Here is a 70,818-nt window from a genome sequence, read left to right on the forward strand (position 1 = left end):
AAATACTTTTAAAACAAATAATTTTTTTCAATGGTAAGTACTCATTACCAATTCAATTCCTTGCTACTATATATTTCATATAGGGAATTGATATGTTAGGTAATATGGGAGAAGGTGAAAGTATAATCTGATTCCAGGATACCGTAATATGCCATAAATGAAAGCAGAGAACTTACACTACATATTAACTCCAATAAATGAGAAATAAATTTGAGGTAATGCTAAAATCTAAACAAAAGAATTCTTTAAATGCTTGTTTATCTATTGATCAATGCTGAATACTATTAACATAGGACACGCAAAGAAAATATTACGAAATATTATTAAAAATAATCTAGCCTAGAATAATTATTTTTTCTCTTTTTATCAATAGGTCCTTTCAGAGGTCAAATGAAGAAATGTTACCATTCAAAATGTGATGATCTTACCGTTATATCTCCTGAAAAATTGCAATTTGCTAAAAAGACCGCAGATGCATTAACAGCTACACTTGTTGAGTTAACAAGTGCCACTGGAACAGGTACGTTTGTTTGTTAAAGTAATAGATAGCAAATCACCTCAGTTGAACTAAGCACTGAAAAGCCATTGAATTAGGTATAGACAATAATATACAAATGCATATTGTGCAGCGCGGTGCTTCTTTGTGCGCTCATTGAGAGTACTTTGATAACTGCAAAAATAGTTAGTACTGTGGTTGTTGTTAATCAGTGGGTAGTCAATTGAGTTAATATATGACTTTTCTAATACGGCCGAGCCTTCTCACGACAAGCTTTTTTCAAGCTAATTTTACACTGCAAAAAATTTGGTGCATAATTGCCACCATTTTTGGTGGTGAGGAAAACTGAAATTTTTACAGTGCATGTAGTCACATTTTTTATTTGCTTTTTCAATGTTATAGTTTTATTTATTTATTTATTCAATCTATGTTTGTTTGTTCACTGACAACATGTATTTTCATGCACATTCGAATCAAATTATGATTTCATTGTAAAAACATATCGTTTAAAAAACGAGCACTTTTTTAGTAATATATTTGCACAATTTCTTTCAAAACGCTTTTATTTTGTCAATTCCATATAGTTTTTTTGCGAGATATAGCTACAGTTCTGCACTTAAAAATTTATTTGGTTTCCCTCAACACCAAAAATGGTGACATCTGTAAATCATAACTTTTTACGGTGTACTTTGTAGTTTGTCCACTCGTTAGTTGTTATATTCTTTTCCCACCATCCATTTATTCTCTATATACTCTTGAAACTACCATCCTCGAAAATTGTAGCTCCCTAACGCTTTCGGAAGTTTTATACCCATTAAAGGAGTGCCTATATTTGTCTGCGATAACAGGCATCTTAATCAGAAGTTTTACCCATACTAATAACAAGGCTGAAAGTAGGAGGCAAGAAAGTAAAAATTGGTAGTAAAACTATTTCGCTTATAGCTAGCTGATTTCATTGAGAAGTAATAAATTTGAGTTAAGCTTTTACTGTTCTAAATTATAAACTATTCATCACTAAACTATTCATAATTTAATTTCGCAGAATGAAAACATAGTCCTCTTCATAAGTTATAATCGTTGAAAAAAAATCTTGGCAATCATTGATATTTGGATCTTTCTGAAAACATGCTATGATGAGAGATTTTCGTATCAGTTCTTGCTCTTTTCAGTCTTGCTATATTTAAACATTTAGAGCTGATCGGTACATGAAAAGTCTAATTAACAATAAATTCAATACTACATATGCAGCTACAAATACTACAAAACTTAGTCACCTTAGTATACACAGTCACCTCAGCGCACTCATCAGTTCTTAATATTTGTAACATTGTAGTGGATAATAACCAATCGTATTTTATACAATAAATAATATTTAGTTTGTTTTAATAATAATAATATATATGTAGAATTGTTCCTGTTTTAGTAAATGTTTTTTTTTCTTTTTCAGGAAATTATATTAACTTATCATGGTTCTTATATTCTGCTCATGCCATATCTCTGTATTACACTTCAAAGATGTTCCTTAAATTTTAAAGTCGTGGAGATGCATCCGTAGCAACCAATTTGAAAAATAAAAAGAAGCTGTATTTTATTTTAATTGCAATTATCGATATATGTGTATATATATATACATACATATGTTACGAAAAGATGTTCCTTATATATATTATAGTTTTTAAATATGTATCACATTCACAATAAAAAAAAAGATAAAAACATAAACACTCAAAATTGCAAACAAAAAAAAAATGCTTAAAATTAACTTTTTTTAAATTTAATAATTCTGATGTTAATTATTTTTTTTAAACTACATTTTAGAAACCAAAGAAATCAAATGCTGTATTTTTCTGGTGAAATGAATAAATGAAATTAAAATAAATCATTTCACTTATTTTGATCCGAGATACGTACATCTCGTATTTTGGTACTAGTAAGATATAACTAATACACTTTTATAGTTATTTGAAATATGATAAAATGATTTCCAATATTTTTAGCATGGAAAATTATTTCTTATCTTAACGGTCAGAAATCAGCTTTTAATTTACAAGTAAAAAATAATAACCAGCAATGAAAACTTCATTAGATACATTTTTTGAAGATGTTCTTAGAAACTTTTTTAATTCTAGGGATTTTACACCTTTAACAAAATCCAACCACGCTGTTATATTTATATTTCAAAATTAGGTAGTTAAAGTAATTTGAAAAACGACTAAAAATTTTTCATTTTTAAAATCAATTATCCAGTAATCTAAAATATCAAAGCTACAATTTAGTAATTTAGAATTCAATGTTGCTCATTAAATACACATGAAATTTGTTTCCTTCAGAAAAATAATTTAATAAGTTAAGAAACTATTTCAAAGATCTTAAGAAATACTACAAAAATAAAATGGCAACTCAAAGATACTATTACTTTCATCAGATTCTACAGAACTACAATTAAAAAAATTTTTTACAATTAAAAGTGAAGCAAATATGTGTGATAAATGCTTTAAGTGTATTATAAATATCAATTGCTCAAAATGTTAATTGAATATGTTTGTTTATTTTGTTTCTATCCAAGTGACATGTTTGACTTTTATTTCAAATGGCTTAAATAAATTTTATATGTGCTTTTTCGCTATTTCTTTCTTCAGCTGATTTACGATAGTCATGAAGCAACGCATGCCAACATAACATACCAATACTAAATAAAAAGAGAAGTTAAGATTATTAATTTGTTCTTCAATTCAAAATAAATTTGCGAAAATAAAAAGAATTTTAAAGAGAAACAACCCCATTTCAATGTTTTAGCCCCTATCCCTATACAGTTTTGGTAATTTATTCCAAATAATATTTTTTTAGATTCCGAAAAAACATCTCAACAAGCTATGGAAAGGAAAATATTGGGAGAATCGCCCATTAGGATATTCGCCTTCAAACCCACATTAATCTTTAGTCAGTGGGAGTGAGTTAATCAATTATTACATTCCGCCTAACTGACGAATCGTCTCCGGTAGTAACAGGGGAAGAACTTGACAGACTTCTATGAGAGTTTGCCCTTTTAAAATTAACAGTAGATATAATTTTCCATTTTGTTAAACATCACGTTTGAGGAAACAATCATACAATAACTTTTTAAATATAGAGATATTGTTATTTTCTTGGGTATTTCATTTATTTTATTTTATAACCGTTGTTGAACAGCCGACNATTTTGTTAAACATCACGTTTGAGGAAACAATCATACAATAACTTTTTAAATATAGAGATATTGTTATTTTCTTGGGTATTTCATTTAAATAAAAATATAGATACTGTAGGGACAAGTAGGGTTAGACCTCCTACATCAAAAAGCCTCCGCAGTCTTTCATAAGTAGTCAGTGCAGACTGTTAAAAAAGTGAACCAGTTGTGCGCATGAACCCAAAACCTTTTATAAATGTAAGTGAGAGAAATTCATCATATATATTTGAGAATTGAATCTGTAGTGGTTGACAAGTGAATAAGGCAAACCCATACCTGCCAACTTTTACGCATTTGGCGTAAAATTTTATTTCTATATTTAAAGTGGTAGTAAAATATATGCTTTCTATATATTCCTTGCATTTATAAGCTTAATTTACAACATTTTTAATCCACCACTATTTTTAGAAAAATTATGCATATACATTAATATGTAATACTACTGAAGTCATCCGCATAAGCTTGTTTAAATTACAGCGAATGCTACTGCCTAAAATTGCATTTTAAATGTAAATTTACTACCACTGGAGAAAATCATCCTTGAAAGGATTAAAAGTTGGCAGGTATGCAAACCAATAATATTCATAAATAAAACAAATTTTTAGTCATATATTTGCTACCACTTTCTTATTTTAACTAGATTTTGTATTATATGACTCGTTCGGAAAGTTGATATCCTTCACAGTGGTCTGATCGGACAACCTATAAAAAACCGTGTGGAGGCTTTCAGTTATAGAAGGTGTTAGTTAGACCGTGAAGTTAAGATTCGAAGGCCTCTTTGAGATAAAACAACATAGAAACTGTTAGATTTTATTAAAATGTGTAATATATATTATTTCTGAAAAGTCATAGATGTACTACTATTTTATCGGGGATTTTTTTTCTTGAAAAAGTCAAATCACCCGATTACCCGACTAGTGGAGTAAAATAGAAAATTAGCTCATTTTTAAACCATTTGGCTCACAGCGTGATTATTGTGTTTTGTGACTCTCTTGAGTAGTGTTTCTTGTATAAGTGTATTTGTTATCTGGTTTATTATTTGTGTTAAAAAAGAGTCGTTATAAGAATCGTCAGTTGAAGACTTGTCATTTCAAGGCGTAAAAATTGTCATTTGAAAGAAAAAAAGAGTCGCTATTATATAAAATTCTTCCCTTGTCAACAATATAGTAACTTTGAAATTTAAACTTAAATGATAATTTATAAAATGAACTTAATCTCCCTGCTCGAACAATATGCTAACACTAATATGATAGTGCACGGCTTGCAACAAAAACAAACAGTAATAAACAAGTAAAAAGAAACCAAATCAGGACTGTCAAAAAAGCGAGTTCTTTCTAAACCTAGCAGCCATGTCACCTTTTTTTAACAATGGATGGTTGACTGAATGTAAACAATAACAATCTTCTTACAACCAGAAGAAGTTTAGAAAACTTCCGGAGTATCCCTTTTTCATTGTGATTTGTGTTTTAATTTACCCGTCATTTTACCACTCATAAGAGTTTTCTGTAATTTTTGAATTCTAACAGATCTTGAGACTGAAGCAAATTTAAGAAAATTAATGTCACAACATAAATAAAGTGTAAAGTTTGTCGGGTTTTGAGTATTCGCGATCGCAACACTCGAATACGCCATCTGGGGAGAGACCGGTTTCATGCCTTTAGCCCTTCTCCCTTGGCTCTCCTCCTCTTTTCCGTTATATAGGAATGTACTACGATATTTTCCCTTTTTTTAATATTTTTCCTTTTTACTTAATAAAAATATTTTTAAAAATTTCCGTGATACTTTTCTTTAGAACTATGTTTAATGTAGTTTTCAGTTCCATATAGTTTTTCAAGTTAGAAGATTTTAATCTATATGAAAATCAAGAGAGAAACTAACGTACTTCCTTCCTCTATGACTTTCCACACGCTAATGGGGAAAGCATGTGAAGTGTTGCCATAGGAAAAGAGTTCTGCTCTACGCCACCTGCAGCCTATTTCGATCGCCAATTATCCCTTATTGGCTATACTAGTGTAAAATATTGCCGTTTTTTTTAAAATTTTTTTTTCATTTTTATTTTTTTTTTATCGCATCATAGCATGCTTGTGGCGTCTTCCAAATTCATTTGTTGTTTGTTTCAATGAAATTTAAATTGAAATAACGTGTTTATTATAATCACTATTTAGATATTCAAAAAAGCAGGGAAAAGCAATGAAAATAAAGATATGTGTGTTGGCAAGACAGCACTTTATCAGGTGACACACTGCCCTCCAACACATAGGAGCCTTTCTGTTGTCATTGGAAAAACCAAAACTGACAGTGGCCTGAGGCCCCATAATGGACAGACAAATAAGAGAAAATCATTATAAGAATTGAAAAGCTCAGAAAAATAATGTTTCAGCAAACACAACTTAAAATACACATAGTTGGACTTAAAATTGATACGTCCACTTATAGATAAAAAATAGTTATAGTGACAGTTAGAATAACCAAATCAAAATAAAAAATATAAAAAAAATAATCACTATAGATATAATAACCTTGGATGGCCCGCTTTTTCAAGCTTATGCGTAAAAATCAATCGAATGTTGCAAACTAGAAATCTTAGGACGAATTTTAACCCCTGGCGCCATCTGCGTTCCGCTTTACATGGTCAACCATCTGTACATTTATATATAACTAAAACAAATTTTCATTTCAAACTCACTAGAATTACCTAATATTATTGATATTTTATGAAAAAAAGCAGATTTGAGATCAGAAATTATGTAATTTATTTCTTTTATTAAAAACAAAATTTTCTGTTTAAAAAATATCGGTAATATTTACTGTAAAATCACTGAATTACTATAATGAAATAAACATTACTATAAAAAACTACGATCTAAAATTTTACGGTAAAAAATGGATTTTAGGGATGTTGCACTCAGGGTGCCAAGGCCTTTTACCGTAATTTAATCTGGAATTTTGAACAGTGGGTAAAGGAAGTTTTATGTATCACATTTCCACATTTCCAGATAAATACATCATTTTAGATTTAATAAAAACCTTTAAAACCATTTCTTTAGGGGTTTTTTTTTCAGAGTAAGCAAAATCATAAATTTTATTTATGTTAAACAGAAAACCAGAACAAATAGCTGTGTCATAACGGAGGTTGTAAAATAAGGGTCGACAATTTTTATTGCATCTGGGTAAAAACTATTAAATCTACTGGTCCTCTAATTTTATTAGAAAATTAAAAGAACCTGTGGTGAGGCCTTCAATATTTTTCATGCCCTAATTATTAAGTTGAACATCATAATAGAAGGCAATGCAATTCCAAGAGTTTTAAAAAAATAATATTTATGGGTCAACAAAGTTTCCAAAAAAATTTCAAACAGAACTATAGTGTCTGCAAGTATCGAAATGAAAAATCATCATTCCTAAAGAAAAGAGCTTTCTTTAATAATTAATGCAATTACTATTTTTTCTTCAAATCTACATTGAGTTTGAGATTTATTTAATTTAAAGGGTAACGGTTTCATAAACTGCTAAGTGGAGAAAAAAAATGTTTACACATGGCTTTCGTAATCTTAAAATACAAAATGCTTATTTTTAGTATTATTATTTATTCATTATTACAGGACAGCTATCTCTGTCATTTATATCCAAGTTTAAGTGAAAACAATTAGATGCTACTTTAAATCCTGAAATAAAAATATATTATCTTTGTCTTCAGAGAAAAAAATCAAAATGCCAACTCAAGATAACTTCCCTTCTGCGTATTTTGGATACTTTGAAGAGGAAATAATAATTTAGCATTTTAAACTTCGTGAGTCACTCTATATTTACCAAAAGTCTCCTTCTCTATGCTAAAATTTAATTACTTGCGTATGTGAAAAAAATTGCCCTAAAAGATTTTAATGAGAAAAAATTATTCAAAATATCACGGGGAAAAATTATTTCAATCCTCTATGATTCAAAAAATAAATATATAAATTAATAAAAGGAAGGAAAATACATAGGCTATAAATAACTAATTTACTTACAATTTGTCTACTATCTTCAAAATCTAAACTATTATTTTGTCGTGGAACGGCTACGGAAATCGGCATTAGATCATTTTTTTTAATTCTTTATTAACAGTTCAGTTGTTAGTCATAATCATACAAATTATAAAATACATATATATTTTTATTAAATTAAAATATCCAAAGTAATATTAATCTTTCTCATTAAAGAAAAAGGTTCCTAACGTCCGAACCGTCACTACCGTTTCAGAAAAATGCCGCCTCTTAAGATTTTTTACCATAACGTAAAAACTAGAACATTAAAAAATATGAAATTTGACCCATTTTTAGAGAAATGTTTGAGGAAGACTCTGTTATAAAAGAAGTTATGCATGAGGTCAAAAAGTTTTTAGTCATTTAAAGGCAATGATCAAGTTTTTTTAAATGTGTAAGTCAAATTATTAAACTATTAGCAGCAGTATAATGATTCTTTGCAACCAGGTACTCTGTAGCTGAAGGTGAAAAAGTCTAACTTCGTTTAAATTTCGAATTAGTTTTGGAGTTACTAAATAACTTATCTTCAACTTTTTGAACGTAAAAGAAAAATTAGTCACCGAAAAAACTATAAATTTTCGTAGTCTCTTATACTTGTATTTGAAGAATCTTAACCAATTCCTTTTTATGAAAATTTGAAGTAGTTTTAGGTTCAATAAATTTCCAAGCACGTACTTCAGATTTTTTTCTTTTTTCGTTGAAATTTCTTTACATAATTTCGAAAGGTAAACAAAAAAAAAATCGTTCCTTTTTCCTCTTTCAGAAAATAACATGACCATTTGGTCTAACTTAAAAAAGTATTTCTTTATTATTTAATTAGTAGTCTTGATCTGAAAATTCATGCAAATAAAGTGAGATTTCTAAAATTTATCTTCTTATTATCTTCTTTTTTAAGTTTAATTTTGTTGTTGATTTTGAAGTCTACCGTGTTTGGCAAAAGGTTTATTTCTTTTCTTGATAGAATATGCACAATTTAGCGTTTTGAGATATAAAACTCAAATCACATAAACAGATAAATGTTTGAGGATTTTTAACAAGTTTTAAATTCAAGCAAGAAAACCAACATTAATTTTTTTTTACGAAATCTGAAACTATTTGAAACAGGTTGCATATAAAGGAGGGAGCACCAATTGGTTTTTTAAACTCCCATATATAACAAGAAATATTTAAAAATAGTTGGAAAAAAAACCTTGTTTAGTAAATGAAGATGCTTGCTTATTCAGAAAATGCATATCGTTATCATAATGATGACCACTTGGTGATTTTTATAATTTTCTAAAAAAAAATTGAGTCCATTTAAAACAGGTTTCATGTAACAGAGGGGGCATCAATTTTTTTTACACTTCCATACATAACAATCAAAATTTTTTGAAAAATAAGAAAAATAAAACTTGTTTAGACCCCAAAATATTATATTCAGTGCATATACAGTGCGAAAAAAAAATGGATTACCCTGAATAACTTTTGATCTAATGATCGGATCGGATCTAATGATCGAAATGATCGGATGAGTGTTTTAGGAATCAATCTTAATGTCTCAAGGGGGTGACCACAAATATGCTAATTAATAAGTCCAGACGATATTTTAATTACAAAATCAGACACAAAAGCGTACTTTCTCTGAATAAACCTACCTTTTTTTCTGACGGATTCAGATTTCTGACCCCCAAAATATAGGGAGCGGCAGCAATCTGGGAAAAATAGTTCCAATAGTTTGGTCAGGAGAGCACTCCAAAGTTTGGATCCCTTAATATTAATTTCACTTTTTGAGTATTTCACCATATCTCGAAAACGTATTAACGAATTGAAAAATCTTTGCCCATAATTATAAAATTAGCTCATCTAAAAATAAATTCTTGCAAAAAAATAGCTATTAGTCAATATTTTATACTGTTTATTATTTTATTTAATAATAGTCGAAAAAGTGTGAATTGTACAATTCAAATTTTTTCGTACATGATTTTAAGATACATAATTTTTTGCATAATTTTAAAGAATATAATTTTATATGGCAAAATACAAAATTTGAGCAAAATCGGTTGAATAATTCCTGAGAAATTGTTTTTAAAAAAGTCAGATATATTCGACCGATTTTGCTCAAATTTTGTATTTTGCCAAGCAAAACTATATTCTTTAAAAAGATGTAAAAATTGTATACTTTACACTTCAAAATCTTTTAGACCATTATTAAATGAAAAAATAAAGTAAAAACTTTTTTTAATAAAGGTTATTTTTTGCACGGAATTATCTTTCGACAAACGAATTTTATAATTGTGTGCAAAAAATTTTCAATTCGCTTAAAAAGTTTTCGAGATATAGCGAAGTAAGCCAAAAGTAAAATTAACATTAAGGAGGTCAAAACTTTGGACCGTTCTCCTGACCAAACTATTGGTTACATATTTCCCAGATAGACCAAATCCGTTGGGAAAAAAGACACGTTTATTCAGCGAAAGTACGTTTTTGTGTCTGATTTCGTAATTTTAAATATCGTCTGGACTTATTAATTAGCATCTTTGAGGTCATCCCCTTGAACAATAAGATTGAGTCCTGAAACGTAAAGATCCAATCATTGGATCAAAAGTTATTCAGGGTAATCCTTTTTTTCTTCGCTTCCCTCTTTTATTCGCGATGGAAATGGGGTGCAGGTGGCGTAGAGCAGAACTCTCTACCTATGGAAACACTTGACATGCTTTCCCCATTAGCGTGTGAAAAGTCATAGAGACAGGAAGTATGTTAGTTTCTCTCTTGATTTTCATATAGATAAAAATCTTTAAAGTTGAAAAAATATGTGGAACTGAAAACTAAATTAAACATAGTTCTAAAGAAAAGTATCACGGAAATTTTAAAAAAATATTTTTATTAAATAAAAAGGAAAAATATTAAGAAACGGGAAAATATCGTAGTACATTCCTATACAACTAAGAAGAGGAGGAGAGGGAAGGGAGAAGGGCTTAAAACATGAAACCGGTCTCTCCCCAGATGGCGTATTCGAGTGTTTTGATCGCCAATACTTCACCAAACAAGCTCTTCTTTGAGTGAGATTTTTTTTTTACGCATTGTTTGCATACAATAAAAGTGGTTAATGAACGAATCACAGAAAGTTTCACAAAGTGTCCATCCCTGTGTCAGTGCTATTCATGCTCTGAATATTACATTTTGGAAACACAAATACTTGTCAGGTTTGTGACAAAACAAGTGTCATTTTAAAACTTTCAAAAAACATTTCTTGTTTATCATGGGTGTTTAAGAAAATTGACGCTGACTCTCTAAATTGAAACCAGTTTCATTTGAATTTTGTCATTGCAAAAAATAATAAATAACTCACAAAATGNAAAAAAAAAAAAAAAAAAAAAAAAAAAAAAAAAAAAAAAAAAAAAAAAAAAAAAAAAAACGAACCACCCAGAATAATTTGGATCTAATGATCGGATTTTTACGTTCTAAGATGGAATCCTAATGGCTCGAGGAGGTGACCTCAAATAAGCTAATTAATAAATACAGACGATATTTTAAGTCATGAAATCAGAGACAAAAACGTATCGGATCTTTTACCTGTTGATCGCACGATCGGATCTTTCACCTGTTCAGTCATTTAAGATGCTTATTCAGAATACGTATATCACTATCATGATGATGGCCACTTGGCAATTTTTTTAAATCATTTTTTAAAAAATTTGAGTCTCTTTGAAACAGGTTTCATATTGGTGATCGCAACACTCGAATACGCCATCTGGGGAGAAACCGGTTTCATGCCTTCAGCCCTTCTCTCTTCCCTCTCTTCCTCTTTTCAGTTGTATAGGGATGTACTACGATGTTTTCCCTTTTCTTAATATTTTTCCTTTTTATTTAATAAAAATATTTTTTAAAATTTCCGTGACACTTTTCTTTAGAACTATGTTGAATGTAGTTTTCAGTACCGCAGTTTTCCAACTTAAAAGATTTTAATGTATATGAAAATCAAGAGAGAAACTAACGTACTTCCTTTCTCTATGACTTTCCACACGCTAATGGGAAAAGCGTGTGAAGTGTTGCCATAGGTAGAGAGTTCTGCTCTACGCCACCCGCAGCCCATTTCGATCGCCAATATTCCTGCGAACAACTCCCCAATCAGGCTCTCATTTGAATACAATTTTGTCTTATACAGTAAGAACGGTACCTAAGAAATAAGCACTTGCAATAAAGAGTCATTCTTGTTGAATATGGTTCAACCATTTTCGATTACAGGAAAGAGAATATTGAGAACCTGATTGGTAAGATTTTTGCTGCTAAATATTTTCCACCAATCAGGTTCTCATTTTCCCATCAAAGTAATCGGAAGTGCGCGAACCACATTCAGTAAGATTAACCCTTAATTGCATGACTCTTTATGAAGCATTCTCACTATGTAATTCCCATCCTCATTCGCATGTTAATACAATCATGCATGCTCGAGGTAATTTCTAAACCTTAGCGCGCGCATTTTGGGTAATTACAAGTAGTGTGAATGACTCTGAAAACATGCTTTGGCCACCGAGGTATTGCTTATTTTCGGCTACTGCCATTGGCCCATGTTGACTATAACTGTATGCTCGCGATTCGGAACTTGAGCAGACGCAGTTTTAAAACAGTAAACAATTAAAGTATATTATGCATCAATCTGGACATTCAGTTCGATATTTGAAGTACTATAGGTGCTTAAAACTTTTGGTTAGATAAAATTGATCGTGAATAAAAGTTTTAAAAAATCAAGTTACAGAAATGGATTGGTTCGGAAACATTAATATTGCAAGGTTTAATTATTTTTCCAGATGTGAGTATTTATAAACATTCCTTGCATATTTATGGTTTTATGCAATCTTAGCGTTAAATATTTTTGTTTTTTAAATTGTTTACACTTTCAGATCCATAAGTAGCGCATTCATTTTATGTAGTTTTTAACATCTTTTGTGTGATTGATTAAAATAAAAATAACAAAAAAGTTAAATCACAGAAATTGACAACTTTTGCAATTTTGATATTTCTCTTTGCTGTTGATAGTTAAAATTTCATGATCAGTTAATTTAATAAAATCAAAGTAATTAAAGTTGTTACTTTTCATAACATCAATGTGAAACTCTTTATTTCAGTGGAAGTACTGTTGATTTTCAGATAAATGTACTTTTCTTTTATTGCAGTTTTCACAATCTACACCATTCATTTACTCATTTTCTATTACATAATTTATTAATTTATGTCAGTAGTAAGTTAGTTAGCATTCAATTAGCAAAATAATTTATGGTATTGATTATATTTTTGTTGAAACTTTGATCAGCTATGGTTGCTTAAAACTCTAAAATTTTAAAATATTTGTTTAAGAGTTTTCTTTTTGTGTTATTCACTAAAAGATATCAGCAGTAGGTTATTAAATAAAATTTAATAACCTACTAATAACCAAAATAGTGTCTGGCTTTTTTTTACATTGTTCTTGAAAACATATATATGAGCTTATTAAATGAGGAGATTATGTTTTACGTAAGTTTAGCGTGTGATGTACTTCTATAGTATACTGAAGTACTTAGGTTCTAGAAATGAATGTGCTCAATAGTTTTAAGTTGGATTAGACTTAGACTTTAATTCCATAGAAATATACAATAAATAAATTTCATCAAAATCAAATAACCTTTGTTATTATTCATAATATTCCATATAATATCTATATTTTTATGTAAATACTGTTGTATTTGCAGATAAATATGCTTTCTATGCCTACTTGTATCCCAGTTTGTGTCACTCATTTAAGAGCTTTCTGTTTGTGTTCTTAACAAATTGATATTAGCTGTAGGTTGAATAACATTCGGTTAGCTTACATATTTTATTTTATCTTCGTTGAAAACATACATGAGCTTATTAAATCTGATTATGTGTTAGATTAATTTATCAAAGTGATGTAGTTATGCTATGGTGCTGTACTTAATTATCAGAGATAGGGTGTGCTTCAAAGTAGTAGTTTTTTAGGTTTTTTCTTAAACATTTAATTTTTCCTCCTTTTAACGAAGATTTTGTGTTAGGTTAATTTACCAAAGTAACTTACGTGTCTGATGTAGTTATGCTATGGTGCTGTACTTAAATATCAGAGATAGGGTGTGCTTTTAAATATTAGTTTTTTAGGTTATCTCTTAGACATTTAATTTTTCCTCCTTTTAAAGATGATTATGTGTTACGTTAATTTATCAAAGTAACCGTGTGTGTGATGTAGTTATGCTATGCTACTGTACTTAAGTATCAGAGATAGGGTGTACTTTAAAGTTGTAGTTTTTTAGGTTTTCTCTTAGACATTTAATTTTTCCTCCTTTTAAAGGAGATTATGTGTTAGGTTAATTTACTAAAGTAACTGTGTGTGTGATGTAGTTATGCTATGTTACTATACTTAAGTATTAGAGATAGGGCATGCTTTAATATAATAGTTTTTAGGTTTTCTCTTGGACATTTAATATTCCCTTTTATTTTCCGAAGGGGTGGCAACTTTCTTCCATGGAAGAAAAAACTGCCCAGTACGAAATATGTTTCTTCCAACTCAATTAGAAAAAATGAAAGAAACTCCTTATTAAAAGGAAATATTGAATATTAAAAAAAAAATTTGAATCATTTATAACTGCAATCTAGTTTAAATAAAATACTAATTTCCAAGCTATTTAATATATAATTTTGAATATGAGAAAACTAAAATGCAATAAATGGGAACAAAAATAATTTAATGTATTTTTTAAGAAATTATAAAATAAGGGTAGTTTTTTTTGTTGTTGATATTTTATGTAAATGAGTGTAGTTAAACCTAATTCTATAAAGAACTGTTAAAATAGCATAATCAAATTTTATTAATACAACTAAATTAAAAAACAAACAACATCCTTCTAAATATCAAATACTATATTTGTATTTACAAATAAACAATTAGCATACTAATTTTTATAATCAACTTCTGTTAAGTATGAATACTCAAAACGACTCTTAAAAAACATAATACTCAAATTTTAAATTTCTATATAGAATTGAGATGAATAAGAGTAGTTATTTAATAAATAACAGTAGTTATTAAATAAATAAGTGTAGCTACTTTTTAAAAATTAGATGTAAAAACTTTCAGCTTTGTGTTACTATATTAAATTTATTTTGTTGAAATTGAAGCTGTATTTATAATACGAATTGCTAAAGAACTGCATTGGCCATTTTTAGTTTCCTCCATTTTGTCCAGTTTCTTCTGATTTTTCCAGTATCCTGGAAGAAATAATTTTCCAGACATAGCCTTGATTTTTAGGCATTGCTAGTTGATATTTTTTCAATTACTATTCTATTTCTAAAGACTGAGTTGCGACAACAAATTTGAATATTTAATTTTAAAAATTTGGAAAAAGAGAATCCCAACTTATCTCTAACAAGCATCCTCTGGTTAAATAGAAAATGCAAGCAAGTACTAACACCCTTAAAGTTATTGGTATATTTTTAGTGTCTGACATTCTAGAAGAATTTATAAGTGCAAATAAAGCTTAATTTTTAGGAAGAAAGAGGTGGGAACCTTAATACATACAGCTAGTTTTGAAAAACAAAGTGTAAAATGTGCATATATTTTTGATTTGAAATGTAACATATTTTCTTAAATCCAGGCATAATCAACACTTCAAACATTTTTTCCTTAACACAGAAAATGCTATTTATGCTGAATAATAACCTTGATTACTTTATATAATTAAACACAGTAACAGTTACATACTTCCAAATATGCAACAATAAACATCAATGATATACTAGAGATAAGTAACATGTATAATTTGCTATGGAAAACAGAAATTTTCTAGAAATTTTGCAAAAATAGAAAAAAAGAAAAGAGTTTTAACTTCATTCTTTCCAAATAGCAATACTGATCAGCTTCCCTGCACTCCAGTTAACATATCAAACTTCACTGAAGTAAAAAAAAAAGTTAAGGAATTGAGTCCTCATGTAATTTAAGCCCCAATTGCAAAAATCAACAATATTGTTTCTTTTATCTGCCTATAATGAAAAATGTCTTACTTGATGTTACATTTATTGTTTACAGTTATTTATATTAAAAGTTAAGTTGTACAAAACGATAAAAAAGTAAATAAAAAATAATAATTTATGTTTTCTAAATTTAATACAGTTTTATAAATATTCTTTAAATCTTATTCAAAATTGTTATTAGGTCTCAAAAATTACATTTCCCTACATGCATTTATTATTGTAAATAATTAATATATGTGTAAATATTAATTAAATTATATTTATGATATGGCATGTAACTGTTTAGTTAGAAATACCGATTAAGCGTTCTTCAAATTTTACGAAAACCACCAAAATTAGAACGAAAAGGGGACTCGATTATGTTCGATGAAACTTAAATGCTACTGATTTAATTATATAAATAAGAATTTTTAAAAGTTAAAATAGGCTTGTTTTTTTTCCTAGTCATATTTTTATTTCTTTAAAAAAAAAGTTTGAAATGGACTGGCAAGGAATGAGTATATCATGATTTTCTGCCAATTTATCGGTAATTTATCCCAGCGGTTTCAAAAAAGGTATTCCGTTGATCCTTAGGATTCCATGGACAAGTGTTCCGAAAGTTAGGACTCTTATTTAACCTATTATGATTTTTAAAACCTGTATTTTATGTTCCGACAATAATCCAATATTTATTTAATATTTCACTTATTTTAATGAAATTATTTAGGGGAAATATAGAGAAATAGGGAAAAAAGCAATATAATAAGAAAATAATGAAAAGCATATGCATGTGCAAAATTTGCATTAGTATTTCCACTCGAACTTTTCAATCTAAAGTAAAAGAAAACAAAATGCAAGGATAAAGAAATATGTTTCTCTAGTAATCATTCACAACTTTTATAGCAGTTCTTTTTCGTTTTCATTTCAACGTGAAACCAGTTCAACTTGTTTTATTTATTTTCAGCTTACACCAAAAATAAATTCTAAAGAAGATTAAATGCTGTTTTGTATATTTAACTGTCTGACATAAATATTCAGTTTTAGGCTAGCATTGATAAATATGTAAAAATTTCATTCTCCACATTTTCGAAATAATTAGCAGTCTTTCTTTTGTTAGTATGTTCGCAATCACAAATGAACTTTATCTATAGAGTCGGGGCTCCGCTAAACGACAATCGATCATTTAGGGTTCCATAGCCGAAAAAAAATTAAAAATCGCTTATTTATCTCACTGTGCTCCATTGTTTTTGCGAAACTCTTCTCTCTGCTTGATCCGCATATATTTTGTTTAAACAGAGACTGCGAACATTGCAAAATAATCGAAAGTTGATTGTGAATGAAAATACTTCCAGGTATTTCGATATACGTAATTTAATATTATCAAACACAAAATAACCGGCTATCGCGTATATATTACTGAATTATATGTGATACATATATTTTTTTATTTCATTCCTAAAAGCGAATGACTGAACCTTTTTTTAATTTTTTTTCTTCAAACTTTTTATTATCGTTTTATTTTTATATTTCATTCACAACATAAGTGCTCCTGAAAGTTAGGATTTTGAGATGAATGGTAACTCTAAAAACAATTATCTAAAAATAGTTAGATAAATTATTTTCCAATTTTAAATTATGAGAAATTTTTTGAGGTGCCTCCTCTAGAAATGTGGAGAGTTTTACCTGATATTTTGTTACCTCTATATGATATACAACTTATATATGATATTACCTCTAAATGATAATAAAATATAGAGAGCAAGGTTTTTTAATTTTCAATGCTAAAATTAAATGTCTAAAACAAATTTAAATGTTGCTTTTTTTTAATTTTTAATATCACCGATGTGGGGGTCCTCTAGAGCAGGGGTTTCCAACTGGCAGCCCGCGGGCCGCATCCGGCCCTCGGAGCCTTTTTTTGTGGCCCGCGAACTAAAATATTTTAGTTTTCATAGCGGACAATTTTCGTAAAAAATCTATAAGGGCTTAACTCGTTAAAAAAAAAAAAACTTTTTTGTCATCTGTGAAACTTAACATACCAACGGTGCAAAAAAAATTTATTTCTCAGGTTTTGCATCCAAGAAAATATTTATTCCAATACAAAAATAATCGTGTATGTTGCTCTCTTTTTTTTAATTTTTATTTTTATTTTGTGTATATAATTTAGCATGTGCGTATCAGAGATTCTCCAATTTAGCTATTTGAAACCACTCATTTTGGACGAAATTATTTACATTTGTAAATTTTAAAGTGCATAAAAGAGGGAATGAATATCATGTTTTATCTAAATTCCTTGAATTGAATATCGCATGAGCGGAAAAGAAAAAAAAATTAATTTCAGATGCTCGAGAATTTTTTAGTTGTTGCTATAATTCCTAACAAGTCGAAAAAATGTTAATTTATCACAGAATTAAATTTGAAAGTAAAAAAAATTTTGTCACTAAGTTTCAGATTAAGAGAAGATTCAAAATGATATGTAACAAGCATTATTTGTAATGCTTGTTATTTTGTCTTTTTTTTTAATATTAAAAAAAATTTTATGAAAATCTGACAGCAATATTTAATGTTCCTTCAAACATAAAAGAGTCCTATATAAAATTTTGATAAAGTTGTGACCCACCATTTGACTGGTGTTTTTAATTGCGGCCCCCGGCCTCATGTAAGTTGGAAACCCCTGCTCTAGAGCAACAGTTCCCAATTTTTTTTGGCTGTGGGACGACCCTAAATGATTGGCCATCATTTGGCGGAACCTCGATTTTATAAATAAAGTTCAATAGTAATTGTGAGCATACTAACCTAAAAAAGACTTAATTATTTCAAAAATGTGAAGGATCAAATTTTTACGTTTTTTTCAGTGCTAGGCTTAAAATTAAAATTTATGTCAGTTAAATTCACGAAACAGCGTTTAGTCTTTTTTCGGAATTTGTTTTTGGTGTACTCATCAGCTGAAAAATAAATAAAATAAGCTGAATTATATTTAAAGTTGAAATGAAAATGAAGAAGAACTGCTATAAAAATTGAGAATGGTTATCAGAAAAACATTGGAAATACTAATACAAATTTTATGCATGCGTATCATTTTCATAATTTTTTTTTTTTACCATTTTCTTTTTCTCTATATTTTACTGAAATAATTTCATTAAAATAAGTTAACTATTAAATAAACATTGGATTATTGACGGAACATAAATACAGTGCTTTTGATAAATACAAAACCTTTGTGGTCTTTCCACGGAACCCTAAGGTTCCATTGAACACCTTTTGGAAACCGCTGCTTCTGAGTCCTAAAAGAATGTGGGCCCTGGGCAAATGCCCCGTTTCCCGACTCTTACGACGGCTTAGCTACATGTGATAAGAATAAGTATCATCTTAGAATTAAGGAAAGGATTATATTTTTATACGAAATGCTGGCAATGAAATTGGAAAAAAAATCTTTTTTTTTCTTCAGTGTAACTTATAATCTAAAAACTTGAATTTTTACTTGAAAATTTATGTAGGTCATTTTCTGTTGATGCTTTTGCGTGACTTTTTTACCAGGTGCCTGCTGTGATATTTATAGAAGTAGGGGGAAAGTTACAAATGAACGACATATTTTATAGAAGTAACTTGCTCCACCCAAATTAGTTATGACAACGTTTTCTATCATTTAATCTAAAAAAATCGTAACTTGGTACGTTTTTTAATCTTGGATTTATGAGTCTTGACAAGTTAGAATTATATTAGTGCTATTCACTAAAATTGTTATTTTTAAAACTTATATTGGCTTTGTATTATTTATAGGTTGGTGAAAATAAATGTCAAATTTACATTAGAAAAAAGATTTGTTTTATTGATAAATTATTGTATCTATAACTTTTCGCATGCTTAAGAAAAAAGTGCGTTTTAATATATTAACGCAAATGCGACACCGGTGTCTCTTTTATATGTTTTTTTCTGGTGCTCTAATTACAAGCAAAAATATATTTTGATATTTTTGAACTATAAAGAAAACAGGTGAATAGTTACTAAAATATAAAATCCAAAAAAGTGTTTAAATTTTTTTTTACATTTATATTTAAAAATTTATCAATAATTGATCTTTTAAACGAAAGAAGTTTCTATGCTAAATAGATCTTAGATCTTTTCTTAGATTTAAATAACTGTACATGAATGAAAATTTGGAAAATTATTGTTTGGAAGTTCTCCGTGTTTGGAAGATTTTTCCTTTAACGCAGAAAAAGACGCTAGTGTTTCGTGCTGTATTTTACAATTATAAATTATTAAAATGCTAAAGTTGTATGTCTAAGTTTATTATTAAAATGCTAAGTTACTCCAACTTTGCATTATCCGAGGTCTTAACAATTTGTAAAAATTAAGAATTATTCATTGATTTTGATAATTCTCATCTAGGTAAAAAAATTCTCGTCTAATTAGTGGTAATATTTTTTTAATTATTTAAGCTATTTGTTCTTTCTGAATCTCAGGTAATTCTTTACGCAAATGGTATATTTAGTTTAAAATTACATATTTGTAACTAACTGTGGCTTTTTTTAAAATTTTTCTTTGCGAAAAAGCTTTGAAATGCAGTGGTGAGATCTTTATTTTTAAATTAAGATCTATACATAAGTACCAGCACATACGGTTGTTGAGGAAAATAGTTTTTGAAAATAGCAAGATCTTTAAAATTTGAAGAAAAAAAAAGATTCGTTTACTTACCATCTTTTGTATATCAGATTTAATAGTTGAGCAGAGATGCATTTACAGCAATACTAAACACGTTGATTCAGCAAATACTTTATTACAAATGTAGTGTTAACTACAACTACTATACTTTTTTTAAAAAATGTAATGACTACTAACTACTTTCGAAATGTATTCACTACGTTTAGGAGACAAACTTCGCTGGAGAATATTCAGAATTGTTTTGAATATTTTTCAGCATTTTCTAGCAACCTTATGTTCACAATGGTTTTGTGTAAAGAATTATTTAAACCCGAGGTATTATTCGAAAATATTTAGTCATGTTTACATAAACCAGTTTATTATTCTAAACCATTTTTTTACGAACTCGTTCTTTTAACCCTCAACTTTTTAGCGAATATTTAATTTAAGAAATGCTAAGAAATTATCAATTATTTGTGATATTGTTAAGTGTTTAATGCTCTTTTATTTCCTCAAAGAAATAAAGTACATCCAAAATTACAGAGGAATATGTTTCATTGTTTCATGAGTGTACAGTGCGAAAAAAAACGAACCACCATGAATAACTTTTGATCTAATGATCGGATTTTCTCGTGTTAGGACTCAATCATAATGGCTCGTGGGGATGACCTCAAATATGCTAATTAATTAGTGCAGACGATATTTCAAGTTACGAAATCAGGCACAAAAGCGTACTTTTTCTGAATAAACATACGGATTTCTGATTTAATTCTGACCCCCAAAATATAGGGTGTAGTCGCAATCTGAGAATAATTTGGTCACGAGAGCTCTAAGTTTGGATCTCCTAATTTTAAATTTACTTTTTGCGTATTTCGCTATATCTCGAGAACTTTTTAAGCGAATTGAAAAGTTTTGCACCCAGTTATAAAACTTGTTTATCTAAAGATAATTCTATGCAATAAATAACTTTTAGTAAATATTGATTATTTTTTATTATTTTATTTAAGAATTGTAAAAAAAAAATTTTTTTAACTGTAAGGCATACAATTTTTGTATCATTTTAAAGAATGTAATTTTATGCGGTAAAAATACAAAATTTGAGCCAAATCTGTTTCTGTAAAATCGAATTTTAAGTATTTGACTTTTTTGAAATTCCATTTCTCAGGACCTACTGAACCGATTTTGCTCAAATTTTGCATTTTTGCCACATAGAATTACATTCTTTAAAATGATGTAAAAAATTGTATACCTTACAATTCAAAATTTTTTCGAATATTTTTGAATAAAAATAATAATTATTTACTTAAAGTTATTTGTGGAATGGAATTATCCTTGGATAAAGAAGTTTTACAATTGTGTGTAAAACATTTTCAATTCGCTTAAAAAGTTCTCTAGATCTAACGAAATACGCAAAAAGTAAAATTAACATCAAGGGGGTTCAAACTTTTGGAGCTCTCTCTTGTCCAAACTAATTGGACCATATTTTCCAAATTGCGGCTACCCTCTGTATTTTGGGGACGGGGAGCAGAAATCCGAATCCGTCAAAAAACTGTATGTCTGTTCAGAGAAGTACGTTTTTGTGTCTGATTTCGTAACTTAAAATATCGTCTTATTAATTAGCATATTTGAGGCCACCTCCTCTAGCCATTAAGATTAGGTTCTAGAACGTGAAAATCCAATCAATAGATCAAAAGCTATTCTGGGTGGTCCGTTTATTTTTTTGTGCAATGTACATTCGCATTTGAAGGTTTAGCATCCTTTATGAAAGAGACTTGCCGCTTTTGAGCATCAGACATAATTCTACTTAAACATCTGTATTCTCATTTTTTTTCATTGATGAACCCACGAAGAGTTATATTGATCAGATTCGGAAAAATAGTAGCATTTGCAACTTGTTTCGTAACTAGAAGAACGTTATAAGTAGTTGTCAGGAATCGCTACAATTTACTATTATTTTGAATGACATTACACACACTTTTTTTTTTAAAAAAATGTAAGCTACACTTTAAACTACGAAAAAATGTAGCTACTGCAGTTGTTTCGCTATTTTCTGACAAACTTATCAAACACCTCTTAGAGGAGAGAAGGCGTTTCGCTATTTTCTGACAAACTTATCAAACACCTCTTAGATGAGAGAAGGCCTCCACTGGGATCACTTTAGCAGTCCGACGTAACGAACATAAGTAGCTACTGCAGTTGTTTCGCTATTTTCTGACAAACTTATCAAACACCTTTTAAAGGAGAGAAGGCCTCCACTCGGATCACTTTAGTAGTCCGACGCAACGAACATAAACTTCACTGTGAGGGGAATAAGAAAAGTGCTCCAACGTTCGGACTACTGAAAAATCGGATGCCTAGTTTATGATAATTTATAAGAAGGCTTTCTCTTTTCTCGGAGGTATTGAACTTATCCGTATTAATAAGAATATAAACTTAACAGAAGCAGGCAAAGCTATAATTTTAAACTATATAAATCAACTTGCCGTGAAGAATTATCTGTGCTTTAGAATGAACAAATAACTTAAATATTTTAAAAGCTATAGAACTTTTTTTTAAAAAATTACCATTATTGACGAGATTTTTCTACCCACCTGAAAATTATCAAAATCAATGGATAATTCTTAATGTTTGCAAATTTTTATGGATAATGCAGTGCGGAAACAACTTTTTGAACATAAAAAAATAAGATCACGAACGCTTTTCATTTTCACTGTAGTATGCATTATATACATGTTTCATATATGTAGTTATTGTCAAAATCATTTTAAATTTATAAATTCAGGATATGAAAAAAACATTAATTTTGCTGCTACTTTAAATATACGGTTAAAAGTCTTAAGGAAAAATTAATAAAAGTTGGCAGTTCCACTATTATATTCTTTAGACTAATCTCGTTCCTGAAGACAGCTAATTATAGATTAAATTTTGTCGGCATCAAATTTGAGTTAATTATTTTATATCTTTCCCCCTCTTCCGTTTTCATTAAAAATGCTTTTTTTTTCCTTCCTAAATTGGGCTAACAATTTTTCATGAAAACTGTTTTGTCGCTTTATCTCTAGATTTAAACGAAGATATACTAATTTTTCTGGATCTCATGCCAACGTTTTGCCAGTGTTCTCCCTAAGCAATTTTTGAAGAGCGGCCCGCCCTGCTTGCCATTTAATCCCAATAAAAAATAAACGTCAATAAAAAAATAATCCCAATAAAAAAATAACTGTCATCCCTTAAAAACACTTCCTTTTTATTCATATTCTATTTTGAAAAAAAAATAATTCACTGTTTAAATAATAATTACCCACTGGTAACATTATCTGTGTTTATAGGTTTAATTCTGATTACTACCGCAAATATTTACTTTGTTAGGATTATTCGTAACTGGTTAAATTTTATAAGTATCTTTTTTCGGGGGGGGNGGGGGGGGGGGGTAAAACATTTTTTAAATAAATACCTTTTTTTATTTAAAAAAAAAAATACACCTTTCAATGTTCACTTTTTCATAATTTTCAGTTTAAATTATAGAAAAGAGTTTTCAAATTATTTATCAATTAATCGTGTTTTGATAGTTTACAGGTCTGTTTGTACCCCGTAAAAGTGAGAAAACTGGTTGTAAAACCATTTCATTTCTATCTTGTTTTCGGAAAAAATAAATGCCCGTGATTTTCAAGACTTATTAACTGTTATTATTCAACATAGGAAACAGTCTACATATCCTAGAAGAGAGAGGGCCTCTGCACGGATCACTTTAGTAGTCCGATGTAACAAACATAAACTGCGCAATAGAGGAAATAAGAAAGATGTGATACCGCCCAGACTACTAAACTGCGCAGTGGGGGGAAAAATAAGATAAATTCCCCATTAACTATTAAAGGATCGGATTTCTCGTTTATATTAACCTGTGAGAAGGCTTTCTTTCTTCTAGGAGGTGTTAAAACAGTCCCATATATGTACTTACTTATATTATGTACTCGCTTGCAACCAGGATTGTATAAAACACGGCCTTCTGAAAAGGACATGGCAACTGGTTTTAATTAAAAAACTGGTTTTATAACTAGCTGGTTTAATCGCTCCTTGATTTTATAACTCCTTGGTTGTAACTGACTTTATTTACAAAAAAAATATTGGCTTTTTAATATTTTACTATTCAAAATTAACCTTGCACGTATTTAAAATTTTTTTATTAATGTCTATTCAGTAAAATAATAAATTAAAATATGGTATTATTTTAATTTTCTCTTAAAGGCCTTTGGTCCATAAATAAATAAAATTTTATTATTTTTAATGATGTAATTATTGCTCCATATTTGCTTCAAAACCAAAAATTTTTGACTGAAATTGTTATCAATCCTATTCTAATTCATCCCAACTGTGCTATAAATTGATTCAGAATAATTATTTTTAAAAATTGTTCTAAATCTTCTATAAATTCAGTATTTTTCATAAAACTGTACATGATTTGTTCGAAATAATTAATATATTTTGTTTAAGAAGTTCTACAATTAGTAATTATAGTTAATTTTGTTTTATTTATATGCTTATGCTGCATTGAATAAGTTGATTTTCAAATGTAGTTCTAAGTTGTTTAAAATTACTGTTCTTAACGCTTCCAAGGTTAAAGCGGTTTCTTCAAATTCTTCCTAACATACAATCACATCAATGCAGCAATTAACATTTGAAAAATATAAGTTATCATAATAGCCGGCTTTTTTAATTTTAGCCGGTTTTTATGTGGTTAAAAATAAAAAAATAAAGCGGTTTTTATTTTTGGCTTGACATAAGTTCAGCAATTCTGCTTTTAACAAGCTCTGATTTAACAAGAACCTGGATTTAACGAATAAATTGAAAATATATGGTTGGTACAATGTTAAAACTATTAGAACATACCTCGTTTTTTATAAGCAAACACCGGTTTTAGACTGCAATATTTTTGTGATTCATAAAATTTCTACGAGCTCCATCTCTCCAGCTTAGCTAAATACTTCTTGGAGAAATTCTTTTAACTATTCGAAGACAATTGAAAGTTAATATGAGTCATACATTCAGAAAACATGTGAACTTTTTAAGAAAGCAGGGGTGCAAAGGAAAAAGAAATTATTGCGCGATGAGTTTTGTTTAAAGAGCAATAACATTAAAGAGAAAACAAAACAGTTCAAAACAAATTAACTAATTATTTTCGAACTGTTCTGTAGAATTTTATTTATAATTTAATAAGTATGTATATAATCTTTTGAGATTTTTTTTTCTTCACGAATCCGTTTTTTTACAAGCGCTTGGTTATAGCGAGCAAATATTGCGGTCCCTTTGCGCTCGTTCAAAACAAATTTGATTTATTTGTTATACCTGTTAATAAGTCTTGGTAGACCTCCCTAAACTAGACATGAAATATTACTTAATTAAAAAATTCCCTTGGCTTCAAAAATGTGCAGATGGATAATTGGCGTCCATTCCCAAGACTTGCCTTACGTGAATGAGAAGAAACAAAAGTGAATTGAAATGTAAAACGTAAAGTTGCCAATTAAAAATTAAAAATTATGTGTGATAAACAAAACTAGAAAAACCGCAGTAGCGAAGAGTAAAGCAAAAATAAAAATGAAGAAAAAAAATCAGAATAAGAAAGACTACTGTGACTGAGAGGCGTGAATCAGGATAAAATGAATTTCAACACCCTTTGAAGCGGAGAGGAAGAACTAATGTCTTTAACAAGGGCATTAGCATTTATATGAAGGAAAAAAAAAAAAAGATTCCAGGGCATCAAATAAGATCTGAGATGGATCCCAAGATTCCAACAATGTGCAATTTTGACGATGCTGAAATTATTTCCTCCGCAGTCTTATCAGTTTATCTTGATGTCCTGGAATCTTGTTTCATTCATACGAATGCTGTTTCCCTTGCTAATGACATTAGTTTCTCACCTCCTCTCCATAGCGCGTGGAAATGCATTTTCACTGATTCGTCCCTCTCAACTACAATGGTTTTTCTTATTCTGTATTTCTGTCTTTTTCTTTGTTTCACTCTGGGTTACTACTGTTTTTCTAGTTTTGTTTTTCACCTTTATTTTCCATTTTTCGTTGGCAACTAAAAATGGATCATTCTAATCACTTTTGTTTCTTCTCAATCACGTCTGGCAAGTCGTTCCTATTTTTAAGAGCTTGAAACAGGCCTACTTTTATTTTCATCTGTATATTTTTGAAGCCAATTAAGTTCTTTTAATCAAGCAACATCTTATCACTTCAGTATCTTAGAATTATTTATTTAAATATGGAACTGCCGCCTTTTTCTCTTTTCCGAGTTATACAAAATGCCCTGTCAAAAATTATGCACTATTTTCATATTGAATTATGTTTTTTTCTTAGGTGGACAGAGCAGGATACAAAGGCCAAAGGGTATGCTCTTCTTAGTACTTATTTCATTGCAGTGCCATTATTTTAATTCTTGTGCTATGAGTGAATTCAATTTTGGCTATGAGACTGAAGAATATCTTTCTGCCATAATTAATTTGACTTATGTTGATCCTGCTTCTGGTTTACTTGTGCAAGAACATTTAGAAATGGGAAAATTATTACCTGGAAAAACGGAAGAAGTTAGTGGAACTGTTATTCACGTTACAAGTAACAACCATACCAGCCATGAAGCATGTGATAAATTAGACACCGATAACTTGCCAAAGGAGCCATTCATTGCTTTAATCAAGCATGGAAATTGTCGTGATCAAGTCAAGTTGAAACATGTTGCTGATGAAGATGCGTCTGCTGCTGTGCTGTATAGCGATAGTCACAGTACAAGATTCATTAAAGTTGAACGTAAAGGTAATGTTTTATATTCAATTCAGTTCATAGATTTAAATGAAACATTTATTCAGAGATGCCAACTTGCTCCGGACAGCAAATACATGTTTTAAAGTGGTAGTTTATCAATTGTGATTCTTGGTTTAATAAATTCAATTTAGTAGGTTTTTATCCACCACTATTTCTAAATAATTCGTAGACTTATATGATTCACCACTTTAGAGTATATATGTCATGCTATACATTTTAAAAGCAAGCAAAAATAGTCAAATATTTGCATATATTATTAAATTATTTTGGCCTGTCCGGAGCAGTTGGCATCTCTGTTAATTTCATAGTGAAAGAAGAAGAGGTTTACTTTCGAATTTAAGTTGATTGGTTTTGTTGTTAACCACTTGACATACGAAGACGTCTGGGAGACGTCATTTGTTTCTTATGTCAAAACAATAATTGACGTGTCTCAAGCGTCTTCAACACAGAAATGCCAACTTGCTCCGGACAGCAAAAAAATATGTTGAAGTGGTAGTTTATCAGTTGTGATTCTTGGTTTAATAAATTCAATTTAGTAGATTTTTATCCATCACTATTTCTAAATAATTCGTAGGCTTATATAATTCACCACTTTATAGTAGTTATGTCATGCTATACCTTTTAAAAAGCAAGCAAAAATTGTCAAATATTTGCAAAATTTAGTTTGTAGTTATTTACCGTTATTTAATTATTTTGGCGTGTCCGGAGCAGTGGCATCTCTGTCAACATTCCGTTGCGAATTGTTGTTTTCAGTGCAATCAAAGATCATTTTTATATCAAGAAATGATATGTCAAGGGCTTAAGGTCGTACAAAAGCTTCACTAATGGACTATTGGCGATGGTTTGAAATTCATCTTAATGGTAATATGACGACAGTGTTAACGCATGCGCGCATTACACTACCAGAATTTATTTCCTAGGACAGATATTGGAAATAATCTCTCAGTCTTAGTACCACGCTTTAAAATCGTGCGTGAAATTTTTCGGTTTTTAAACCGTCGGGGAGATTTTTTATAGAGTGAATTCCGAACCAATAAGACACGATCACAGATAGTGCAGTCCAATTAGACACCCGGATTTTAATACGGCAAATCGAACCCCAATCCAATCCTTGAACGAAGACTAAACCCATCACTATTCTCATTGTAGTATACTAAAATAGAACATCAAGTTAATAATAGAATTAATATAAAAAGATTGTCTATCGAAGTTTAAATTTTAGTTCAAAAAAAAAAAAAGAAAAAAAAGTCTGTTTATTCAGAGAAAGTACGTTTTTGTGTCTGATTTCGTAACTTAAGATATCGTCCACATTTATCAATTAGCATATTTGAAGTCACCCCTTCGAACCAATAAGTTTGAGTCCTAGAACGTGAAGATCCAATCATTAGATTTGAAGCTATTTAGGGTGGTCCGCTTTTTATTTTGCACTATGTACAGAGAAAAAGCTTTGAATTTTTTCTGTCTGCTGATTTACCAACCTGTCTAAAATTANATAAAGAAATAAACCTAATTTTTTTGTGTATCAGCTATGCGGATGCACAAGAAACTAATTCTTCCAAGTTCGCACTGGAATTGTTGGAGAATTAAGAAGAGATATTCTAAATGAATTATTTAAAAATTACGCTAAAAGTTTTTAAAACTCTTTTTTTTTTTAATTTGGTCATGAATAAGGCTTTGAACAAATATAGCATGAAATGCTATCGAAAACACATGTTTATATGTTGAAAATAGAAATTTCTCTTTAATTTCCGTTAAAATTATTTGGTAATTTCATGTGACATTTTTGTCGTTGTTTTATTAAGAACTAATTTTTTTAGAAATTGAAATTATTTAAGGACAAATTGTTATGCAAAGAACATGTGTGTAATTAAACAAGAGTATTAATATTTCTCTAAATTTAAAATTTTTTTTTAAGTATCTTGCATATGTATATCTGATGTTTTTTAAAAAAATAATATATATATATATATGTATAAAATTTACTATACATTTATGCATAATACAATAAATTAGTGAGTTTATAGTAAATTCCAACTCACAAAACACAACAAATTCTTGAAAAATTTTATTCCAGATTTTAATAAATCAAATAGTAATAAGCGATTTTTTAAGGGTTTAAAGTGATTTTTTTAAGGGTTTAAGGATGTCTTCTTCCTATTTCCAATTCTAGATGCACTAATTACAAGCAAAAATGTATTTTGGTATTTTTTAATTATAAAAAAACAGACTAGTAGTTAGAAAAAAAAGGTGATAAATTATCTGAATTATATTTGTACTAAAATATCTAATTCAATAAAAGTAGTTAGAAAAAAAAATTTACATTCATATTTTAAAATTCATCGGAGTTTGTAAATTAAATATATTCCAATGTTGATTAAATGTTTCTCTAAGATTTTAATGAACTGTTTCTCTAAATTTGAAAAATTATTGTTAGGAAGATTTTACTTTTGAGCCCAAAAGATAAAGGTGTTTAATGCTATATTTTATAACCATCAGTTATTAAAATGCTAAATATAATGTTTTTCACTTGTTTTGACTTAATTTAATATAAAATAATGAAAAATATAAAAATTCCGCTTCAAAGTGTAAATGATTATCAAATATTATCAAATATATAAAATTTTACATTCATATTTTAAGATTCATCAATAATTGAGTTTGTAAATTAAATAAATCCCAATGTTGATTAAATGTTTCTCTTAGATTTTAATGAATAAATGTTGAATGAATGTTTCTTTAAATTTGAAAAATTATTGTTTGGAAGATTTTACTTTTGAGCTCAAAAGATACCGGTGTTTCATGCTGTATTTTATAACCATCAATTACTAAATTCTAAATATAATATTTTTCACTTGTTTTGACCTAATTCAATATAAAATAATAAAAAATATAAAAATTCTGCTTCAAAGTGTTAATGATTATCAAATATTATCAAATATATAAAATTTTACATTCATATTTTAAAATTCATCAATAATTGAGTTTGTAAATCAAATAAATTCCAATGTTGATTAAATGTTTCTCTTAGATTTTAATGAATAAATGTTAAATGAATGTTTCTCTAAATTTGAAAAATTATTTTTTGGAAGATTTTACTTTTATGCAGAAAAGATACCAATGTTTCATGCTGTATTTTATAACCATCAATTATTAAAATGTTTAATATAATATTTTTCACTTGTTTTGACTTAATTTAATATAAAATAATGAAAAATATAAAAATTCTGCTTCAAAGTGTTAATGATTACCAAATATATAAAATTTTACATTCATATTTTAAAATTCATCAATAATTGAGTTTGTAAATTAAATAAATCCCAATGTTGATTAAATATTTCTCTTAGATTTTAATGAATAAATGTTGAATGAATGTTTCTCTAAATTTGAAAAATTATTGTTTGGAAGATTTTACTTTTGAGCCCAAAAGATACCGGTGTTGAATGCTGTATTTTATAACCATCAATTACTAAAATGCTAAGTATAATATTTTTCACTTGTGTTGACCTAATTTAATATAAAATAACGAAAACTATTAAAATTCTGTGTCAAAGATTGTCAAATATTCGGGTTTGGTATTTATTTTGCTTATTTATTTGAAAGACTCTTGATTCCCATCTCTATTTTCACAACCTGTCACTAAAAAACAATTTAACTTGAATTAGGTCAAAGAATCCTTTCATATATAATTTAATTTGTCTTGAAGACTTACAATTTCTTTTCGCATACCATTTGTCTTCGCAATCGATGCTATTAAGTTGTTTGTCTAGGTTCAAATAGGCATTGTCTAGTAAATGAAATTAAGGGAAATAAATTTCTTGTTCAGTGACTGATAATTCTGTTTAATATTTTTCAAATTAATTGCTAGCGTTTATAAGTCGATTATACTCCATAAAAGGCCAGATTTCGAAAACTAATTATAGTGTCAATATCTTTGATGTCATTTTCACTTTGCTCTTAGATTTAATTAAGGACACTTTTCAGAAGTTGGGATTAAAAAATAAGCGAATACTTTTAAAATCCTTGAAAAATTATTTTAAGGGTGGATATTTTATTACAAACATTTTTGTTGAAGCATGATAAAATAGTTTAGAATACTTCAAAAATAATTTTAAGTAGCGATAGTTTATTGCAGATATATTTCTTGGAAACGTAAGGAAGAACATTAAAATATTTGAAAAATTATTTTAAGGATGGATATTGTATTGTAACAATTTTTATTGAAACATTAGAAAATATTTTAAAATAGTGGAAGACTTATTTTTTAAGGAGGAATATTTTATATTAAAATTTTTTATTAAAACACAAGAAAGTACTTTAAAATATCTGAGAAGTTATTTTAAGGATGGATATTTTATGGCAAATTTTTTTATTAAAACATAAGAAAATACTTTCAAATACTTTTTATTTTAAGTATGGATATTTTATTGCAAAAATCTTTATTAAAAGATAAGAAAATGCAGGGTGCGTAGCGTTTTTAAAAAGTGCTTTAAATGTGCTTATTTTTCATTAACGTTTTTTAAAAGCCCTTAAAGGTGCTTTTTTTTTATTCGGTGTTTGTAAAAAGTGCTTAATTTTCTATCTTTTAAAAAGAGATCTTTTTTTTGCCGTATCGATTTTTGTTCTAAATTACAAAAAATGCATGATCTTCACATTTTTTTCTGCAATATTTATCAGAAACTAGTTATTTTATCATGATTATGTAAAGTTTTTTAAAATGTTTCTAAATTTTATTGATTTTATGATTATAAATTAAGAGCTTTAAACGATAGAAAAAATTTTTTTTTATTACTGCACTGATCGTAATTATGATTTTTTTTTTCGGAAAATGATTAAAAATATTTTTTGAGTGCTTAAAAAGTACTTGAAAGATGCTTATTTTTTGTAGAAAAATTTGTCTACGCACCCTGAAATGCTTTAAAATACTTGAGAAAATATTTTAATTATTGTATCACAAAAGTTTATTAAAACATAAGAAAATACTTTAAAATATTTGAAAAATTATTTTAAGGATCATCATCACCCAGGCATGGCCTAGCATCTAGCTTCATTTTTAGAGCTCTATTTTTTAACGGCCATGGTAGGAGTGCCACATAATTTTGATCCCGGTCAGACGACATGGACAGCGCTTGAGCTAGTACCCCCTCTCTCCTAACACTAAAAACTATGAGAGGACTTTCAGCCACATCAGATTTAATATGCACTTATCTGCGTATACACGTCGGTTTTTTTTGTAAGCCACCAAGATCAAACTTACGACCCCCAAGTTTGAGTTTAATAAACCTACTTTAATCTGTTTTTGTTTGAATTAATAGATTTAGATATAGATTTTTTTTTGAAGTGATGTTTCGACGTGACATTTTGACAGGCATAAAAATACAAGTAATAAAATGCTAGTTATACGAGTAAAATATTAGTAATAAAGTGGTAGTAATAAAGTACTAGTAAAATACTAGTAATAAAATACTAGTAAAATGCTAGTTATAAAATAGTAATAAAATACAAGTAATATACTAGTGAAATACTAGTAATACTAGTTATAAAATAGTAAGAAATTACTACTACTAAAATAGTAGTAATAAAGTACTAGTAATAAAATAGTAGTAATAAAACACTAGTAAATTACTAGTAATAAAATAGTAGTAATAAAATACTAGTAAAATAGTAGTAATAAAGAACTAGTAAAATACTAGTAATAAAATAAAATACTAGTAATGAAATACTAGTAATGCTAGTTAAGTACTAATAATAAAATACTATTAATACTGGTAAAATACTAGCAATAAAATACTTGTAATACTAGAAATACTAGTAATACTGGTAAATACTTGTAATAAAATACTAGTAAATTACTAGCAATAAAATAGTAATAAAGTGCTAGTAAAATACTAGTAATAAAATAAAATACAGGAAATACTAGTAATAAAATAGTGGTAATACTAGTAAATTACTAGTAATAAAATATTAGTTATACTTATAAAATACTAGTAATATTAAGAATAAAATAGTAATTCAATACTGGAAATACTAATAGTAAAATATTATTGAAATACTATTGGTACTAGTAATAAAAATAAAATCTTTTTTAAAAGAAATCTTTCTCGCAGTAAAATAAAGCTTACCCAGTGCTGCCATTTGTTACAAATATTATCAAATAATCGTCCTATTGAATCTTTATTTTATTATTATCATTTCCATACAGCTGATCAGTGATTACTCAGTGATTGTAAAGAACAGATGTTCGATCCTCTGTTACGGCTTGAAGCCCATCCAGCTTTAGATCAGTGACTACCAGCTTGTCTGGAAAGTAAAGGCGGCCTGTGCGCAATGCTGACTACATTTCCACATTCGTCTCGAAATTATGGACATCCATGATGTCCACAAATGGGCTGTTGCTGAAATGCTTTACCTTTATCTGTAAACATCTAGATACTATTAGAAACATTTTGTGGGTGGGTGGGTGTAAGATTTGCTCCAAAATTGGTGGTTTTGGTTAGAAAAAATAATTTATTAAAATATTTATGGCAACTTTTGCAATAACTTGCGTTAATTCTTGTCATTAGATAAAATTATGAATTTACTCAATTTAGGTGTTTGTTCTAAAATTCTTAAACATTTCAAAATGTGAGTAGCTGGGAATCAATAGATCTATTCAGAATGATCAATAGTCACTGCACTTAATATATACAGTATGGAGGGTGTTGTGTAAAGATCGCCCTTAATGTACATTTTTAGAATCTCTTTCATAATAAAAACAAAAAGTATACATATGGAGGTCGCAAATTAGTATTTTAGATGGATAAAGCAAAAACGCTATCGGAGCCTGACAATTTACAGTAGAGGAAGCGAACATAATAAACGTCAAAGCTGATTTAATTGGAAGTTGAAACTTTAAGGTGTTTCTATTAGTCGTCTTTCAACCTATCTCTGTTGACCCCGCAATCAAACCTATCTGGTTGTTTATTACATTCCCTTGCCCTATAGTGTGATTTCTCTGATTTCTATATATATATATATNTTCAATTTTGATAAGGACTCTAAAAATGCATATTAAGGAGGGTCTTTCTAAAAACCCTGTATATTTTTAGATACTTGGCAGAAAAAAGTAAAAAATGTGCAAGTATTAAAATTCGAAAAATAGTATTTAAATGGAAAAAGGTGTAACACCTTGCAGTCACATTAAGTTAATACATAATTGTCATAATAGTTGTAAAAAAGTTTAGTTCAACGAGCATAATATGCCGGATTTTGAAAGCACAAATACTTTTTTGAGAAGGAAAAACGTTATAGCACTTCACAATTTGTAAAATATTATTTAAAAATGTATATCTCCAAAGTCTATAGACCTAAATAAACAGTAAGTTATTAAATACTATAAGATGAGCATGCTTTTTTTCTTACTGTTGTGGCGGGAAACTGACACTTGACCGAGACCGTATAAAAAACTTTGGTCGCCGAGAGTATAGCATACATTATTTACAAGANTAGACCTAAATAAACAGTAAGTTATTAAATACTATAAGATGAGCATGCTTTTTTTCTTACTGTTGTGGCGGGAAACTGACACTTCACCGGGACCGTATAAAAAACTTTGGTCGCCGAGAGTATAGCATACATTATTTACAAGAATAAACATTATTTAAATCTGGCGTACTGCTATTGAGGTTAGAGAGGAAGGATAAAAGCATCATAATCTGTATATATATGTTGACGAAAATCAAAAGGAGTAGTTGAAAAGTGATTATCAAAAAAATCGAACTTGTCAACTTGTTTTGATATTTTTAACCCCGCTTTCCTCAATTGTGATTCACCAGAATTTAGGAACGATATTGCTTTTTTTGAAATATAAGTTGAAAATATAGAGAACGCATGAAAAAAGTATAAAGATTATGAAAAGAAAAGAAAAAAACTATTAAAAATTTTTTTTAAAAATATTAAAATTTTAAAAAATTAAAAAAAAAATTTAACTGTCGGAAAACAAAAAAAGGAAAAGATATAACTCAAACCCAACTCAAACGATTATATCCGCAAAAAAGAGGGCTCTTTTAGCAGATATAATCGTGTGAGATGTCTAAATACTTGCACATTATTTCATAAAATAATAATCAACTTTTGATTTCTTCTGTTACAGTTTAGAAACCTTGACTTTATAAACAAACTACCATTTTATAAATTTGACATGATTATGTCAATTTATGAAATTGACATATCTAAAAGTAAAACTGATAAAAATGTCAAAGGAAACAAAGCTGCATTTTTGGCTGTCATTATTTTGTTAAAGTTTCTAAATTTAGAGTTACAAAATTAAAGTTTATGTTAACAGACGATTATTTTTAAAAACACGACTTTAATCAATTCTCATTTTTATCTTTCCATTTTAACTTCGGTATTTTTTGAATGAACATCTATTTTTCCTCTCTTTTTTTTCAATCTTTACTTTGATTTAATCTAATCATTGCTGCGTTTTTTTTTTTTTAAATTTTTTATTATTTCATTAATCAGTAATTTGTCTTGCTTAAGAATGTATGTACAGTATTTCTAACTCAACAATTGCTTAAAAACCCGGTTTTTCTTTTCCCCTTTTAAATCTTAATAATCAGTTTTCGTCCTAAATTGTTAATTATTTCCTAATTCTCAACCAATGCAAAAAAAAAAAAGTTTTACATTTTACTGTTTCATGACATTTAACAAAACAAGTATTTAAGAGAAATCTACCCTAATTGCAGCTTTTTACAATAAATAAATAAATGAATAAATCAAGGGAAAAAGTAATAATAGTGAATAAATAAATAAAAAATATTCAAAAATTTTTTTGATGAACATATTTTTAAAATCATTTTTGTTATTATTTTGCATTTAATCTCTGGCTGTGTAGCAACAACCAAATAATGTTATTATACCCTTTGATTAGAAATCTGAGATTTTATAAACATTCAAATAAAAGCAAAGTACAGTGCTCAAAATAAAAAAAATGGATTTAAATTAATAACTTTTGATCTAGTAATTGAATTTTCGTGTACTAAGATGCAGTCTTAGTAAATCATTGGTTTAATCGTATCGTTTAGTTAGACTAAATAAATTGTGCTGATGACAACGTTAGGTATTAATCGTGCAGACAATAATTTTAGTAGAAAAATCGTATTTCCTCTTCTTAATTTATTTTTTTGACTAATTCGAATATTTGACCTTCAAATTGTGGGGAATTTTTAAAAAATATGAAAAAAAAATTTTGATTTGTTCTGTGTAAAAATTTTTTACTTCATTTAAAGTTATAATATTTTAAATGAAAAAATGTGAAATTTGAAAAAAAATATCGGCAAATAGTTTTTTAACTTATAAAAAATTTAAAAGAAAAAAAAAAACTTTTTTTTTTCATTTCTCAAAATTTATTATATTTATTTAGTTTATATTTTGCATTTTGTTGTTTCAAATTGTAAAGGTTTGTATAAATTGCAATTCAAAAATGTATCGATCTTTATTGACAAATAAATAAGCTTAAAAAGTGACATTTTCTATTAAATTATTTTTGGATAAACGAATTTAAGAAGTGAGGTCATTTTTTTTTTGTATCTTCTCTTAGAGCCGCTAGGGCTCAGTAGTTAAGGCACTGAATTGTCATTGTGAAGCACTGAAGTTCGATTCCCAGTGGCGGCTTGAAGCCCTTCTAGCTTCAAGTCGAAGGATACTAGTTTCTCTGGGAAGTAAAGGTGGCCTATGCGCAATGCTGACCACATTGCTGCAATCATGCCATTGGTCACACAATTGTGAAGCCTTTACGTTTGTTTTACTTTTACTTCATTTTCTCTTGAATATTTACAGAAATATGGCCAAAATCTCAAACTTATTGAGAAATTGTTTTTCCAGATTGCGACTGATACCATATTTCGAAGGTCAAGAATTAAAGAAGCTACGTTTTAATCCAGAGAAGTTACGTTTTTTGTGTGTTGTTTTATAACTTAAAAAATCATCAGCACAAACTAACATGTTTAATCGCATTTTTATATTTGCATCTTGGTACATGAAAACTCGATCCCTGTTGGTCAAAATTTGTTAAGGTGTTCAGTTTTTTTTCCCTCCATATAACAGCAATATACCTATAATAATAATATTTTTAACTATCCCCCCACACACACCATGTAGAAAATATATTACAATTTATATTTTTTACGACCCCAAAATTTAACCATACGGCTTATCTTTACCCATAGTTTAAAAAGCCCTGACTTAAAGTAGTGCCTATAAATAAAAGGTTCTTCTCTTCTGTAATTAGTTATTTCGTTTATTATATCGATTAATTATTTTGTAGCGTACCGGTTAGCATTTGTAGTGTATTACTTATAGATGTTTTTCTCTTGTTTACTTAATTATTGTGTTTAATATATCGATTAGTCATTCTGTAACGTACCTGATAACATCTATAGTGTATTTATTACCCATAAATATTTTTCTCTCCTGTACTTAGTTATTTTGTTTAATATATTTCGATTTGTTATTTTGTAACTTACTGGATATTATTTGTAATGTATTACTCATAAATGTTTTTCTCTCCTGTACTTAGTTATTTTATTTAATATATCATTTTGTTATTTCGTAGCGTACCGGATAACATTTGTAATGTATTACTCATAAACGTTTTTCTCTCCTGTACTTAATTATTTTATTTAATGTATCGATTTGTTATTTTGTAACTTACCGCATGACATTTGTAATGCATTACTCATAAATGTTTTTCTCTCCTGTACTTAATTATTTTATTTAATGTATCGATTTGTTATTTTGTAGCGTACCGGATAACATTTGTAGTGATAAACGAAAGGAAGGGAGAACAACTAGCATCTTTAGTAGATAATGGTACCCGCATTATAATGAGAATCGGTGTTGGACCTCGTGGAATTTTTAGATTTGGACAAATAAATAGGACATCTGTGTTATTTGTTTCTTTATCTTTCATCGTTCTCATGATCATATCTTTTGCATGGCTTATCTTCTATTACATTCAAAGATTTCGATATATTCATGCCAAGGAAATGTTATCGGTAAGTTATATTTTAAGTATTTATATTTGTTTTGGGGGAAAATAACGTTTCTTAGATTTTTAGCAGAGTAGAAGAAGATTTGAAATGATATCCTTGAAATTATATGAGATTTCTCGGGAAAAGACTTTATTTTTGTCTTATTTATCTATACAACATTAATTTATTTTGTATGTTATTAAATTTCGTAAATCTCAGTAGATGAAGGTACAAAGTAATAGTCTTTAAATGTTTTTAGAGTGGAAAAGGGTTTCAAGTGCATCTGAAAGAAAGGAAGAAAAAAAAACAGTTTTTTTTATAACTGATTCAAATTATTGTTATAACAGTTTAAATTATTGTTGAAAATTCAAAAATTTTGCCAAGTTGAGCCTTGCGGACAAAAGCATAAAAGCAATACTATCTTTATTTCTTTATCAACGTATAAAATTTTCTAAAAATTCACTAAATTTACTAAAAATTCACTAATTTTCTCAAAATTCACTAAAATGTCTCTAAAATGTTCATACTCTCAGCTTCTCAATTATCAGACGAAAGTTCCCCAATTTACGTTTTTTACGAAAGTTTTTTTTTTTTAATATTCTTAACGTGATTTAAACACTTTTTAAAACAATTTTTAAACTTAGCGTTTACGAACGAATAATATTGTTAGAGAGATTTTGCATAGCGTTTTTCTCAAGCTATGCACAACGCTAACCTTGATTCTGCAGTTTGCATAAAAATTTTCACTCATACGCTGTGAAGCTTGTGAAGATCAAATAACGTTACCGTTACAGGCAGCGGGATACCGTATCGCTATGCAAAATCTCTCTAATATTAAAAAAAATTTTTGCTTTTCTTTGAAGAGTGTGCAAAATAAAAATAAAAATGTGACTCATGGTATGAAATTTAACTCTAATTATCAGATTTTCGCGCTTTAACGTGTAATCATAATGGTCCAAGATATAAATATTAAATTTCCTTGTCAAAACCATATTTTAAGTTACAAAATCTAACAAAAATACGAACTTATACTGAATAAATATACTTTTTTATGACAGTTTCTGATTTATGCATTCTGGTATCCTCTACCTGGAAAATATGATCCCGATTCTCAACTGTTTAGTCAGAAGTGGGGTCGAAAGACAAAACCCTTATTTTAACTTTATTTATTATTTATTTCTACGTTTCGCCTTATTTCTGAAACTAACCAATACTGTGCTGTCTAACACCATCTGAAAGCATGAGATCCCATGTTTATTTCTTGAAAGCAGTGTGTGGTAGCCAGTGACATAGTTTCAATGCATGTTCGACGGGGTTATTGGTTATCTCCTCCTATTGTTCTTGTCTTTGGCCATTAAAGCAGATGGGATGCAACTGTTCTTGTTTTCCAATGGCGCCATCTATGACGAAGAATTCGTCTTCCTGCCTCACCCATACGTCATACCTGTTTATAGGGTCATGCATCCATTCATTCATCTGCAATTGTAATTTTGACCTGAACCATAGAACGCTCAATCTCCAATTCAGCACCCCCAGAGTTTAATTTGTTATGGCAACATGGAGGACTTTATGACCCGACATATTCAAGGTGCACCAGTCACCATTTACTACACAGAGAGTTTTCGGACGGCTGGATGTGAACTCCTGTTCTCACGAACCTGAGTTCAGTGTCCTGCCAACTTGGCTACCTTGGCCCTATTTCCCTCTAATATATATATTCTGAACGTTTAAACTACAAAAAACTGAATAATGAAACTTTTTTGTATTTACATCCTACTTACCATACAATAGTTAGTTAATCAAGTAATATATATAATTTCGGAGGGGTTTTGTACCCCCAAACCCTTCCTAAAACTATGCCACTGGTGGTAGCGAATATACCCATAATGTATTATTCTATCTTTCAGTGTGTAGTTATAGCCAAAAGTAAAAAGCATTAAAGTCTAGGAATTTGGGATGCCAAGCTGTAGGGAATGTTATATCTAGGATTGCCTAACGGAACTTTTTTTTTGCTAAGTAAAATTTCTATTATTTTATTATACCATTACCCAATTTTCATGAAATTCCACTGCATATCTTTTAATAGAGATTGCTTGCCAATGCCAAATTCAATTATTGATGCCCCCCCCCCATTCAGAATCGTGGCGATATTGTCACAGATGTCACAGAACATTACAGAGTTCTTGCAGAAGGATTTTTTATTTGGGAAACAAAGAAGTTCCGTTTTTTTATGAGCAGAGTTTTTCGAAAAAAATTTTTTTTTTCACAGAACTTTTTTTCCCCTTTCTGCAGAACTATATTCAGAAAATTCCTTTCTTGCATATCAAAGGTGGAACAAAACGCTCGTGATTTTTTTTCTATTATCTTTTGAGAATAAGAAAATTCTGCACTAATTTTGAGAATAAAAAATTCTGCAATCTGAAACTCTAGCCTTTAGCTAGAGTTTTTGATTAATATTATAAAAAGTAATTTCCAAATAGCAAAAATTTAAAAAAAGTTAACCATACAAATATTTTTTAGAACAGGAGAATATTGCCAATAATATTAGAATATGTATTCTTTTATATTTAGATTTTTTTTTAAAAAATTCTTACATTTATAATTTTAAAAAATATATACTGTTCTGTTCTATAAATGAAGGCTTTTTTGTAAACAGAAAGCGCTTCTGTTAGTTTAAATTAGTAACATATATATTTGCTCATTTTGAAAATGTCAGCACTTGAGACGGCTTAAAATGATGGAAAAGAAGCATCTTATGGACTTTGTATTGATGCATTATAGTTTGTTGCAAAATTTTATAGATTTATTTGCATTATTGATTACAAAACTTTAAAAGCAATTTGCTCGAAACTGTTTTCTTTATTTGCTGTATCTCTAAATACAATTTTAAACTAATTAATTTTCTCACAATATTCACAATGAATATAATTCTATGTGCGTAAGAAATTTTTAGTTGGGTTGTCTGACTTTGAGTTATGCTCGAAAATGCAACTTATTTTATGTCATTGTTTGAATATTTTTTCAAAACGCTGCCATTTTGTGAAAATTATTATTTTTTTTAAAAATCATATCTGCAACAAAAATTGCATCCACGTAGTTTGAAAAGATCAAAAGGGAATCAAATTTGGATGATTTTTTTTTTTTACTTCTAACTACAACAAGTTATGGATAATTTAGAAAATAAGTTATGACATTCTATTAAAAATGCACTAATTTTTTAATTTGATAAAATTAAAATAAAAATATGTAGAATAAGATAAAAAAAATTTCAGTTAAGCTTATTGTAATCATTGCAAAATCCATTGAAACATTCTTCTTTTTCACAAAATTTTACTGTGTTGTTCTTCCTTAACAGTTGTGAAAGTATAATTGTGAATGTACTCTATATATATATATTTTTTTTTTGTCTGATTCATTCTGTTTTGAAAATATTCTAAAATATGCATACTGTGAATATAAATTGTGAACAATATGAAAATAATTACTAAAATAAGTAAGTCGTAAAAAAAATTAAAAACATTTTTTGAAATTTTTATAATAAAATTCTTATGTTCTAAAAAAATATTTAGATCTTTGTGGTTTTGAACGAAATTGTGTAAACAATACCAACCTGAGTGTGACACATCTTATCATATTGTTCTTAAGAAATTATCTTCTTTTTTTTTATTTATTAAAATACACTTTTCATATTTCTGAAAATTTTTGTATCTTACTAGTGAATGACTTATGGTAATAGTATAATGAAAAGCCATATTTTCAAATTCCTTAAGGAGAGGATAGATGAAAGTGGATTTCTTTATTTAAAAACTCTTGCGTGATTTAAAAGAGAATGCACTTTCTAACAACTGAAGATTTTTTATTTAATTTATTTATTTATTTTTGTTTTGATTCATTTTTTAAGCATAATTTTGGAAAAATATATGATAATCTGGAAAACTAATTTGAAATCAAATATTATTGTAAAAAATTAAAATACAAGTTAAGAATGACTATTACCTAAATGAAATAAGTGAATTAGCACAGATAGTTGACCATGCCTTAAATATTTATATATTTAAAACTATTACACTTATTACAATTATTATTGCACATATTGAAAAAAAACATCAAAGTAAGTTTTTTTCGATACAAAATATGTGTGAATCTTTTGTTACACAATAAACATCTAATTTGTGCAAATGTGTTATTTGAGTTTTATCTTTTTCTGTTTTTAACTTTAATGAATTTAAACAACAATGTTTCAAGAAAATTTTGCTGTTTTCTTTTTATATTTCTCAAATTTTAAATAATGTATCCTGAAATGAAACTTATTGAAATAGTTTCCCTTTCATTCTGAAAAATTCCGAGCTCAAAGGCAGCAACTGTCATAGATTCGTGTTGAATTCTAGTAAAATCCTGCCTCATCCTCTTAACCATGCTCATGAAAGATTGTTCTTTTTTAAACCCTTCAACGCTTCCATTCAATGTATCACTTATTCATTTATTGTAGTATGGGTCGCAGTTTCAAAAATATAAATATTCAAAATCTTGTCATTCATTTGTGATACCTCCGCGTAAAGTGTCCATCCCTAAAAGAACAAATTGAAAATGACCAATTTAAAATAAGTTAAAAACCTTTTTATGATATTACTGTCATTGTGTACTTTTAATATGGATTTTTATATTTGATGTATATTTTTATCAATTTGCTTTTATTTTCAGAGAAAGCTATGCAGTGCAGCAAAAAAAGCTTTAGATAAAATTCCTGTAAAAACAGTCAAAACTGATGAGTCTGTAAGCTCTATTTTCATTTATTATTTGCAATTTTCTTTTTAACTTTTATTGAATATTATGCAGTAAATGTTTGTTAGTAGAGTCCCAATCAGAATAACGATTTTGTTTAATTTTGACCCAATTTTAATGCATATTTTTTTTATTCAAAACCTTTTCTCTTAGTTTAATGGAGGAAATTATTTAAATTTTTGGAATTATTTAAAATTATATATATTTTTTTAACAAAAATTGTTTCAATGTTATAATAATAGCTTTTTATTCTAATCATTATGTTAGATTTCAATGAGTATTCTTTAAATTGCATTTTATATTGTTGTTTTTCATTTTGATCCGAACATTTTTTCAAAATTTGAACCTGAGAGCTCTTTTCTTTTTTCTTTCTTCTTTTTTTGGCATTATTATCAGTTCCTTGTCCCACATGGGTGCCTTAAGGTTTTTGTCACTTGCTCTTTTTATCTCATCTCTTAGACTAATCCATTGAGCATTTCTTAAATTGCACCTTATATTGCTATTTTCATTTTGATCTGAACATTTTTAAGAATTTGAGCCTGAGAGCTCTTTTATTTTTTCCCCACATTACTATCAGTTCTTTGTCACAGCAGGGTGTCTTCTTATTGATCTTATTATTTTTAAGGTTTTTGTCACTTGCTCTTTTTATTTCATCTCTTAAACTAATGATTGCTCTTTCAATGCTGTTCTTTCTTTTGCTAGCACTTAGAAATTCTGCCTTTTCTATTGTTTTTTTTTGCCTGGCCTTTTTTCAGACTCTTAGGCCAGTCGCACACTGAGGAGGCAAGTGAGAAACGAGAAGAATACGTAAGGTGGGGTAAATTTGTTTCCCATAGTTTTCTACTAGCAAGCATACATTGAGGGAGTGAAGAGTTTTTTCCCTCCAGGAGGCTAAAAACTCCTACAAACCTCTCAAATAGGTTCAACGCTATTTTCGCCACCTGTAAAACCTTGCCTCCTCTTTGCATGAGACTTTGTTTCACTCAAAATGAGGGACGATCCTCAATTGAATTAACAATATTTGTTATAAATGTAATGTTATGGATATAAATGTAATAAATAATATTTCGTATAAATAAATTAATTTAATTATTTTTCACTGACAATTTGAAGTTTAAATAGAATCTGTACTAGTTTTGTGTCTACTTTCTATTTTCCAAAAAGAAAAAAAAATCCTTTTTTTTTTTTCTTTTTTTTGTGGTTACGTGCAAAAAAAATTAAACTACAGTGTTAATCAAATAATAAATTAATAATAGTTTTATATAAGTTTTGAACAAAATCCTTTAATGGAAGAGAGTGATAATATTTTTCTCTACATTAAATAATTTCAATAGAGTTATAAAATTCTCAGTAATTTTCTCTTGGATAATATTCTTGACAATATTGTTCTAGAAGTTGCTTACAATAAAGTCATACAAGGATTTTATTTTATATGATTTAAAGAAATAATTGTTATTTAGCAAATAGAAATAAATTTGTAGTATACTGAATAAGAACTTTAAAAAGTGCTCATTGAACAATTTTAAGTGCGCAAAATTGTTCTTAATTAATATATTACAGGCATAAATTATGCTATCAAAAATTAGTTTTCAAAGCTGATTAATCACATTATTAAAAAGACGCTCTTTTTTAGTTCTAATTTCTTTTTCTATTTTGAAAGTTATTTTTTAATGAATTTCGATAAAGTTTTTTAAAAATATTTTTAATTAATAGTATTTGGTAATTAATATCTATGAAGACTTTTCCTTTAGTGTTGCTAAATTGCAATTTCATAGTACTAAATTAAATTACATTAAATACAAATTCTGTGAACCAAAATTCTGTGTATCAGTTCTGTGAACCAAAAATTGTTCTTAAAAAACTGTTAAGAAATGAGAACTGTTAAGAAATTAGCAATCAGTTTCAAGAATAAATAAACCTTTCTTTTTCTTAAAAAAAAAAGAAAAGAAAAGCTGTTTATTTTCTCATTTTTAAAAGTTATTTTCTTCTTAAAATTGTCCAGAAATTTTTTTTAAACATTTTAATTTAATTAATGAAAATAGCTTTTCGCCATCTGAGAATGAAGAATAAAAAAAAAACTTTTTCTCCAGTTAATTTAGACTTTGTTAATATTTTCTATATCGCTAGGCATATATATATATATAGATAGATTGATAGATAGATAGATTTATATATATTAGTTCTATTCACTTGCAGCTTATGCCCAGTAAATAAAACTTATTGTTTTTCTTAATTTTCTTCACGTTTTTTTCCTTTTTGTATTTATTTATTATGCTATATATATATACACGCAAATATCTGCTGAATCTATGCCTTCGTTGAGGAAGAGTACACTTCCTCAATGTGCAGCCCTTTTTTCAGCTCACCTCCTAAAAGCCCATTTGGTCAAGAGGCGAGAGTCAAACTGGGGGTTTTTCACCTCCCTCTCGCTTCCTCAGTGTGCAGCCGGCCTTAGTGTGGAGATTATATGCACTAGTTAGAGAATGGGCCTCATTCTTACCGCTTATAACTTTATACTAGGTGTCCCAAAACTCATGGTACATATGTTAGGGGTGTTAGAAGAAAACTAGACGAGCACAAAACACCATACAATCCATGTTCTGAACACAAGTCGTAATTCACTAGAGGGCTCAGACTTTTATTCTGAGTCTGGGCTTTAAAATATATATGTCTGGACATTTTCTTCTGGGGTCACATGAAGAGTCTCATCTGTGACAGTAGTTCCACAGATTCTGAAGATCTTGTTGCCTGGATATCCGTAGCTGCTGATACCATAAGAGGGATGCCTGGTGTTTTTGCCAATGTACGGTGGTGGTAGTCACTCTTTTTATGGTAGGAAGATTGTGTTAATGTTGATGTTCCCAATTTTGAACAGTTCCTGTCATATAGAACTTAGTGTTGTTTAATTTCATTTTGTTTAATAAAACGTTTTTCTTAATTTTTAACAGTTTCTTTTCATTCCATCTCTGTCTTTTTTTTCTCATCATTTCATGACACAGCATATTTCATGCTCTAGTGCTTTATGACTTGCATTCCAACCATGGATTATCTGCTGTTTTGTGCTTGACTAGTTGTCCTCTATCACTCCTTAACGAATGCACTATGAGTTTTGAGACACCCTTTATATTGTGTTGTTATTATATACTGTTGTACTTACTTTTTGAAAGTTGTTCTAAAATTGTTTAAGTTTTTATTTAAAATAAAAGTTTTAATTATTATCCAATATCTATTGACCTAATTTCTTTATTAGGATCAAGATGAAGATTATGAATGTTGTGCAATTTGTATAGAATCCTTTCAACAAGGAGAACTTATAAGATCTCTTCCTTGCAGGTAGATTTTAATTACTATGTTGAATTTATCTGATCTAATTTTGTACACAGACATTTTTCATCCTTGCAAGTTTTAAAGTAATTATAATAATCAAAAGTTTATTATTATAATCTAAAAAAAGGCATTTCATTTTTTATTTAATAGGTAATTTTTAGAAATTATGTGCTAAAACTTATACAAATATTAGTTTAAATATCTAAATGTTGTAAGATATTATATATCTAAAATACTAAATTAATATTATTTATTTTTATATTGAGATGTACTAAACAAGGATTCCCACATTAGAGTGTGATAGTAACAGGGCTGCCAACTTTTTACACTTTTTGAAATAAACTTTTCCACTTGTAGCTGAATTCATGTTTTAACGTATGATTCTTAGTTTTGTAAATTTGGTTTGAAGTTATTCTCCCAACAACTACATAAAATGATTATGAGGTCATATGGAACGCCACTTTGTTCAAGCTCTCTTGGTATGAAGTTTTTAAAAGGTTCGCAAAACTATCAAAAATTTTGAAAGTTTTAATTTTTAATTATTTACCACTCTATGAAATATTTCGCAAAAACCATAGTAGTTGGCAGTCCTGTAGTGATTTCAGGTGGTGAAGAATTTTGCACTTATAAAAGTAGCTTTTCAAGCTTACTATTTTATTATCTTGGGGCATATTTTCACTTTGGTGTAATTTAACTTTTATGACTAAAATATTATTGTTTTCTTGTCTTGTTATTAAGTTTAAATAAAAAAATTATCAATTAACATTCAGTCTTTAAAAAGAAAAGCTGAAGAAGTTCAAAGCAATTAGCTTCTTTTTATTACATATTACAACAATATTTAAAATACTTGAAGATATGGTTAATATATAATAAAGTTTAAAAAATTCACACTTCAGAAATTTTAAGAAATATAAACTAAATTCCTAATAATTTCCTTTAATTCTTTTTTATATTTTTATAAAAAAAATTGCCCTATATTTAAGCAACAATAAAATATTATATTTTTTTAGTTTATTGTTTCATGATTAAAAGATTGCCTTCTCTGAAGATTTGCAGTTTATTAGATTTCTGAATTTTTGATAATTTGCTGTTTATGATTAGCATGCTAATAAACAACATTCACAAAGTTTCTAAAAAACATAATAAAAAAATTGTAAACCTAGATTTGTGAAGCAAAAAATAAATAAATAAATAAAAACCTTATGTTTTAAACAAATTAATTTTTTTCTCTTTAAACCTAATATTGGTATGAAATTTTTAAGTTTATTTTTATGCTTGTCGTTATTTCTTTTGAAATAAGAAGGAATGTTACTGACAACCTTGGGTGATATGACCATCCCAGATAATGCAAGTGAATTGCTTACTAATGATTTTAATGAAAAATTTAAAGAACAGAAAAACACCACTGTTTTTTTATTATTTTTATGTAAATCTATAATGTATATATTTAATAAAATTTTCTTGGAAAGTCAATTTAGAAGTGAAAAAATACAGTATATTTTGCATTAATAAAACTACAGATATGCAGGGAAAAAACCTTTACTATCTCTAAATGGTGTTTATTTTGAAATAACATTTATTATACACATAAACTTGCTAACTTTTTCTATTTTCCCTGTAATTAAAGAAAAATGTAACAAAATGTATAACATTACTAATGCAGTTTCAATTTCACAGAGGATATTGTTTTACTTTATTATATTTGTAATTTTTGTAGTTGAAGTGAAAAATTGCCATTTTGTTGGAAATATTTTCTACAAAAATTTTAGATTCAATAAAAACAACATTATTAATCAAAAAACTGATAAACTTTTAAGTGAATTCGATAAAAAAATAAACTTATTACTAAGCACAGTCTAATGACATCAGTCAAACATGCGCTTAGTTCCAAATTTTTTTCTTACTAACCAATTGAAATATGGTTTAACAAATGTAGAATAATGTGAAAAAAAATTAATAATGCACATTTTGCATACTTTACTTTTTAGATTATCAGTATATAATTTTAAATAATTATTTTAAGCAATTACAGTGACATAACTAAAATCAAATATCTATGTTTCTTTTTAGGCATTCTTTTCACAAAATTTGTATTGATCCTTGGCTATTAGAACACAGGTCTTGCCCAATGTGTAAATTAGACATTCTCCTACATTTTGGTTTGGTGGTAAGTTGCGCATAACTTTATGTGTACCTATTTCATCATTAATATCTTAACTCTTTTCCTTTATGTTTTTAACAATTAATAATAATTATAAATTATATTGTTTTATTTCATAACATGATTAACTTTGAAATCGCTATTTATTGTGCCTGCTATTTCTGTGGAAAAAATTAAACTTATTGCTTATATAATTCGGTAGAACCGTAAATCTTTCTAGAAAATCTCTGACATTTTAAAAAAAAACAATTTCTCTAATTTAACATAATTGTTTCATTATGTACAATTATGTTATTTATTTGTCCTCTTTGTGTTTTTTTGGGCACATCAGCGTCCAGCATATCTCTCCATCTTATCAATATGGCCTCTATCTCCTTAGCAACACCCATCCTGAAATCCCAAAGATCTTTAACTCATTTGACATCATGCACTGTAAAGTAAGCATAGGTTTTCCTCTAGTGATTTTTTCTTTTTGGGGCCCATGTGAGAGCAACAGATATTATTTTTTCTCTGAGCATTCTAAGTGCATGGCCAAGCTAATTCCATCTCCGTGTAAACATTTCCTCTTCTGTTGTCTTTATTTTGATTTTTCTCGATTTTCGTTTCTTATCTTGTATGGCCAAAGAATTATAAAAATAAACCTGAAGCATTTGTTCTGAAAGGTTTCTGTTTTTCTATTTTTTTCTTCTTCTATTTCCATATTTCTAAATCATAATGTAGAACTGCTTTGACAATTGTTTTGCAAATTTCTATTTTTGCTTTTATTTTAATATTCGGTGTTCTTAAGAATTTTTGCAGTCCTTTAAACCATGCATTGGCTTTAATCATTCTCTGCATTATATCTTTACTCTTGCTATCTTTTTATCTACAACTGTACCCAAATAATTAAATGATTCCACATCATATATTTGTTACTTTTTAATTTGTCATTTTTCTTTGGATTTATTGTTTTAGTTTTTTTTTTGTTGTTGTTTAAAGATAAACCTACACTCTTTGATAGTTTATTTAAAGTGTTTTAAACGGAAGGTCTTAATGTTAGGATGCAAAATGTACAGTGTCATCAGCAAAATCAAGATCTTTAAGAATTGTGTTGAAATTCCATCTGATTCTCTTTTTTTTTATCTTTTAAGGTTTTTCCGTAATCCAGTCAATTACTAAAATAAACAAAAATCCTGTTAAAATGTATGCTTGTTTCACCCCAGTTTATACCAAAAAGAAATCAGTTTACTGTCCATTAATTTTGACACACTCTTGACTGCTATCATACTTACCCTTTATTATATTTGTATGTTCTTATGATATTTTGTAAACTGAAATTTATGCATAAACATGCATTAAATTTTAACCTTTGCTCAAGAATATTTCTGAGTTTAAAATGTGTTAAATCATCCTGATTTAACTACAAAAGTCTGCTTGCTCTTCTCACAGTATTCCATAAGTTTAATTTTTGATTCACTTCTTAAAAAAATTTCCTAACATTTTTCCTGGTATTCAAAGAAGGCTGGTGTCTCTCCAATTTTTGTATTTTGTAAAGTTATTTGAGAATTTTCCCTATTACTGTTTCTCTCCATTGTTTTCTTTTCCTTCACTTCTTTAAATTTTATTAAAGAGTTTATGGATTTGTTTCATAGATGTTTTTTGGTCTGCCACTATGCCATCGCAATCTACGAATGTCTTTGGTTTTGTAGCCATCAGAGCATCTTGTATCTTGTCCAGTGTAATTATGATCAATTAAATCATGAACATTGTCTTTTTTGTTCTTTTGTGATTTAACGTGCCAAAATTTCTTTCATTAAAAAACGCATTTCTGCAATAAAAACTGTACAATTACTTCTCAACCAATGTTTTACATTTGGGATCTTTCGACACTGACTATGCATTTTTTCCCGAATATCGTTTAAAAAATTTTAAACGTCAATTTCAATTCTGTAGAATAATTGAAGCACAAATATGTACTTTTTTTATCTGTACTGTGTTTAACAAAGTGAAAAAGAAAGGGAAGCATTCCATATTCTAAGAGAGAAAAATTGTAGTGGTGGTTTTCCTTCGAAATGAAGATCATACAATGTGGCAATGAAAGAACAACTTTAGTCCATTCTTTCCTTAATTTCAGAGGCATATTTGGGGTTTGCAGTTCCCAGGAAAAAATCAAAAAAGTTTTTAACACTTGTAATTCTTCATCACATGATCACAATTTTGTAATTCATAAAAAAGTATCTTACAAAAAACACACAGACACATGCACACAAAAAACATTATTAGTTGGAGACTCCTACTATTTATGGCTGCGCTGTTGTGGATTATTTTTTTCAGCGATAGTGAATTAAAACAGAATTTTTTTTAAACAAACAGAATTTTTCAAAATAACTTATTGAACCTTAAGTACATAAGCATTCCTTTGTACAACTTTATATGTATCTGTTTAAATTACTTGTGTTTGGCAGGAAACAAAAGTCTATTAATTCTAATTTGTTAATATATTACTCTTCCTACCACCAGGAAATTTTTTTTCTGAAACTGTGGAGAATGCCTAATAGTTTGAGTCGCTGAACACAAGAGAACCACTCCCATTTTAGAAGGAAAAAAACACTTCTGTCTTTCGTTTTGATACAAAAAAAAACTTTTTTTCTTGATTCTGCAAGTTTTTTTTAATTAATTCTATTTAGAGTCTTTTTCCTCACCTTTCTGTTCCTTTAGCTTTTTAACATTGACAATATGGCTGAAATTCTTTTTTTATTTGGGCTATGATTTGTATTTATTTCTTTTAATATTTTTTTAAAAATGCGTAGTATATTTAAAAGGTATGAAAATAATACTCTATAGATATCTTTATTTTCGTTGTTATTATTATGATGGCATAAATCTTGGAAATAAAATTTTTCTACAGTTCTATTATAGGAATGTTAATGTATACTACCCAACAATAATAGAAGAGACACTTTCAGTTTTTGAGATTTTTTTCAAATTTCTCAAGAAAATTTCTTTGTAAAAACCGCTGATCATTTTGAGCTTTCTTTTGAAAAGTACTAAAACTACTAAGAAAATAGCCTAAAACTTTTTAAATTTTTAAGATATTCAAATCAAATTTTTTTAAGTTGCCAAATACGATTTACTACAAAATTATTAAAAAACTTTTTAAAACTTTTTCAGTAGATGTGCTGTGTAAAAGAACTAGCTTAAATACTCATAACTTGTGCAGTTTTTTTTTTAAATTTGATTGCAAACTTTGTAATTAATCTTAAATTAATCTAAAAATATCTGTAAGGTTATAACAAAAACACTTAAGGCGAAAAAATTAATTTTTATAAAAATGTCAATTTCTTCATAAATATTTACTCTAAGTTTACGAAACTTTATGCAGTTATTAAAAATAGCAACTAAAGTTATCGATACAAGATACAAGCTCAAGACACAAGTATCAAGCTTATTGCTTGATTTTCTGGCATAAGGTGTTCAAAAATACATGTTTTCTTTCATAATTTATAGTAGGCCGCTCAAACCTCTGAAACCTTTAAATTTTATTTCTAAGTATGAAAAATCGCATGAATTAAACATTACTAAAGTTACAAAATAATCCTTTAAGTATTTTTTGAGAAATTTAAAAAAATGTCAAAAACTGAAAGTGTCTCTTCTATTATTGTAGGGTAGCTTATGTTACAAACTTTTTAAATCCATTTCTTCATTTTCTATATATCATTTTATAACTGCAAAATAAGGAACTAAAATTGAACGTATAATTAAATTTAAATGTAATTTTAAATCTGTATTGATTGTTATCTTATTTAAAATTGTAAGTTTCCAAAGTTATTAGAAGTTGTAACCATGAAAGACCATCTATTTTACTCTGTTGTGATTAGAAACATCTGAAAGGTGTTAAATGATGCCTAATTTAGGTGAAGAGATTAATTTCAAATAATATCTTAATAACAGGTTTGCCACAGCTCTTATAAATTTATAATAGTAGTAAATGTGCATAAATACTCGCAGAAATTATAGTCTTTAAATGCTATTTTATCATTTAGAGATCAGAAGAATATTTATACAGATGCACTTTTTTCAAATATAATATGCAATGGTGGTCAAAAACATATTAAAATATTGTCATACATTACATTTTCATCAACTATTTTTATAGTTTGTAAAAGCCATTTGAAACTTATTTTTAAATTTATTTTTCTGTGGGCAAAATATTTATAAAATCCATGGCACAATAGAGGAAAGACTTTTTTCACATCTGAGAGATATTTATATTTCTTGGTAATAATCTTTCAAGCTTCAAAAAAAATTTTGGGAAAATAAAAATTCTCAATGAAACTGGCTCTAATTTTCTTTTATTTTGTAACTCAATGAAATCATATGAAAAGTTACATTTGGCAATTCCACTATTAAGGCAATATCATTTCTCGGGTTTACATCTGGTTTCCTCTGCACTTGTTCCAAGTTTTTGATTTTCATGAATTAAGAAAATTTTTTAAGAAATTACTATTATGGAAATAACACACAAATGTCAAAATTGAAGCAATTAATGTAAGCAATTAATTTACGTATTTCCATGAATTATATAAAAATTTAAAAGCTTTTAATGTTTTATCAGAAGAAGATTATGATATTTCAAGAACATTCAAGTTTTAAATATTGTGACTTGTAATAATTATGAGAAACCTAAATTTGTTACAAATGTAATATTTGGTGTTATGGAAGTAACACTATGATTTTAAATTATGGATTCGTTCTTGCAAAATGGAAACCACAATTAAATAAAAGATTACAAATGGAAAATGACATATAACTAGGAAAAAATAGTCTTAATGATTTTATGAATATATTTGATAATCAAGAAGAAATTTAACTGGCATATTTTTTTACAAATATATTTTGTTAACATCTTTTATTTAAGACATTATTACATTAAAATTTATAAAGTAAGAAATTCAATTTGTGACCAAGTTTGTGAGTGAATATGAAATAAGTACTGCTTTTATTTTTGTTATTGCCAAAGAATTTACTTACAATGCTGTAATGAATATTATTAAAGAAAAAAAATCAGAAAAGTTTTCCCCTTCAATCTGTGATAGGTCTAGCTAATGTTTTTTAAATTCATTATTATTATTTTTTTTATTGCTAAGCCTTCCCTGGACGACCATAAAAGTTTTTATTGAAACTTTTCCAGAATTTTCAGAAGGTTCTTTATTAACCTGTTCAATAAAATCTCATGAACTGATATAAATTTAGCCTTGACCCATTTTCCAAATTCAGTCTATATAGAGAATGTTTGATATTATTTATGTTTTCAATTCTTACACCAATGGTCTATCTAGAGCAAAGATTATACATAGGGGAAGAATGCATGTATATTATCTTTATATATGTGTGTACATTAAACATGTACATTCAATGTATGTGCAGATATATATTGTATGCAACTGAATGTATAACCATATATATTGTATACAAATTTCATATGGAAATTGTAGCAACATGCAATGCATGTATGTTCATACATGTTTACATTGTATGTAATACTATGTATGTACATTTAATGTACATAAGTGATTCTAAGTAAAATGTACATAATGTATCTATCATACATTCGACAATCAATAGTGTTTAATAATACATACTGTATACAGTCAAATTTACTTATATATTTTGCTCATGTATTTACTCATTACATGTATTTTGAACATTTATAATTAGGGTAACATGTAATCATGATTACATGTAACCGTATATTTTTATTACTTATCACAGTAACAATTGTAATCAAAATTATGAAGAGCTTTAATCACAAACACAAGTAATTGATTACTATAATCGATTAATGATTGCTGTAATGAATTTAAGTGATGAATATTTAAAGACTCTATGATAATTAATGATTACTATAATCTACATTTATTCTCAACTCCGTTTGAAACTTTTAGATATTCAAATGAGGTCAAAACTTTCATTGATTCTCTTTGGTGAAAATTCTGCTTAAAGTGACCAAGAAATCATTTAAACTTATTTTTAGTTGTCATTCTTCACAGAGCTCTAGTTGAGGTTGATCAGTCTAGTTAGTCGGAAAGTAATTGGAATTTTATTTGATCAAATTCTTTTTTACCATAAAATAGTTCTACTTGTAGCAATCAGGAAACTATTAAAACTTATATTATCATTCCACATAAAGATCCAGTTTAAATTAAGGTACTCTTGCTAGTCAAAAATTGAATGCAATTTTATTGGTGATAAATTCTTTTGGATATAGAATGACAATGAAGTATGCTTGCAGGGACTGAAGAAAAATTGAAACTTGTATTGTCATCCAGCACAGAACTCTTAAAATTTGGTTGCTATTTAGTTAAATATAATTTAGTTAATTAAACCCGGTAAATTTAATTAAATGTGATACATTAATTTAGTTTAATTGTAATTATGTATGCAGAGGGCAAGAATTATGAAATACTGGCCAAGCTTTATACCCAGTACACTTTTCCCCCAGTTTGCCACTGCTTTCTGCTTTAATGAACAACTTGTCAAATTTTTTATTTAACTGTTAACTAATTTAGTTAACTTTTAATCCAGCTTAAAGCCAAAATGTAAATATTAGCACTATAAAGCACCACCTTTGCTCTGAAAAACTGGCTATAAAAGGTGTGAAGTAATTTTCCTTTTCTGAGACATACACAAAATAGTGCTTGTTATATAATAAAAATTATTAAACCTCTTTCCTTGCTTTGGAGATCACCTTACTTATGAGGCAAACATAAACATTCAAACAGAAACAGTTAAAAGGCTTTGGCCTATTCTACTTTTATATTATATTTATGTCTATTAGTGTCATTTACAGCATTAACTTTCTTTTAAATTTAAAATCTTGATTCGTTACAGACATAAAAATGAAAGTATGCTACACTCATAATGCAAAATGTTACGTCTAGAAAACCAGTTTTTTTTTTTTATTGTAAGTTGGAAAAAAATTGTCCTGGTCTTGTAACTTAATGTTACTAATACTAAAAGGATCAGAAAATATTTTAAATAATATTGCTTAGTTCTTACAAAATATTAGCTTTTGTTTAATTTGTGTTGCAGAGATAATAAGAATTGCCCAATTTTAATTGTTCAATCGCCAAAATTATATTTATCAAAGAAAAATTTATCACATTATTGTATTATTATGCTTCTAAAAATATAGATAAAATTCTGAAATATATTAAATATGTAAATGAATTACTTAATTAAGGCTTCAATTTCACATGTTAAAAATTTAAACATGAGTTTTTGGTTGAAAATGTAGGTATAAATTAAATAGAAAACAATTTACATAACATTGAAATATACATTTTAGGCTTTAAAGCTTTATAAAATATGTAGAATTTGCTGAAGTTTGAAATATTGACATTTTGGTTTACTTTTGTTGGAATTACCTTTTGTAATGAATTCAAATTTGCTCCCTAATGACTAGTTTTAGTGCCTAGAAAAATAAGCCAAATTCCAAATTCATTTGTTAAAATTTCAGTTTAGCATTGAATAGGTGCATTTTGTGCTGTGTCTATTTCTTAAATATATATTTTGAGCTGAGTAAATTTTCTTAAATGTACATTTTGAGCTATGTTCATTTTCTAAAACAAGAATTTTGAGCCATATTCAAAATAAAGAACTCACTCGTGCAACATTCAAATCCAAGTTTAATTAGTACTACATTGTGACATCGAGTCACAGGCTAATTTAGTAAATCCTGATCCAATTCTTACATCGCCCCTTAAAGCCTTAGTGCAATTGGGACACTCTCCCCGGAAATTCCATTCTCACCCTTTTTCTTGGAAGAACACCTGGCGTGGTATCTGTGATCTCCACGTGAAGGCTACGAGTGCTCTTAACCATAGCTGAGTTTTAGGGAGAGAAACACTTTCACTTTAATTTCAGTAACAACTAAACTTTCAGAAATTAGGTCATTGTACTTTAACTTTCAAGCATTTCTATAAATATGAGGAGCGAAAGACGCTCATTAGCATTCGAGTTCAGTTGAGTGCAAAGTTACGGTCCCCGCGAGGAGCATTTTTTTCCATCTCCCCCCTCACCTGAGGTCAGGGATAAAATTTAACATGGCGTCATCATCACCATTGATGTGTTTCTTCACTGCCATTTTTTAAGCTTTAAGCGTTGGCTTCCTCATAACCCAACTACATCTTCAACATGTTCTTTTCGAACGACGTTGCTACGACAGCCATGCTCATCTTTATATTCCCGTAAAGTTCTAACTGACTCTTAATTTTTAAAGTTTTACAAAGAAAAATTCCAGTTTTTTTTAATTTTTTATCGTGCTCTACAAAAAAAATACGATTTAAACCTTGGGAGATGTGAATGACGACACACGCCATTTTACGTGGACAGAACTTACCGATCATTCTTGCTCCTTTTTTGTAAAAATTTGTCATCCATTTGTTTTCAAACCACCAGGGGTTGACGGAAGTTTTGGTGCACCCCGCCTCCCACTCCAATTCTTGCTCTACAAAAAAATACGATTTAAACCTTGGGAGATGTGAATGACGACACACGCCATTTTACGTGGACAGAACTTACCGATCATTCTTGCTCCTTTTTTGTAAAAATTTGTCATCCATTTGTTTTCAAACCACCAGGGGTTGACGGAAGTTTTGGTGCACCCCGCCTCCCACTCCAATTTGCGAAAAGATCACTAATTTCTGTGATACCGATTGCCTAGTATATTTAATTTCTGTGATACTGAGTTAACGACTGCCCACCAACCAACGGTTTCCACTTCTCTTGAAAAAAGATGATGCTGTGTTTAAAAGTTAAAGAATTTTAAATGAAATTTAGTGCCTTACATCTTCACGATTTGGACTCCTTCATTTGTGCATCTAAGGATTATTTTTTACAGGTGATTTTATCTAGGCTAAGGTATGTTTTCTTGATCACATTTTATTTAGTAATTCTTGACCATCCTGGACTACCACTAATTTTCATCACGCGCCATGCTTTCTTTTTTAAATTTGTAATTTTTAATCATTCACATTAATTTAACCCTTTTAATTATTTTTCAATACCCAACCATCTAAACAGCAATAAACGAATTTGATTCAATGTGGCTCACAAGTTTTTACAAATTACTTCAACAACTTAAAGTTTTGATTTTTTTATAATAAAGCTAGTGAAATATTTGAACTATTTACTCATATCACTATAGAAGTAGTCAAAATAAAGTTTGTTGCTCTTTCTAAATTGAATTTTCTAATGGTTTTAAAAAACTAATTCTTTTTTTTTTCATTATGGTATTAAATCCTTTATTCTTTACCATATGTTTCTATTCATCAAAAAATTTTGTTGGAAACAAATAGAAAAATATGACGCAATTATTATCGTTTTTGTGTTTTGTTTCTTTGCCTTTTAAAAAAATGAATAAAGAAGTATCCAACAGGCAATTTTTGAACTCATTTTCACATCAGTGTGTAAATCTGTAGAAAGAAATTTTTCGGACTTACTTGCATAATATTAAATTGTTTTTATAAATTTATATATGTNGGATTGCGTTGCTTTATTGATTTTTCTAGATGTTGGGTCATTATATATATATATATATATACCTTTTAGGAATGTACTGTTCCTTTTATAAGTGATGTTAAGTTGTAGCCACTATTCACATTATTCTGAGCTATCATCAAATTTATTGTTCAAAAATTTTAAAATGAATTAATTGGAAACAATATCAAACAACAAAAATGTAAGACTAAAAATAAGAAGATATAAATTCCACTTGCCTACTATTTATTATAATTTGACTTATACATATAAAAATCAGTTATTCTTGGCTCTTATTTTTTAAACAAATTTTCTTCTTCTGATTCATAGCAATATCAATAGTTTCATAATACAGTTCTTCTCATTACTTTTAAGAGCAAAAGCTCTATGTCAGAAGAATTCTTATTACATCAGAATAGTTTTTGTTCTACAGCCTAAATTCATTTCAGTGACATCTAATTACTTTTTAACTTTGTCTTCACATATCTCTGATTTGTGTTTTATTAATTCTTGTAGTTTTTTGTATGTAAATAAAAATGCTACATTTTTGTCAACATATATAAAATCAACAACATTTTAAACTATATTTAGCAAGAAAATCCATTGTAAGTTTGAGTGGGAAAAGTGAAAACAGTTTACCCTGAAAATAATTCATACCAGGAATTCAGAAATCATTTCTAAGATATTATCTCCCATGTAAATCCTATGGAAAAGATTAGCATAAACATATGGTAGTTCTTTAAAGGTGTCCCTTGTGTAAAGGTTGTTGCTAAATGAAATCTTTCTTTTTATTAAACGAAAAAAGTTATGAATTCTTTTGCTTGTGCTATTTATTTTCTTTGCTAATGCCATTTTTGTGTTTAGATCTTGTTTTCCCCTTGCCTGTGTAATAAAATGGGTTAAATCAGACAGTTTATCAAATTGCAGTTAAAAATTAAATGGCTTATTAATGTATGATTGAAGTTGTTTGTCTAATTTTGTTTTCATTGCAGTATACTGGGAGTCAAGAAAGTGTTCTTGAAATAGATGATGACGATGAATATAGGACAACTCGTCTAAGTTTAACAGAACATGAAATTGTCTTAGTTCAAAATCAGCATCGTCGTTCCAGTGTGAGAGTTGCTGTCCCTAGAAGAGAAGACAGAGCTACTTCTCCTTGTAGTCTATCTTCATTAGATCCAAATGCTGTTGTTGGAGAGCAATCATTTGTTACGTCAACTGTTGATGTAGCAGATGTTGCTATCAATACAATGGATTCGCCTTCTGAAGCCGATTATGAAAGTAGTGAAGAAAGGTGGACATCTCCCTTTCCCAAAACATTAACTGATAGATTTAAATCTAAAAGCCTTGAGTCCGTCACATATAATCCAACTATTATAAAGACTGAAGAGGCAAATTTTGAAGTCTGTGATTTAAGTTTTGAAAATTAATTTTAAACAGTAATTATATTTTTCTGTATTCAATATTGATAGTGTATGTTAGAAGTAATGTATGCAATTATCTGCTTATAGAAATATTAGATATTTACCTAAACCACCTTATTTACTAAGTGATTATCCTATTTATAGATGTGTGCACCAAATGTATTTGCTTTTATTGTTTATAAATTTAGTAATTAAAATATTTTATCATATGTTTTACAAAATTAAAAAGGGCCAGATTAGTTGACATGTAAATTTTGATTTAATATGTTTCATTGATAGATTTATTTAATCATAAGAAAATACAGTTTTATTTTATTCTATTAAATGCATCTTCCTAAAGAAGTTTTTTCACATTGATCTGCAGTTTTTGTTACTCTTATGTATATTTAAATTCTATTGTTATTGTTTAAATTGATGTTAATCTAGTCAAAATGTTATTAAAAAATAAATCTAATATCATCTGATTAGTAATTTTTCGTCAATTTGCGCAGCTTTAAAGTTTCCTTTATCAAACTAAAATGTCAAAGTGTTTTTTTTTTCTTAAGCCTTGCTGCTTAAAAATTATTTGATAATTGGAACATAACATATATGAAGAAAAAGTAGCTTTTACTATTTTCACCCTTTTTATTTGAATGAACTTTAATTATTATTTATTAAAATTCTTTTTAATTTATAATTTAATTTGAAAATTTAATAGTTTAATTTCATGAAATTTTATTTAAACTTCAGTATACTTTTATATGTTTTTTCTCAAGCTGAAGTGTTACATAATCTTCCCTTCCTGAAAATTAAAAAATGTATTTTAGATTAATGTATAGGTCATTATCCTTTTAAAATTTTTGCTACCTGTATTTTGTATAAAAAAAATATCTTTTTAATGTTTTACTTATTCTATTAAGGACAAAATATTTTTAAAATTTTCACTTTGAAGTATTCTTATAATCATTATAAGTGATTTAGTGCCATTATGTCTTCATGTCTTCAGAATATAAGTACATACTTCCTCAATTTTGTTCTTAAAACTAACTTTCCATGCTTTTAGTCATGACTAATTGCATGGAATGTTATATTAATGTAAATATATTATGCTCATATGTGATATTTTTTTAAACGAAAAACTTATTTTTAAATTTAGTAAGAGACACTTCAAAATACTTCGAAATTTTTTGTACATAGAATTGAGTCAATGTTTTTAAAAACTATTATTTTCCTAAAAATTCATTCAACATTAAAATTTTACCCAAGTAATTGGCTTTTTCACTTATTCAACTTCACGTTCACTAAAAATGTGTGTAAACTGAAATTTTTTGCGGTAACGTGATTTTCCTATATGTTTTAAAATGCAGAAAAATTTAATTTTGGAAAAACTGTATTTTTAGTTAAAAATATAAAAATTAAGATTGTAATTTCATAAAAGTGGTAAGGAAATTTTTTTTGCAATTCTATTTTATATTTAACTTAAATAGAATTTTTTTCGATTTGGATAACTTTTTTTTCTCTTTTGAAATTCGCTTCAATGTTCTACTTTATTCTCATAATTAACGTAGCTCAAAAAATTTAAGTTAAAAAACTTTTTGGTAGAAACATTTTAATTTATTTAGACCTTTCTTATAAATATATATTTCTTGTGTTTTTTGTCTTCCATCCATGTTTTTAATTGTATCTAGTGTTTAGATTAATTATTTTCAGCTATTAAAGCTTCCAGTTCCTGGTTCAGTTTTGCAATATTATAAGCACTTTACTATTCCTTTACATTATTATAATCTATTAAAAAAAAATTTCACTCTTCCATTCTGGTATCTTGAAACTAGCTAGGAGAATAAAGTAATGTAATAGAAGCAAATGAATATGGCATACGATAGCAAATAGCACTAAACGTAAACCATATGCAAGATATAAAGTGCATTTAAAAACTTTATTTATCAGTTTCTGCAAAAATAAGTAAAAAAATTTAAGTTTGTAATTGATTTTATAAGAAAAGAGGTATTCTTTTAAATTTTTATGTAACATGTAAGTTTGTAGTTTCTTAACAATTGATATTGGTTGTTATCTTAGCACCCTGACTTATTCTAAATTTTTTGTTTCTTTTTTATCTTTTATTTTCTTTTTCTATTGGATAGGAATGCATACACTTGGGTGATAAAAGTTATGTTTATTGTCTGATAAAAAGTTGTGTCTGAAACAAAACTTTTATAGCTGAATTTCTAGGCAAATATTGCTGATTAGTTTTATTCCTACTGTTGAATTTTTTACGTATTATCCATAGTCTTTGCACATAAATATATAACTGTAGTGAATATTAAAGTTATGAATAGGAACAAATTTTTAAATTTTCTTTTATTGGAAAAAAGAGTAAAAAATAAACTAATTTATATGCTGTATTGAAAAATCATGTAAGCTGGAAAAGTTGAAAACATCTTTATATTTGTTACCTTAATTTAACTAGGCATCGATTTTTTTTAAACCTGAATACCTGTAAAATAACTTTTTTATTTTTACTCTGAAATCAAATAAATAAGGACACTATTTGAGTAGCATATGAGTTGACAATATTATATATATATATATATATATATATATANACTCTTAGTGGACAACATATGCAAATTTTGCACGGTTTGGCTTACTTTTGAAAGAGTTATCGCTATTTTTGTGATTTTTCCTTAATTTATGATAACCAGTGTATATATATATATAAAATAGGTCTAATAGTTAGTTACAGAATAAAAGCTTGATAACTGACACACAGGTTTATTGCTTCTGCGTTTGTACACTGTTATCACCTTTAGTTGATATAAAATTACCATAATTGCAGATTGGTGAGGATTAAGAATCTGAATATCATTAAGCTGTATAAAGAAGATTTTTAAGGTTTTCTTTTGCCTCTAACAAAAGCACTATGTATCACTCAAAAAGGACTCTGCTAGCTTTCACAAACATAAAATTCGAAAGTTTTCTTTTTATCAAAGTTTGGTTTAAAAATGTGAACATGAAATACTATAAATATTTTACATACAAGTGCTTCTTGTAGATAAAGACAAAACCTTAATTTTTTCATGACAAATGACTTCTAAATTCACTCATACCTGGTTTCATAGTTTTGTAGAAAGTAAGTTTTAAGAATTTGACTTTTAAGTTTAGCTATACTGTAAACTTATCTGTTTTTAGGAAGTTATCAAGAGTTATAAAAATTTATTTTACATTTATATTAACGAATAAACATAAGTTTGGCTTTATTTTAATTTTATTATTCAATATGTTTCTGATTCGTACATATTTTTTAAGTGAAACAATTCTGTAAATAGGTGTTAAAAATTTATAAAATATTAGTGTGCACTTATATATTCAACTTCTATAGAATATTCTAACTCTTTAGTATAAGCTATACAACATATATCCTTGCTTCTGCGAGCCACTAAAAGTATTTTGAAACTGTGATATTGAATGCTAGAAAATGTAAAGAGTTTGTTGTATCGCTTATGTTCTTCAAAGATTGATTTGATGAAATAAATTATAATTATTGTACATAAATTAAATGATTCTAGTCGTAAACTTGTAAAATATTTCTGCTGTTGTGCTATTTTATATTTTAACTTAAGTTTTTTATAGGTTTTATTCATATTATAATTTTTAAAGTTCTCTACATGTTGTAGTTTTTGTAAAAAAAATGTTTCTGCATTTTTAAAAGTGTATATATTTGTGCCATGTCTCCGATTTATTTTAGTAGTTATTATCTTTATCTCTATGGTTAGTTATGTAGCCTAAATTCAGAAGTAAAATTGTATTTTTATTAAAGGAAATTTGTGCCATATGCATTTATTCTTGCAGCAATTATTACATGGTATTAAATTTTTGCTTTCATTTCCTTAATATATCAGATATTTATTTATTTTTACTTTAAATTAATTCTATTATTGTTACACTTTTTTTATTATGCTTTAGGTTGTTATAAGTTAGTTTTATTATTTGAGTTTCCCTCCAATTTTCATTGAAGTTTTTGGTTTATTAACACATGCATAGAGAAATACTATGAGTGCATGAAGCTAACTCTGCCTGTCTTTTGAGATATCTTGGTTCAAATTTTTTAATTTTATTGAATTTATTTTTCTTATTTCATTTGAAATGGTAAAAAAATTAACTATAAGATATAAAAAATTTTAACTTATTCTTCAATTATTTTAAATGACAAAATCTAAAATTTGCTGAAATTTTTTTAAATGGAAGCTAATAAAAAATTTTAAAATTTACATTTTATAACTCAAAAACTATCAAAATTATTTTACTTAAATTTTATATTTTATTAAAATTTCAAATTGTAAAAAATGCAATTTTTGTTATAACTTACTGTTAAAACCTTTTTGATCATTATTAACTCAATAATAAACCATTAATAAGAATCGTTTTCTGCTCGAAATCATATTTAGATTATGAGTTTTATTAATAGATTTAAAGAGTTTTCAATTTGTGTTATAAGTTCCAGTGATAGAATGAAACATATAAAAAATTAAATTAAAGGGTCCAGAACTTTGACTCACCATTTGACTAATCAATTCAGGTCATATATTCCAAATTACAGTTACCCTCCATATTTTTGTCAAAAAAAATATTACAAAAGGACTTAAAGATCTTTGAAGTTCTCTGTTCCTGTTTTTTTTTTCTTTCTCCCTTTACCCAGTATTTTATAGTCAAAATTATTTTGTAAAGTAAAATATTAAATTAGCATAAGGCAAATTTCTTTATCAGATTTTGAATGTATTACAGTTTAGTTTCATAGTCTGAAAGCATTTCTCTTAAAGTTTCATAGTCTGAAAGCATTCTTAAAGGTTTCCAAATCTGTTATATCATCTTTAAAAAAATAACTGAATTTAAAAATACCAAATAATTTTTTTTTATAACATTTTTAAATGTAGCTTCTTTATAGTTTTTTTTAATGAAATGTAAAAATTTAGGTATTGTAGTTATTATTTTACACATAAATTGTCATTAGATTAAACTATAAAATAGTTACTCATATTCAAATATTCATGTGTATATATATATATATATATAATACACTTCTATAAACCATGATGTCTTTGCGGCGTAAACAATGTAATTTGCAGTTAAGAAATTTCTGTAACTAAGCAAAAAATATTGACTTTTAACATTATATGTTTAATTATTTGCTAAGCTAAGAGGTTACAATTTCAAAGATTAACCAAACCACAATTGACAAATTTGTTCATTAGTTCTAATGCTCTAAAAGATATCAACCCTTTTTTTTTTGTAAATTATAAATATTTAAGTGCATTTTTACTTTAATCATTATCTTAGTAACTTATATTTTATTTTAAAAAAATAGTTAAACTAAAGGAATCTTAACATTTTGAAAATATTTTATTTTAAAAAAATAGTTAAACTAAAGGAATCTTAACATTTTGAAAATATTTAGCCATTTAGGTGGCAACTAGTAGTTTTATCTATCAATCATCTTCATCCTCAATTATTATCAACTCACTGCTAAGTGAAAGTCTGTTAGATATTTTTTTCAGAAATTTCTAATGGCTTACCTTCCAATTTATGCCTGATGCTTTTCCTATTTCATTGAACCATCTTATTTATGATCACTTTCTTGATCATTTAATGTCAGAAAGATAGTTATCAAAATCTACTGAAAGTCAATTCTTTGAGCTATATTGCTAGCTCATTCCTGTTTTAAATGTTTAATGCTCTCAATGACATCACAAACTTGTGTTTTTTTTTTTTCAATATTGCTTGCTTCCTGTCTTTTTCCTGTAAAATCAAGTTAATATCTTTCCCTTTTTGTTTGTGTTGTTTTTATTCTTCGTATAAATCTGCCTGTGAGAATCCAAGTATCTACTCCACAAGTGAGTGCTAATAATCTACACTACTGAAAACTTCCCTCTTGAACTTCTATTTGCTAAAAAAAACTTCAACCCATTTTGAATTTTTTGATAATACCATGCATATTGTTGTCATTCATCCTAATTCATATCCTAAGTAAACCTAACTTTGCTCTGCATCGATTTAGGTTTCTTTAATTTTGATCTTGTTGTTGTTGTTTCTAATGGCACTTGCCACACGGGCAAGCCTGCTTGGTGAAACCGAGCAAATTTAAGACAGAGTGCGTGTTTCTTCAGGGTTGCCACTCCACAGGGAGAACAGGGTAAACCTGGAAAATACAGGGAATTTAAAAATCACCTAAAATAACAGGGAAAATGCAGGGAATTTTGATTTTTTCTTTACAAACAGGGAATTTTGTTTTTTATTTTTGTCTTTTAAAAAATGGTGACCACTCAAAGCGGGATATTTGAACATGATATTTCAGCTACACTAAACTATTTCATTTACTATAGCATTATTTAAGTATGTTCAGCTGTTTTTCCAGCAATTAAAACTAATAAATATAGTTAGCCCAATATAGCTCTCACAAGAGCATGCATAGTAATTGTTGTTTCCTCTTAATATATTGTGTATAATACATACAGGGAAAACACAGGGAATTTTATTTCCAGATCTGAGTGGCAACCCTGTTCTTGTTTTTCAGTGGCGCCATCTATGGCCAAGAATTTGACTTCTTTTTTGTGGTACATATTACTTTTGTTTTCTCAATTTTCAGTTAGAGACCTACTGAAACTCTGGCTTTTGATAGATAGTTGTTCATTTTATTCTAGTTTGTTTCATCTGAGATAATTATTATATCATCAAAAAAGCAGAAAAGAATTTGATATTCTTTATATTTCTTAATCTTTTTTTACTCCAACTTGGTTTAGTGTTTTGGATATTTCTTCCTGCATGAAAATAACAATTTAGCAGATAATGCATCCCCTTGGCGCGTTTCTTTTCCAGTTTGAGTTTAGCTTTCCTTATATACCTATTGCGTCCATTACCATCACCTTGCTCTATATGTTTCGAATGATATCAGTGTCAACTTTTTCAATTCCATTTTTTTAGAGCATTTAGCATATCAGATTATGTTACTGCTTTTAAACACCTTCTCAAAGTCAATTAAAAACAAAGCAGATAAGTTGTAATAAACATTGGTGAAGTATTTGGACTATTCTGGATAATAGCCAAAATTCATTGGCTATTATTCTCCCATGCTGTCAAAGTGCAGGTTAGAAACATCTCAATGCATTTGTTTGCCATTCATCAGACTTGATTACTAACAGGCTGCACCAAAGTGAGATTTGGATATTACAGTATATGATATATATGAAACTGATACCATTACTTACATATCATTAATACTTGTTCTGAATATCTGTTTAGATAATAAGTTTCGAATTTTGTTTACTATTTTATTAATTGAATGGGCAAATGAAAAAAAGGGTTTTGATAAAATTAAGAATTTTAAAAAACAGTTGTAATCAGCATGTATTATCACTTTTTTTTCATTACAAATTATTGAATATAGCTTCAATTCTTTTGTTTTATCGTAAATTATTTCGATAATTACGAAATGAATTAAGTTTCCCTAGTCATATAATTTAATTAATTTTTTTTGCCAAATTTCCACTATTGTTTATCTATAAAAAAAAATTTTTTCTGGAATATAACCTCACAAATAGGAAAACATGTTAACTAACAAAATGGTACTATTGATTTGTATGATTTTCTTCACTGGTTTCTGAACAAAGAAAGAATTTTAAAATATTAGTAATGCATTTTATTTTTATGTTATGATTCGGTTCTTTTAGCTCAGTCTAGATTTTGCAAAAAGAAAGCATATTTTTTATGTATACTTACTAGTTTAATTGTGATTACATTTACTAAATTATAAAGTCAAACGTGACTTTTCTTTACTTGATTCATTGCTCTTTGTTGTTTTTTCTTTTAAGTATCTTATTTTCTCTTTTCTGATAATCATTGAAAGTACCTAATGTAGTTTGTGAATCTGCTTAACATTCTTCCCTATTTTAAATCTCTCTCTTGCTTTTATTATGAAATGTAAAACATGGCTGCAAGAATTACTTTTTTAATGGAAAATTGTTTAATGTGTTAACCATTCTCTTCTCCACCTCCCCCTCCTGAAATTTTTTTAATTGGTTCATTAAGAAGACAATTGCACTATCAGGCTGGTAGAACAAAGAATTTCTTCTGCAATAAGACCTCACAGCACTTAAATTTAAATGAGTAAAAATGGAACTGTCTTCCTCTTACATACATGACCTTAACTTACGTGAAATTCTTTAGACTATAGTTTCATGTAAGGTTCATTCTTACTTTTAAATGCTTTTTATACATAATTTACAATGTTCAAAATGTTATCTGCTTCTAAGTCATTATCAGTTTTAATGTGAATGTTTCAGATTGTCCGTTAGCACTATTACTAGAAATTTTGAACATTAGTGGCCACAATTATCCAATCAATTGAAATTTGAACTCAATTTATCAGCTGGAATTAACTGGCCTGTTTTTTTTTTTTTTAAATTTTCTACTTATCATCCACGTTGGTTAAACTTCCCACCAGTTTATCTGCAGCTTGTAAATCTCGTATTTGCCGAAAACCGATTGACAAAATTCTTTCTTCTTTCAAATTATATAGTTTTAAGGTGCATCGTATTTCAAAGGTGTTTTATTATTTTAATAAAAACTAGAATGGAAAACAAAAATAACTCAGCTTTAGAATGTAATTTTTACATTTAAACATTCACTTATTGAAGTTTTTATTTTATCGAGTTATTTTAATTTTAAGGCTGCAAAAACTTATGCATTTCTTGTTATGTATTTCTTATTAGTGTTATCTTTTCTTGGTTTATTTTCCTCTTGCACTTACTAACTATTATTGGTGAATATTTGTAAATTTATTTTTCAAAGTATTTTACGTTAGTGTTGTACACGTTTACTGTTTTGAAATATTTTAAATGTTACATACCTGTGATTACTTATAGATGTATTTTAGATCAGAGTGTTAAAATAAACTTTAAAATTCTTTATTAAGTTTTTTGTTGTTATTTTAAAAATATATTTTGTTATTGCTATTTATAACTATATAATAATTAAAAAATACGTATCAAAACGCACGTTTTAGAAATATTGCTAGCTGATATATTTTAATCATTCAATTCTTTTATTTCACTTGATATAGAGCATATGATATAACAGGTCAGTTCTAGCCCCAGTGCTGACGAAAATTTTCCTAGATTTCATTAATAATAGATCTTATGGGGCAACCAGGAGAGTCTTTCCCCTATAGACAGGGACAGTGATGACGTATTTCATGACGTCAAACCCCGCCTCCTTTCAAACTCGTTCCAAACATTTTTTCGTACGAACCATTTCAATGGCATTTCCTATGTGAATTTAAGACGGCAAGATTTTTAGTTTATTATTCAAATAAATAAATTTATACAGCGCTTCTAAGGGACTTATTCCTAATTTAAGTAGTTTTCTTTATACGGGGTATCAGTAGATTTTACGAGTTAAGTGCATTAAATGCTATAAAAAAAGTTTCAAAATGGTTTTGTGTTTCGCTCCTGTGTAACTAGTGTAGTGTTATGTTAATGTGTAGTGTTGTGATAGCACGGTGTAGTGTTATGTTAAAAGGGTCAATACTATGTTTAGTTTCCAGAATTTTAATACATAGAATAGCTAAATTAAAGCAAATTTAAGAATTTATGAGAATTTATTTTATTTAATTAGGATTTTTAATCAAAGAAAAGCATTAAAAAGCTTTAAATTTCCTATGTTTTTGTTTTAATTTCAAGTTCTATAATTTGTTTAGATGACAAGATAGTGAGTTATCAATAAGCTCATTTATCATCAATTTATCTTAAAATCTCAGATTCCTATTTTATTCGATGAGAAAGTGCAACATGATTTTATTAGAATTCTTTAAAACATATTTATCCCATACATAAACTTTTATTTAACATTCATATTTATTAATCTATGTATTCACGTAGGTGTTTAAATTTTACTTATTTAATAATATTAATTTCACATGCATTTCAAACAAATATAATTCAAATTTTTAAGAAATTTTTTTATTTAGAAACTTTATTCTTTTTTAATTAATGTATGTATACATATTTAGTTTTACAACTTTTATGTTCGGCAAATGTTACTGTTATCACTTTTTATGGAATAAAATTTGCATTTGAGGGTCTAAATCAAAATTTTTTAAATTTCTTTCATAGTAATATTTTATTCGTTACAGTGCTTTGGCTTATGTTGAACGTAACATTCAAGTCACCATTATCTAAATTTATTTTTAATTTCATAATACCTACAGTTTAATTGGTTGTAAATATGTTTTAAGACCTGTCAACTCTCAAACTTTTGTTTAAGTTTTATATATATATATATATATATATATTTACTTCCTATTATTTTAGTAAATTTACCAATAAATTTGAGCTATTTTAAAAACGTGTATCTTAAATGTTTTATAATTTTCCCTAATTTATCTGACTTTATTCATGCTCCTTACATACCTTTTAAATTTGTTTTAAAATTTTCATAATTATTTCCAATTAATAAGTTGTCTCAATATTATAAAAAAAATTTAATTTAATATACTACGTATACATATTTTAAGAAAACTTAAACATACATTAGAAATAACGTTTTCCAAATAAAAAAATTCACAAATTTCCGATTTTCGGATTATAAATACAATTTGGATGGTAGATATTAAATACAAATTCTCGCAATCATATATACAAAAAGTTAGTTTCTACAACATTTTCTCCTCTTTCAATCAATTTAGGTTCATCAGAGAAAAACTTTATGATATGGAAGAACTTAATTACACTTTTTCTTGCCATTTCAGTCTTTAAATTCGACTCTATATTAATATATTCAAAGATTCAGTTGACCCACTTTTAACTATATGAGAAACGCCATATTGTTTGCTCCGTTCAAAACAAAGTTTGGAACGAGGAGAGCTAATGATGTCGTTGATGACGTAGGACTAACCCTGTCTATAAAGTAAAGCAAATGTGGGATAGTTTTATCTAAAAGTTCTCCACAAAAACAAAGGTGAATTTGTACTAATACTTGATCCAGGAGTTTCTTCGTTTTCTGAGTTGGGTTCAAAGCTACAGAATTTAATGTAAATAGTTGCAAACCCTATATAGATCCGCTCTTCAACACCAGTGTTGAAATAAAGCATTGCTAGGAATTCTCCATGGCATCGGTATTTCTACTATTTGGAGCAGCTCTTAAATATCTATCTTAAAGCGAGTACTCTGTTTTGAAAGTTAATGAATAAAGCTATATTAAATGATGCATGAGATTTGAGATTACAATGTTGGTCCCAGAAAACTTTACATTTTTGTTTCTAATTTATCAGATCGAAAACGATAGCATTGTTTTATATTTGCAATTTTCTGCTGAATTCTTAAGAGCTTAATATAGAATTAGCACAGTTTTTCTGTTTTGAACTCTGTTGGTTAGAGAATGGTTTTAAAATACTAAGTTGTAG

At 27.8% G+C, this 70,818-nt stretch overlaps 2 protein-coding genes across 2 annotated transcripts in view; both read left to right on the top strand.

Annotated features, from left to right (window-relative positions):
- The window catches only part of LOC107443337 (uncharacterized), a 47,800-nt gene extending 44,685 nt beyond the window's left edge, over positions 1-3,115 (top strand). Inside the window, exons 6-7 of the mRNA XM_043041054.2 lie at positions 374-520; positions 1,944-3,115. Coding sequence (XP_042896988.1) covers positions 374-520; positions 1,944-2,029 — 233 coding nt within the window. The 3' untranslated portion in view covers positions 2,030-3,115. The remainder of the gene's footprint in view (positions 1-373; positions 521-1,943) is intronic.
- A 9,184-nt stretch (positions 3,116-12,299) lies between these two features.
- LOC107443352 (E3 ubiquitin-protein ligase goliath) lies at positions 12,300-59,848 on the top strand. Its single transcript, XM_016057197.3, has 7 exons — positions 12,300-12,530; positions 26,704-27,156; positions 37,945-38,198; positions 42,876-42,947; positions 46,207-46,289; positions 48,354-48,450; positions 58,956-59,848. The coding sequence occupies exons 1-7, from the start codon at positions 12,479-12,481 to the stop codon at positions 59,391-59,393; spliced, it is 1,449 nt and encodes a 482-aa protein (XP_015912683.1). The 5' UTR covers positions 12,300-12,478; the 3' UTR covers positions 59,394-59,848.
- The last annotated feature ends 10,970 nt before the right edge of the window (positions 59,849-70,818 follow it).

This window comes from Parasteatoda tepidariorum, chromosome X2, assembly GCF_043381705.1.
Source record: "Parasteatoda tepidariorum isolate YZ-2023 chromosome X2, CAS_Ptep_4.0, whole genome shotgun sequence".
NCBI lineage: Eukaryota > Metazoa > Arthropoda > Arachnida > Araneae > Theridiidae > Parasteatoda > Parasteatoda tepidariorum.

Coding starts and splice junctions, on each gene's coding strand:
- LOC107443352 (XM_016057197.3), top strand. CDS start 12,479: ATGGATTGGTTCGGAAACATTAATATTGCAAGGTTTAATTATTTTTCC. Junction 12,531..26,703: donor GTTTAATTATTTTTCCAGAT/GTGAGTATTTAT, acceptor TTTTTTTCTTAG/GTGGACAGAGCAGGATACAA. Junction 48,451..58,955: donor TCCTACATTTTGGTTTGGTG/GTAAGTTGCGCA, acceptor TTTTCATTGCAG/TATACTGGGAGTCAAGAAAG.